The sequence below is a fragment of the Capra hircus genome, chromosome 15 (assembly GCF_001704415.2).
Source record: "Capra hircus breed San Clemente chromosome 15, ASM170441v1, whole genome shotgun sequence".
Classification (NCBI taxonomy): domain Eukaryota; kingdom Metazoa; phylum Chordata; class Mammalia; order Artiodactyla; family Bovidae; genus Capra; species Capra hircus.
In genome coordinates, this window is record NC_030822.1 from 5,416,260 (window position 1) to 5,474,052 (window position 57,793).

The 57,793-nt window shown below is 43.0% G+C and overlaps 1 protein-coding gene across 1 annotated transcript; it reads left to right on the forward strand.

The window, feature by feature from the left end:
* NUP160 (nucleoporin 160) lies at positions 7,720-51,368 on the forward strand. Its single transcript, XM_018059084.1, has 36 exons — positions 7,720-7,886; positions 8,163-8,274; positions 13,086-13,296; positions 13,846-14,068; positions 16,153-16,231; positions 16,552-16,666; positions 17,336-17,494; positions 24,133-24,210; positions 24,485-24,582; positions 26,851-26,935; positions 28,449-28,517; positions 30,108-30,191; positions 30,488-30,658; positions 31,598-31,697; positions 31,970-32,135; positions 32,800-32,927; positions 33,020-33,180; positions 34,980-35,113; positions 35,983-36,053; positions 36,986-37,145; positions 37,766-37,835; positions 38,420-38,518; positions 39,238-39,357; positions 39,827-39,922; positions 40,019-40,113; positions 40,211-40,307; positions 40,398-40,503; positions 43,251-43,411; positions 44,636-44,696; positions 45,493-45,603; positions 45,778-45,901; positions 46,584-46,685; positions 47,327-47,468; positions 48,609-48,734; positions 49,464-49,568; positions 50,253-51,368. Exons 1-36 carry the CDS (start codon positions 7,787-7,789, stop codon positions 50,340-50,342), a joined length of 4,209 nt encoding a protein of 1,402 aa, XP_017914573.1. The 5' UTR covers positions 7,720-7,786; the 3' UTR covers positions 50,343-51,368.

Below are 57,793 nucleotides of genomic sequence, written 5' to 3' on the forward strand. Positions count from 1 at the left end.
AAAGTATTACAGGGTAGGGGTCGTCCATGTGGGCTGGAGTTGAGCCTTTAGGGACCCACCTTTCCAAACCCTAGTTAGTACTTGAATCCCTGGGGCTTATAGCAGCAGTCCCTCAGAGTCCTTCTGGGTCCCGGTTGACACCCTCCAAGCGCCTTTCTTGTTGGAAGTACCCAATGGCCATAGTGTAAGATCAGAGGCTTTGAGTCTCTGGGTCTAGAAAGAGGTCACTGACATAAACAAAAGGTCTCCCATATAACATCTCAGAAGGAGGCACTTTACATCTGGTTGTCCATATTACTGAGCAACGCTAAGACTGAATTCCAGGTTAAGGTGATGTCAATGGACGGAAACTATATTTTTAACAAGCGCTTCAGAAAAGTCATCTACCTTACAGGGATAATACTACTTCACAAAGGAAGTAATGAGAATGAAATTAGAACATGATATAATTAGTAAAATCATAAATAATGTCCCCTCCCAAGAGAGATGTCCACACCCTAACCCCTGGAACCTGTGATTATGCTACCCGACATGGCAAAAGGAACCTTGCAGAGATGATTCAGTTTACGTATTTAGAGATGCAGAGATTACTCTGGATTATCTGGGTGAGCTCAGCCTAACCACATGAGTCCTTAGATGCAGAGAACCCTTCTCGGAGATCAGAGACAGAGATGACATTGCTGGCTTTGAAGATGAAAGAAGGGTGTCGACAGCCAAGGAATGTGCTGATCTCTAGAAGCTGGAAAAGACAAGAAAAGAGATTCTCTTTTTTGTCTCCAGAAAGAATACAGCCCTACAGACATCATGATATTAGGTCCATGAGACCCTTGTTGGACTTCTATAGAACTGTGAGATCAGAGTATTGTTTAAGCCACTAAATCTGCAGTAATTTGTTAATCAGCAATAGAAAATTCTTACCAAACAGCACAAAACTCAAGTTTCCCCATCCCATGGGTAAAAAGCACAGTCACATTAAAAAAGTGAACAAATTCTACTGACTTCTGCCCCCACCTACTCAGTCCCTGCTGAAGAGTCCCTTAAACTTCTGACGGTTCTCAGGGGATCTCTATTTTCATGAAATAATCTGCTTCTGAAATAATCCATTTCTAAACAGTACAAGTACTCTATCAACTGTTTAAAATTGCTAATAAACAACAATGTCTTACTGTATAGCACGGGGAACTATATTCAATATCCTATGATAAACCGTAACAGAAAAGAATAAGAATGAGCTTATAATAAATGAGCTTCCCTGGAGGTTCAGACAGTAAAGGATCCGCCTGCAATGCCAGAGACCTAGGTTCCATTCCTGGGTCAGGAAGATCCTCTGGAGAAAGGAATAGCTACCCACTCCAGTATTCCTGCCTGGAGAATGCCATGGACAGAGGAGCCTGGTGGGTTACAGTCTGTGGGGTCGCAAAGAGTCAGACATGACTGAGCAACTAACACTTTTTCATATGTATAACTGAATCACTTTGCTGTGTATCAGAAATTAGCACATTATAAATCAACTATACTTCAATAATTTTTTTTAAAAAGGGATTAAAATACTCCCCCCAAAAAAGAGATGCTGTACTAGATAGGCTTGTCTCCTTTGGGGACCACCTACACTAGACACCAGCTCTTGCCAGGTACTCATTCCACCCTTTTGATCACCAGATTTCTGGAAAGCCTTTAAACGGGCACAACTGCTCTGGGGTCATTTATTTGGTGGGGGCGGCAATGCTGGCTCTCTCTGTGAGAGCAGTCTCAGTGGAGCATCTGTGAACCCTCAATGGTTCATAGAATTGGTAATGAACTTGGGCTCTTTCTATTCTAGTCCCCCATTCTGCCTCCACAGGCCTCAGAGTTAAGTCCAGTGGGACTGGGGAGGGAGATAAACCACACCACACCCAGAATGCTCCCCCCGCCCCTACAGTTAGGCCCCATGGCATTAGGTGGTAACAGGTTCCTTCTCTCCCAAAGCAAATTTGTTTCCCAAGACTCTTTTCAGTCCCCTGGCAAACACGTGCGAAGAGCAAGAAGGGAAAGGCAGTGAAAGGTGACAGGAACAGGGCACTGCAGGTGGGCTGGAGGGCTGCACTGCTAGAGTGGGCGTCCTGGTGTTACTGAAAGGGGTTTGTGGGGCCCGGCTGCTCGCCGCTCAAAAGACAACAAATAGGCCAGGTTGGTGGAAAGGAAAGTTTGCTTTATTTCAGATGCTGGCAACTGTGGGGGGAGGGTGGCAGACATCTGTCCAAAGGCTGACTCCCCTCACCCCCTCCACAAGAACAGGGTGAGAGCTTTTATAGACAGAGGGGGGCGGTGGCTATATGCAGAAACAGCACAGTCACCTCCAACAGTCATCTTCAGATTGGCTATCAGTGCTCTGACCAGCGTCATCTTGATTGTTTTCAGTACAGTTCATCTTCAGGTCCAGGGTCCCTTTGTTTTCATTTCTTTGTGGCCAGTTCTTGGAATTGTGGCAACTCGTGTCCTGGGTATGGTCTGGCCATCACGTCGCTAACTTTTCCACCTGGTGTTTTAGTATCTGTAAGACAGCTCCCAGGATACGGCTCAGAATAGTATCTATAGCCCTTGAGAAAGAACTAAAGGTCCTTGACTGTGCTTAACGACTACATTATTATTTAGTCTCTTTTAACTGTTTTCCTTTGTTTCTGCATTTCTCAATTCTCTGATTAAACTTATTTTTTGACTAAAGTTTTCCACAGTCAAAAGGCAGGCAGGGGACATAGTGGTGGTGGGGGGCGGCGGCGTATGGTAAGGAGCATAGGGTCCTGCTCCTTTTCACTAGCAGGAGTGAGCTGGAAAAAGTGGAGAGCAATTACAATAGAGGAATGAAACAGAATGCCAGTGAAGGCTTGCGGTCACTGGTAATAACAAGAAACAATAGAAGTGCTTAACAAATGTTAAGCAGTAGTGGGGGAAAAATACCTTTTCCCCCTGCAGAGGACTATTTTCCTCCAAAACTGAACATCTACTCTACCCTGTGCTGTGTTCAGTTGTCTGACTCTTGTGACCCCATCAGTTCAGCTCAGCTGTCATGTCTGACTCTTTGCGACCTCACGGATTACAGCACACCAGGCTTCCCTGACCATCACCAACTCCCGGAGCTTGCTGAAACTCATGTCCATTGAATCAGTCATGCCATCCAACCATCTTATTCTCTGTCATCCCCTTCTCTTCCTTTCTTCAATCTTTCCCAGCATCAGGGTCTTATCCAGAGTCAACTCTTCGCATGAGGTGGCCAAAGTATTGGAGTTTCAGCTTCAGCATCAGTCCTTCCAATGAATATTCAGGACTCATTTCCTTTAGGATGGACTGGTTGGATCTCCTTGCAGTCCAAGGGACTCTCAAGAGTCTTCTCCAACACCACCGTTCAAATGCATCAATTCTTCGGCACTCAGCTTTCTTCACAGTCCAACTCTCACATCCATACATGACTACTGGAAAAACCATGGCCTTGACTAGATGGACTTTTGTTGGCAAAATAATGTCTCTGCTTTCTAATATGCTATCTAATTTGGTCATAGCTTTTCTTCCAAGGACTAAACGTCTTTTAATTTCATGGCTGCACTCACCATCTGCAGTGATTTTGGAGCCTGCCAAAATAAAGTCTGTCACTGTTTCCATTGTTTCCCCATCTATTTGCCATGAAGGGATGCGACCGGATGCCATGAGCTTCATTTTTTTAATGTTGAGTTTTAAGCCAACTTTTTCACTCTCCTCTTTCACTTTCATCAAGAGGCTCTTTAGTTTTCCTTTGCTTTCTGCCATAAGGGTGGTGTCATCTGCAAATCTGAGGTTATTGATATTTCTCCCAGAAATCTTGATTCTAGCTTGTGCTTCATCCAGCCCAGCATTTCGCATGATGTACTCTGTATGTAAGTTAAATAAGCTGGATGACAAAACAAAACCTTGACCTATTCCTTTCCCAATTTTGAACCAGTTGTTTGTTCCATGCCTGGTTCTAACTGCTGCTTCTTGACCTGCATACAGATTTCTCAGGAGACAGGTAAGGTGGACCTTACCCCATGGACTTAGCCCATTGTGATGCCATGAACAACCTTACCCCATTGTGACCCCATGGACTTACCCCACTGTGACCCCATGGCCAACCTTACCCCATTGTGACCCTATGGACTGCAGCAAATCAGGATCTTCTGTCCATAGAATTCTCCAGGCAAGAATACTGGAGTGGGTTGCCATGTCCTCCTCCAAGGGATCTTCCCAACCCAGGGATGGAACCCTTACCTCCTTGTATTGCAGGTGGATTCTTCCCTGCTGAGCCACTGGGTAAGCCCCCTACTCTGCCCTATATACAACTAAAGCCAGAGTATCTTCCAAACATCCGAATCACAAATGGAAGAAATGGCAAATTCCTTTCACCTATGCAAGTGTGCAGCATTTATGTAATTCCAGCAGGGAGCAGCACCAATGTTTACCTGAATACATTCAGGTCAGTTCAGTAGCTCAGTCATGTCCGACTCTTTGCGACCCCATGAATCGCAGCACGCCAGGCCTCCCTGTCCATCACCAACTCCCAGAGTTCACTCAAATTCATGTCCATCGAGTCGGTGATACCATCCAGCCATCTCATCCTCTGTCGTCCCCTTCTCCTCCTGCCCTCAATCCCTCCCAGCATCAGACTCTTTTCCAATGAGTCAACTCTTTGCAAGAGGTGGCCAAAGTATTGGAGTTTCAGCTTCAGCACCAGTCCTTCCAATAAACACCCAGGACTGATTCCTTTAGAATGGACTGGTTGGATCTCCTTGCAGTCCAAGGGACTCTCAAGAGTCTTCTCCAACACCACAGTTCAAAAGCATCAATTCTTCAGCACTCAGCCTTCTTCACAGTCCAACTCTCACATCCATACATGACCACTGGAAAAACCATAGCCTTGACTAGATGGACCTTTGTTAGCAAGGTAATATCTCTGCTTTTGAATATGCTATCTAGGTTGGTCATAACTTTTCTTCCAAGGAGTAAGCGTCTTTTAATTTCATGGCTGAAGTGACTATCTGCAGTGATTTTGGAGCCCAAAAAATAAAGTCTGACACTGTTTCCACTGTTTCCCCATCTATTTCCCATGAAGTGACAGGACCAGATGCTATGATCTTGGTTGTCTGAATGTTGAGCTTTAAGCCAACGTTTTCACTCTCCTCTTTCACTTTCAACAAGAGGCTTTTTAGTTCCTCTCCACTTTCTGCCATAACGGTAGTGTCATCTGCATATCTGAGGTGATTGATATTTCTCCCAGCAATCCTGATTCCAGCTAGTGCTTCTTCCGGCCCAGCGTTTCTCATGATGTACTCTGCATATAAGTTAAATAAGCAGGGTGACAATATACAGCCTTGATGCACTCCTTTTCCTATTTGGAACCAGCCTGTTGTTCCATGACCAGTTCTAACTGTTGCTTCCTGACCTGCACATAGGTTTCTCAAGAGGCAGGTCAGGTGGTCTGCTATTCCCATCTCTTTCAGGATTTTCCACAGTTTATTGTGATCCACACAGTCAAAGGCTTTGGCAAAGTCAATAAAGCAGAAATAGATGTTTTTCTGGAACTCTCTTGCTTTTTCCATGATCCAGCAGATATTGGCAATTTGATTTCTGGTTCCTCTCCCTTTTTAAAAACCAGCTTGAACATCTGGAAGTTCACAATTCACGTACTGCTGAAGCCTGGCTTGGAGAATTTTGAGCATTACTTTACTAGTATGTGAGATGAGTACAATTGTGCAGTAGTTTGAACATTCTTTGGCATTGCCTTTCTTTGGGATTGGAATGAAAACTGACCTTTTCCAGTCCTGTGGCCAATGCTGAGTTTTCCAAATTTGCTGGCATATTGAGTGCAGCACTTTCACAGCATCATCTTTCAGGATTTGAAATAGCTCAACTGGAATTCCATCATCTTCACTAGCTTTGTTCATAGTGATGCTTTCTAAGGCCCACTTGACTTCACCTTCCAGGATGTCTGGCTCTAGGTGAGTGATCACACCATCATGATTATCTGGGTCGTGAAGCTCTATTTTGTACAGTTCTTCTGTGTATTCTTGCCCCCTCTTCTTAATATCTTCTGCTTAGTTCCATACCATTTCTGTCCTTTATCAAGCCCATCTTTGCATGAAATGTTCCCTTGGTATCTCTAATTTTCTTGAAGAGATCTCTAGCCTTTTCCATTCTGTTGCTTTCCTCTTTCTTTGCATTGATCACTGAGGAAGGCTTTCTTATCTCTCCTTGCTATTCTTTGGAACTCTGCATTCAGAGGCTTATATCTTTCCTGTTTTCCTTTGCTTTTCGTATCTCCCTTCCACAGGTATTTGTTAGGCATCCTCAGACAGCCATTTTGCTTTTTTGCATTTCTTTTCCATGGGGATGGTCTTGATCCCTGTCTCCTGCACAATGTCACGAACCTCTGTCCAGAGTTCATCAGGCACTCTATCAGATCTAGTCCCTTAAATCTATTTCTCATTTCCACTGTATAATCATAAGGGATTTGATTTAGGTCATACCTGAATGGTCTAGTGGTTTTCTCCACTTTCTTCAATTTAAGTCTGAATTTGGCAATAAGGAGTTCATGATCTGAGCCACAGTCAGCTCTCAGTCTTGTTTTTGCTGACTGTATAGAGGTTCTCCACCTTTGGCTGCAAAGAGTATAATCAAATCTGATTTCGGTATTGACCATCTGGTGATGTCCATGTGTAGAGTCTTGTCTTGTGTTATTGGAAGAGGGTGTTTGCTATGACCAGTGCATTCTCTTAGCAAAACTCTATTAGCCTTTGCCCTGCTTCATTCCATACTCCAAGCCCAAATTTGCCTGTTACTCCAGGTGTTTCTTGAGTTCCTACTTTTGCATTCCAGTCCCCTATAATAAAAAGGACATCTTTTGCGAGGGTTAGTTCTAAAAGGTCTTGTAGGTCTTCACAGAACCATTCAACTTCAGCTTCTTCAGCGTTACTGGTTGGGGCATAGGCTTGGATTACTGTGATATTGAATGGTTTGCCTTGGAGACGAACAGAGATCATTCTGTCGTTTTTGAGATTGCATCCAAGTACTGCATTTCGGACTCTTTCGTTAACCATGATGGCTATTCCATTTCTTCTAAGGGATTCCTGCCCAGAGTAGTAGGCATAATGGTCATCTGAGTTAAATTCACCCATTCCAGATGGGTGAATACCAGAATACACTACGGTTCATTACACAAAAATACTGGTATACAGTCTCTCGGAAAAATTCCAACACAAAAGGACACTCTGCCCTTCACTGCCCCCGCCCCCATCACCCACCATCCCATCCCCAAGGCTCCCTTAAGGGTGAATAAAAGGAGACAGAGCGGAGATGCACTGACAGACACCACGACTCAGGTAGAGGTGACGGCAAGCTCGAAACCCCGCAGAGGGCGCCCGTCTGCCGGGCCTCCCAGGACCTCGCCCCTCCCGGCAGGCTGAGACCTGCGTCCCGCGCCGGCGTTTTCAAAATGGAAACAAACCCGGCCACGCCCCCTGCCCCGAGGCCGCTGGGAAATATGGCGCCGCCCCTTGGGGCGTCCTAGCCGGCCACGCAAAGGTTTCCTCAGGTGGAGTCCGCAGGCTTCCCCTAGCCCCTTCTCCCTCGGCTCCCTCCCTGCGCACCTGGTCTCCAGCTAACTCGATGGACACCTCAACGCAGGATCCGGCCGCCCTCGACCTCTCCGGGCTTCTCCACCTGTCCGCCTGCCCCGCCCTCCGGAAGTGACGACACTCGCCCGACCCTGCTGGTGTCCCGTCGGGCCTCGCGGCGGCGCGGGAAGATGGCGGCGGCGGGAGCCGTGGAACGTAGCTTCGTGGAGCTCGTCGGGGCTGAGCGCGAAAGGCCCAGGCACTTTCGGGAGTTCACCGTCTGCGGCATTGGTACGGCGGCATCCCAGCAGAGCGCGATCCGAACCTTCCCCTCGGGCCTCTCCTGTGGATTTCTCCATCCCAACCCCCGCCCCCCCCGTTACCCTTCTGAGCCCACATGCCTTTTAGCACAGGAATCAGAGCTACCTTAGTGTCCTGCTGCCTCCTCTTTCCTCCCCTTTCATTCTGTATGGACTGTCAGTCCGTCCTCCTCTGCTTTCTCAGCGACCTCAGTCCGTGTCATCCCCAGAGAATCACGTGTGCAGGCTGACCACTCACCTTTTACAGGAACTGCAAATGCAGCGGCCGGAGCCGTGAAATGCAGTGAGAGCGCGGGAGGCTTCTACTATGTGGAAAGTGGCAAGTTGTTCTCCGTCACCAGAAACAGATTCATTCACTGGTGAGTGCTGTGTTTGGCAAGCCCTCTGGAAGGTCGGGTCGTTCGGCGGCTGAATTTTCCTGTCTGGCCCTGAGATGTCATTCATTTTCCGAGTGGTTGTAGACAGGAAAAGAAAAAAAGACTGCTTTCTATTTCTGTCTTAATCAGTGGAGAATTAAGGAGACCCAGAGTTCTGGAAGAGTTACCCTATCAGGCAACACTAAAAGCAGAAGAAATGTAGCATAGGGGCTAAAGCCCCAAAGACCAGTTTTTAAACATGAGCCCATTATGTATTTGTAGTGCTTTACATTCATTCTATGAATGAAGCTTCTTTCATTCTGTGGGTTTGAGCCTTTACTTGTCAGGCACTGCTAGGTGTCCTGGGGACAAAATGACTAACAAAAACAATCACCGTTTTCATCCTGCAAGGTGTGGCAGTGTAAGAGAAGTGGACCTACCTTTCACGGGGCAGTTTTGAGAAGGAAAAAGGCATTAAGCTAATGTTCATACATAGGTATATCAATACAGATTTTTCATTCTTGCCTCAGAGGAGAAGAATAGGGTTTTGAGAGGCCAATGGGAAGACCAAGTATTATTGATGGGGCTGGAGAGGCCTAAAGTAAGTCACATTTAACCTGAGATTGGAAGGGTGAAAGGTTAGCCAAGCAAGGTGTTGCGGGAGAGAGCATTTGAGGAAGTGGGATCACTATCTCCAAAATCCATGAGGTGAAAAGAATTTGACAGGTGAGCATTTGAGCAAGTGGGATCACTATCTCCAAAATCCATGAGGTGAAAAGAATTTGACAGGTTTGAGGAACTGACTGAAGATCTATGCGGCTTAACTGCAAATGGGCAAAATGGATAAGGATGTGAGCAGTGCTGAGACTAGTAGCTAGGCTGGACTCATCATGAAGGACCTCAGGCTGTGCTTGGTCTCTGCTTTGGTGCACGGGCTTCTCATTACGGCGGCTTCTCGTTGCAGAGTACAGGCTCTAGAGCGTGGCCTTAGCTATTGCATAGCACGTGGAGTCTTCCTAGGTCGGGGATCGAGCTGATGTCCCGAGAGCTGGCAAGCAGATTCTTAACCACTAGACTACCAGGGAAGCCCCAAGATATGTGAATTTTATCCTGAGTATGTTGAGCAGTCACTGAAAGTCTATAAACATGATCAAAATCACATTTTAAAATAATCATTCTGCTTTGTGTAAAATAGATTTGGGATGGATGGGTAAAATACAAAAGAACAGTTTTCTGATGGACCAAGTAAGACATTGAAAGGTTGTTGAATCACGCAAAGACGCCGGGATTCTTTGCCCCCAGAGGAGAAGAATTCAATCCAGGGCCAGAGACGAGGTTTGATTGCTCAGACCTTTTGTGTAATAAAGTTTTATTATAGTATAAAGGAGATAGAGAATGCTTCTGACATAGGCATCAGAAGGGTGCAGAAAGAGTACCCCCCTGTTAGTCTTCAGCTGAATGTTATATAACCCACTCCAGTACTCTTGCCTGGAAAATCCCATGGACAGAGGAGCCTGGTGGGCTGCAGTCCATGGGGTCGCTAGGAGTCAGACACGACTGAATGACTTCACTTTCACTTTTCACTTTCATGCATTGGAGAAGGAAATGGCAACCCACTCCAGTGTTCTTGCCTGGAGAATCCCAGGGACGGGGGAGCCTGGTGAGCTGCTGTCTGTGGGGTCACACAGTTGGACACGACTGAAGCGACTTAGCAGCAGCAGCAGCAGCATTTTATTAATGAAAGAAAGGAATGTCTTAAAACTCAGAATGGCACCAGGCCCCTCACCCATAAGATGCATTTTGGGATAATCTTGGCACCAGATGGTTCATCCTGGGCCATAAAATGATTAACTTGAATCTTGAAGAAGCGCAGATCACCATACAAATAGTTTCATTTCCATAGATTAGAGGAACAATATCTGAGTATAACATACTGGTTTGTCAAGTAGGTTCTGAGCCAAGAGGCGGAACCAACTTGAAGATAGAGTTTGGGGTAAATGCGTAGTATATTAGCATAGCTTAAGATAAACATTTCCATAAGAAAAAGGCATTGGTTATCTTTAGGTTTGAGAATAGTTAACTTCTTGTGAAACCAGGTGTCATTATGGCAACACAGTGTTTTAAGGGACACCTCCTTTTAAATGTGTATAAAGAAGGAAAAAATATCGATAGTTTGTTTCCTCCTGCCGCTTAAGAGAGATAAAAATGTCTGACACTTGCAGGCTATTTCCTCCGTTTGGAGACCCCTGGCCTTCATGCCTGTTACCCTCTCAACATGTTGGTGACTCAGCTGTGGGAGTAGCTAGAAAAACAGAGATAGATGGATTCGAGATACACTTAGAGGGTAGCTTCATTAGGACCAGGTGATAGACTGACTATGGGATAAAGGGTGGTAAGGGAAAAGGAGGGAGCAAGGACAGGTTCCTGTCTTTTGGTGTGACTGACCAGATATCCTGCAGAAGGATTGCCATCTTCTGAGATGTAGAAGATGGGTTTTGGACGGGTGTTAAGTAGTTCTTTTAGACGTGCTATTAAAGTGTCTGTGTAGTTGCTCTTTGACGGTGTCAAGTAGGCATTAAAATTTATAGGTTCAGAAGAAAGACCTGTGTTAGAGGTGCAAATCTCATTGATTTCAGAAATATTTTTGAGTGCCTAATATGTTCCGACACCAGTGCTAAAGAATCTACCTGCCAGTACAGGGGACACAAGAAATGTGAGTTCGATCCCTAGGTCAGGAAAATCCCCTAGAGGAGGGCATGGCAACCCACTGCAGTATTCTTGCCTGGAGAATCCCATGGACAGAGGATCCTGGCAAGCTGTGTAGGGCTTTGGGTTGCAAAGAGTCAGACTGAAGTGACTTTGCACACACACAGTGTGTTGCGGTGAATGTTTAGGGACTGGGAACATAGCAGGGAATAAAGCAGACAATCCTTGCTCTCAGCGGAAGCTGATCAGTAACAGTAACCCCAAAAAACCGTAGTTCATCAGGTGATATGTGGAATGGAGAACAGGGAAGGGAGAAGGGGAATTATTATGTTTAATATTTCACATAGGGTAGTTGGGCAAGACCCAGTGATAAGTTAACATTTGAGCAGAGGAAATAAGGGTACCCAGGGGGTGAGATTTCAGGTAGAGTCTTTGAAGAAAAAGGGCAAAAATCCCGAGACAGGAGCTTGTGTGTTGTTTTCAAAGAATGGCAAAGGGCCAGAAGTCTGCCTCTTGAGAGAATGAAGGATAGAGGAATAAGGTAGCCAAGGGGCAGATTAGGGCTTTGTCAGTTATTTCAAGGCTGTGACTTTTACTTTGAGTGAGAGGAGGGTTTTAAGTGAAGAAGTATTATGAATAACAGTGTTTTTAAAAGATTGCTTGTCTGCTGTGTTGAGAACAGAGTGTAGTAGGAAGGGATGGGAGCAGGGAGACCAATTAGAGGTTGGTGCCACAATCCACACAAACGACGATGGTGGCTTAAAATGAGTTTGGTATTGTTAGAGGCTGTGAGAAATCTTCTAATAGTGGATATGCTTTAAAATGATTTTGTTAGAATTTAGTGTTGGATCAGATGTAGGGTATATAGAAAGGAAAAATTCAAGGGTGAACCCCATGTTTTTGGCATGAGCAACTGGAAGTTACAGAGACGCCATCCATGAGTTAGGAAAAAAGTGGAGGTGAAGCAGATGTCTTTTCTGGTTTGCTGGGTCCAGGAATTCTGTTTCAGACAGGGGTAGTTTGAGATCCCTGATATACAAGTGCAAGTTTGAGGTAGTAGTCAGGAGGTGAGTGGAGAGTGTGGGCTGAAGAAGATACAGATTTAGAAATCATCGTCAGTCAAAGCTGTTAAACCAAAGGTGATCGCCCATAGCAGTGGTCCGCAAGCTTCTTGGCACCAAGGACCAGTTTCACAGAAGACAATTTTCCCACAGATTTGGGGTGGGGGGACTGGTTTCAGGACGATTCAGGCACATTACATCTGCAGTGCCCCTGGTTATTGTGACATCAGCTCCACCTCAGATTGAAGTGTTAGATCCCGGACGTGGAAGCCCGCTGACAGGAGGAGATTCGGGTAGGGCAGTAGATGAGATCTGGTTAGGACACGGCCAGCATGGTGCTGTCTGTGGTTCTGAAGCTACCGCATAGCAGAGGTATACGTGAGCAGGAGTCTCTCCTGCTTCCTAGCAGGAGGAAGCTTTAGAAGGGAAACACCCACATTTATAAGATCACTGTAGTTTGATGCTATAGTGATTATATGTGGAGGCCATGTTACACTATAAGTTGTGAGTGTGTGGTGTGAATTTTAATCCTAGTGGAGTTTAATTGAATTGACTATTGTTCTAAAGGTTTCCCAGGTGGTGCTAGTGGTAAAGAACCCGTCTGCCAATGGGGGAGATAAGATAGACCTGTGTTCAGTCCCTGGGTCGGGAAGATCCCCCCTGGAGCAGGGCATGGCAACCCACTTCAGTATTCTTGCCTGGAGAATCCCTTGGACAGAGGAGCCTGGAGGGCTGCAGTCCATAGGGTTGCAAAGAGTCTGAACTAACTAAAGTGACTTAACACTTTTTTCTAAACATACTATCAAGTTTGGAAATGTCTCCATTTAACAGAATCATATAATAATAGTTGAATTGTATATAATGCTGTGTTTTGTAGACTATACAATGTGGTTTGGAATGTCAGAATTGATTTGAGTTTGCTTATCCAAAATTTTTGAATTAGAGTTCACCTGAAAACTATTGTCATACATTTCCATGCAACAATCAGAAAGAAAAGCGTAAACTCTTTTTTTGTTGTTGTTTTTTACCAATGTCTCTTTTTAATAGGAAAACCTCTGGAGATACATTGGAGCTGGTGGAAGAGTCACTGGACATAAATCTGTTGAATAATGCAGTTCGCCTCAAATTCCAAAACTGCGTCCTTCTACCCGGAGGAGTTCACGTCTCTGAGACTCAGAATCATGTGATGATCTTGATATTAACCAATCAGACCGTGCATAGATTGGTTTTACCACACCCTTCCCGGATGTATAGGAGTGTAAGTTGGTTAAGTATAATGTCCTTTATTTCTCAAGTTACTTGGTCGCAAAGTTAGTATTAGAGCAATGTCCTTTGGAACTGAAGAAAGGATGGATTCCTTGCTAGCCCTAACCAAGCACACTTTCATGCTGGCATTGTTGTTTAGTCGCTAAGTCATGATTGGCTCATTTGCAACCCTATGGAATATAGCCCGCCAGGCTCCTCTGTCCGTGGAATTGCCCAGGCTCCTCTGTCCATGGAATTACTGGAGTGAGTTGCCATTTCCACGTCCAGGGGATCTTCTCCACCCAGGGATCGACCCCACATCTCCTGAATTGCAGGCAGATTCTTTACCGAGGAGCTGCTGGGGAGGCCTCATACTTTCCTAGTTACTATTTAAAATGATCAAATACATTCTAAGTTGCAAAAATAGTTTTATTAAAAAGAACAGCTTCTTTTTTCAACTCAACAATTTTTTACTTTAAAAACATTGATAGCAATTGGGAGGAACTGAGCAAAATTCGTTTATTTTGTTTTGAACAGATTTTTCTTTTTCATTTCTCCACAGGAGTTGGCAATCGAAAGTCAGATGCAGTCTATATTCACTGACATTGGAAAAGTTGATTTTAGGGATCCTTGCAACTGTCAGTTGATCCCATCAGTGCCTGGCCTCTCCCCTGGTTCTGCCGCCTCAGCAGCCTGGCTGAGCAATGATGGGGAGGCTCTGTTTGCTCTGCCATCTGCCTCTGGGGGGATCTTTGTTCTTAAACTACCTCCTTATGACGTACCTGGTAAGAACGGGAATGCAACATGGATTTAATTTCAAACAGATACTGGCGTTAAGACAGATGTTAGAAGTCCAGGGCCATTGTCCAGTGCAGGAACTGCTTCCAAACCATCCTAAATTCATTATTACTTTCCTAATGAGTCCCTAACACTTCACAGTTTTTCCCAAGAGGGTGGGGTTTTATACAGTGAATGAGGAACTGCAGCTTACTGGAATATAGGAAAACAGGTGGCTATAACGTGGCCTATTCTAAGACCTTTAGTAGAGATGAGTTGCCTGATGTCTATTTTCAGTTTGAGGTGCTGTAACTAAAATAAGTTTAACTGAAACAAGGACGCGCAGTGCTGCTACCATGCTCCAAGTTACCACCTTCTCTTACCTGAACTGTTGCATTTGCTTCCTAATTATCTTCCCAGATCTGTCCTTAGCCCTCTGCAGAAACTTCTCAGGCAGACAGAGACATTTAAAACCTCCGTTGAGTCATGCCATTCCACTGCTCAAAGCCCTCAGGGCGGGGCTGTTCTTCATCTCACTCCAATAAACGCCATAAGCGTCCTTAGGGCGACGCCCTGCTGCCTCTAACTGCATCTTCTCATTCTTTCTCCCCTCCTCCAAACCTGCCACATGTCTTCTGGCAGTTCCTTGAACATACCAGGCACATCTGCCTCAGGGCTTTGGTGGTGTTCAATTGCTCAGTTGTGTCCAACTCTTTGCAACCCAATGGACTGCAGCACACCAGGCTTCCCGGTCCTTCACCATCTTCCAGTGCTTGCTCACACTCATTTCCATTGAGTCAGTGATGCCGTCCAACCATCTCGTCCTCTGTTGTCCACTTCTGCCTTCAATCTTTCCCAGCGTCAGGGTGTTTTCCAGTGAGTCAGCTCTTCATATCTGGTGGCCAAAGGATTGGAGCTTCAGTTTGAGCATCAGTCCTTCTGATGACTATTTAGGATTGATTTCCTTTAGGATTGACTGGTTTGATCTCCTTTGATCATCCGGGGGGCTCTCAAGAGTCTTCTCCAGCACAGTTAAAAGCTTCAGTTCTTCCGTGCTCTGCCTTCTTTACGCTCCATTCGCAAATCCACGGGTGACTCCTGGAAGAACCGTAGCTCTGACTGTACAGACCTTTGTCAGCGCAGTAAGGTCTCTGCTTTTTAACCTGCTGTCTAGGTTGGTCATAGCTTTTCTTCCAAGGAGCAAGTGCCTTTTAACTTCATAGCTCCAGTCACCGTCCTCAGTGATTTTGGAGCCCAAGAAAATAAAGTCTGTCACTGTTTCCATTGTCTCCCCATCTGTTTTCCATGAAGTGATGGGACCGGATGCCATGATCTTAGTTTTTTGAATGTTGAATTTTAAGCCAGCTTTTTCACTCTCTTCTTTCACCTTCATCAAGAGGCTGTTCTTCGCTTTCTGCCATAAGGGTGGTGGCATGTACATATCTGAGGTTGTTGATATTTCTCCCTGCAGTCTTGATTCCAGGGCTTTGGTGGGAATAGCCTGTCCCCAGCTACCACTGTGGCTCATTCTCTCAATTCCTTTAGGTCCTTTCTCAGTGGGTGATCTGACCACTTTTTAAAATTGTAACACACGCCACCCCCTCCCCCCATTCACTGTACCCTTTCTGTGTTTTCTTTTTCTTCACTTAATGCATTCTGTTTACTTTGTTAACTGTCTGCTTCTCCCTTCCTCTCAGTGGAATGTTCAGTTCCAGGAGGACAAGACTGTTTTCCCTTGTATTTTCTGCTGTATCTCTCGCATCTAGAACTGCGCCTAGCACAGGAAAGGTACTGATTGTTGCTTTTGGAAAGAATGAAGTCCTGCTTCTGAGCAGCCACATGGGTTACCATTTGTAAATGGCAAAAATTTCCCCTCGGAATATAAAACTGCTGTTGCTCTTGATCCAGTAATGATTCAGAATATTTTAGTTAGGAGATATCTATGGAAAAGGTACAGCCTAAGACTTCCTTGGTATAGAAAGCTCACCCGTTATAAATTCCTTGTTCACGGTTGCATACTCTTGTCTTTGGGTTTCGCCAAGTATGGTCACGGGGTGCCTTGGGTATCACTGGCCTGTTTTCCGTCTTACAGGGGTGGTGTCAATCGTGGAGCTGAAACAAAGTTCAGTGATGCAGCGCCTGCTCATAGGCTGGATGCCCACAGCTATCAGGTGAGTGGTCTCTAGCCGGTGAATCAGAGGGCCCAAGAGTGTGAGCCTTTGTCCTGGTCAGCGGCGATTAGTGCTTCCAGTCTGACTCCAAGACAAATAAACGTTATGCTGGAAAGGAGAAGGGTCTACACAACACCGCACTCCGTCTACCATAGAAACCGGACACAAGTCAGATAGAAAGTGTGCTGTCGCACACCAGCCTGGAAACTCTTGCTCCTTCCGTTAAGAGTGTGCATTTTATTCTGTCTCTTAAATTGCAAACTCTAATGATCGGGTAATTGGCGCCAATAAAACGCTAATGCTCAGCCTTCCGTTTTCAGAGGGGACCAGGGGCCTTCAGATCGTCCCCTGAGCCTTGCTGTGCATTGTGTCGAGCACAATGCCTTCATCTTTGCTCTGTGTCAAGATCATAAACTACGAATGTGGTCTTACAAGGTAAATGCTACATTGATAGTTGCTGTAAGTTACAATAGGATTGCGAATTGTAGAGAAGTTGAAATAAGTCTCGTTTCCTCGCGTAAAAATTATCAGATCTCTTACTTTGGAGATGATGGGCCGTTTCCAGATTCAGACAGTTTCCTTTAACTTTATTTTTCCTACGTTTCTCCCCTGAATTTTCGTATTTTTATTTTGGGAGATTAAGTCCTACAGAAAGGTTGAAGTCGTACAAAGTATACTCTTCACTTCAGGACAAATGCGGTTTTAAAACGCAAGTTGAGAGGCTTCCACTGGGGGTCCAGTGTCTAGGATCCTGTGCTCCCTATGCAGGGGGTGCATGTTGGATCCCTGGTTGGAGAACTGAGATCCCACATGCCACACAGTGTGGCCAAAACCTTTTTTTTTTTTAATAAAAACTTTAAAAAGAATGCAAGTTGGTAAAATACTGTTCAACCTTTGAATACAAAATAGCTAATGATTTTATCTATCAGACCAAAGAAATGTTTTCATCTCAGCCCTTTAAAAAAAACCAAACCTTAGGGCCCTTCAGCAGATAAATTACATATGGTGCTAGATATGATGGATACGCATTCTTTAAAAAGGGAAGGAGTTTTTTTTCCATCTTGAATGTGCTTTAATACCACTTACTAAATCTTTTCTTGACAGGACCAAATGTGCCTGATGGTGGCTGACATGCTGGAGTTTGTCCCCGTAAATAAAGATCTCCGGCTCACTGCTGGGACTGGACACAAACTGCGACTTGCTTATTCCCCTTCCATGGGACTCTACCTGGGAGTATACCTGCACGCACCAAAGCGAGGACAGGTATGAGGCAGCTGAGACATGTATCGCGTTATTCTGTGTGTGCTGGCGTGGAGCAAAAGCGGCAGGCTCATCGAGCCTCTTTTCAGCTACTCACATCAGCCTGTAGATGTATCTTGCATTGTTTCCACACAAAAAAATGTTTCCATTTTTTGTGCTACTGTGTGAATTGAAAGATCTGAAAGGAAAATTCAGGATGAAAGGGAGTAGAGAGTTTAAAGGAATGTGGGAGGAAAGTGAAGTGAAAGTCACTCAGTCGTGTCTGACTCTTTGCAACCCCGTGGACTATACAGTCCTTGGAGTTCTCTAGGCCAGAATACTAGAGTGGGTAACTTTTCCCTTCTCCAGGGATCGAGCCCAGGTCTCCCACATTGCAGGTGGATTTTTTACCAGCTGAGCCACAAGGGAAGTCCATGAAAGGAAAGGTTAACCAAAACTAAACAAGAAAGAGCTAGTTTGAAAGTCTGAGTAAAAAAAATGGAGTTGTGAACAGATGTAGGTGTAAGTAGTGCATTAAGTTAATTTTACGAAATGATTTTGCTTATCATTCAAACATTAGCTGTTGTATGTCGATGAGGTATTTAGGATACAATACAGTGGTATAAGGGTTGCCCGAGGAGGCCTTACAAAGAGCTGAGAAAAGAAGAGAAGCTAAAGGCAAAGGAGAGAAGGAAAGATATAACCATTTGAACGCAGAGTTCCAAAGAATAGCAAGGAGAGATAAGAAAGCCTTCTTCAGTGATCAATTGAAAGAAATAGAGGAAAACAATAGAATGGGAAAGATTAGAGATCTCTTCAAGAAGATTAGAGATGGGCACAATAAAGGACAGAGATGGTATGGACCTAATAGAAGCAGAAGGTATTAAGAAGAGGTGGCAAGAATACACAGAAGAATTGTACAAAAAAGATATTCACGACCCAGATAATCACGATGGTGTGATCACTCACCTAGAGCCAGACATCCTGGAAGGTGAAGTCAAGTGGGCCTTAGTATCACTACGAACAAAGCTAGTGAAGATGATGGAATTCCAGTTTAGCTATTTCAAATCCTGAAAGATGATGCTGTGAAAGTGCTGCACTCAATATGCCAGCAAATTTGGAAAACTCAGCAGTGACCACAGGACTGGAAAAGGTCAGTTTTCGTTCCAATCCCAAAGAAAGGCAATGCCAAAGAATGTTCAAACTACCGCACAATTGCACTCATCTCACATGCTAGTAAAGTAATGCTTAAAATTCTCCAAGCCAGGCTTCAGCAGTACATGAACCATGAAATTCCAGATGTTCAAGCTGGATTTAGAAAAAGCAGAGGAACCAGAGATCAAATTGCCAGCATCCACTGATTCATGGAAAAAGCAAGAGAGTTCCAGAAAAACATTTACTTCTGCTTTATTGACTATACTAAAGCCTTTGACTGTGTAGATCACAACAGACTCTGGAAAATTCTTAAAAAGATGGGAATACCAGGCCACCTGACCTGCCTCCTGAGAGATCTGTATGCAGGTCAGGAAGCAACAGTTAGAACTGGACATGGAACAACAGTTCTTTATTCATTTGGAACCGGTCCAGATGAACCAAATGGGGAAAGGAGTATGTCAAGGCTGTATATTGTCACCCTGCTTATTTAACTTATATGCAGAGTACATCATGAGAAACACTGGGCTGGATGAAGCCCAAGCTGGAATCAGGATTGCTGGGAGAAATATCAATCACCTCAGATATGCAGATGACACCACCCTTATGGCAGAAAGCAACAAGAACTAAGCCCTGTGGCACAGCCAAATAAATAAATAGATGGTTGGATATTGTGTTTGGCACGGTGCCGGGCCCTTCATGTACATTAACAGCAGATGCTTGGACTGTGTGCTTCCTCTGGACTCACACACCACACATACCATCCATTTAATCCTAGTGACATTCCAGCAAGGTTGGGTCTGTCCTCCTCCCTCCATGGAGTTCTGATTCCCCATGCTAGCTGCTAAGCTGTCTGGGTCCCCTCCTCAGGCCTGTTGGGCTCTGGTATCCCAGTCCATCAGCAAATTCCGGAAGACAGTGAAGGACAGAGGAGCCCAGCGTGCTGCAGTCTGTGTGTCAGGCACGACTGAGCAACTAAAGGAGAGCAGCCCCACTCCAGGGTGCCCTTTCACGTGGATGCCCTCCCCCGCCTCGGGCTCTGACACTGCGCTGGTCCACCCCCGTGCAGTGGACACTCTCCTCGCCTCCTTGGGCTCTAGTCTCCATTGCGGGCTGTCTCTCCGTGTGGACCCTCCTCGCCCTGCGTGAGTTTCCACCCTGCCCCAGGCCTTCCACATAGGTGGACGCCCCCTCGCCCTGCTCATGCTCATCGCCCGAAGACAGGCTGCTCCCCGATACGGAGACTCTTATTCTTACCTCCTTGGGTTCTTTTTTTGTTTTATTTCATTTTTTACCTTTTTGGCCAAACTGCCTCGCGTGCGGAATCTTAGTTCCCTGACCAGGGATCAGACTCACGCCCCCTGCGTTGGAAACAGAGTCTCAACCATGGACCACAAGAGAAGTCATTTGTCCTTGGGTTGTTGATTCATGCCCCCCGCTCCCTGAGCTCAGTAATTTGTTCGGATGGCCCACAGAACTCAGGGAAGCCCTCACGGTTACTGGTTTATTATACAGTAAATGCTGAAGACGTAGGTGGGGCGGGGTCCAGAAGGGTCTTGAGGCACACCACTGTCCCGGCACACGGATGTGTTCCCCAGCCTGGGCGCTCCCCACACCCCAGAGGGATAGGGGTTCTTATGGAGGCCTCATCACATAGGCATGATAGATTATTGAGCCAGTGGCCTTTCTTCCCTTTCTAGAAAATAGGGGTCTGGGCTGAAAGTTGCAAGATTCTATTCAGGCTTCCTCTTTCTGGTGACCAGTTGCCATCCTGAAGCTATCTAGGAGTCAGCTCTTGGAGCAAAAGGTGTTCTGTCACAGGGAATTTAGGAGTCTGTGCCGGAAACCAGGGTCAAAGACCAGCTACTATAACAAAAGATGTGCCCAGCGCCTCTGTCACCACTCAGAAGATGGCAGGGGTTTTAGGAGCTCGGTGTCAGGAGCCAGAGACCGACATGTATGTTTATTGCTACTTCGCGGACTCTTGATAGAGATTTGGTAACTCTAGATCATACTGAAAAGCATTGCCATCTTAGCAGTATTAAGGTTTCTGCTTCATGAACACGGGATGCTTTTCCATTTAATGTTTTATAGTTTTCATGATACAGGTTTTGTGGGGTTTTTTTAATCAACTTATTCCTATGTATTTTATTCCTTTTGATACGATTGTAAGTGAAGTTATTTTAATTTCATTTCTGGTTCCTCATTGCAGGTTTATAGAAATATAATTCACTTTTTTATATTGATTTTATATATACTGAACTCTTTTTAGTTCTGGTAGTGTTATAATGGAATCCTTGGGACTTCCTATTTATAGGACAGCAACACCTGCAAATAAAGATAGTTTTATTACTTCCTTTCCAATTTGTGTGCCTTATCTTTTTTTGTCTTAATTTCCTTGAACAGATCCTCCAGTATAATGTTGAATAGAAGTGACAAGAGTTGACACCCTCATCTTATTTCCAGTTTAAGAGAGAAAGCTTTGGGTGTTTCACCACTGAGTGTGATGTTAGCTGTGTATTTTTGTGTTGAGGAAGTTCCTGTCTATTCCTAGCTTGTTGAGTTTTTATCATGAAAGAGTGTTCAGGTTGGTGCCACTGTGACATTAGGGCATCAGTAGTTTGACCCACTGTGGCTTTTTTGCTTTATCCATGCAAATATTAACACAATGAAAAGGGCAAATAATGTAGAATTACTGTGAAGAGTTTTGACCTCACTGACCCCCTGAAATTAGTCTCGGGGACCTCTAGGTGTCTGTGGACCACATTTTGAGAACCTGTGCTCTAAAGATTACACTGAGATTGGATGTGTTATTCTAGGATTAGGGTCAAATTGAGCAGAGCTATTACCTGCTTTGGTTTAAGCATTAAGGTTCTATTAATGAAGCCTAAAATCATATACACTTCATTTTTAGCAACCATGTAATGCTGGTGTGCCTATTCAGAGTATAATGAGGTTGAGGTCGTTTTTGTTTTTTTTTTGTTTTTTCTAAACAAAAACTGCTCTTCAGAATGTTTTTTTCTCCCTAACCTGCACATTTGAAGTTTGGTTTTGTTTTTTCCAGATTTGTTTATTGGTTGTGGTGGGTCTTTGTTGCTGCACAACAGCTTTCTTTTAGTTGGGGTGAGTTGGGGCCACTCTTGGTTGCGATGTGTGGGCTTCTTGTTGCAATGGCGTCTCTTGTTGTGGAGCAGTCTCCATTCCTCTGAGGCCTCTAGGATCTTCCTGGACCAGGGATCGAGCCGGTGTCCCTTGCATTGCAAAGCAGATTCTTAACCACTGGACCACCACGGAAGCCCTGTTTGGCCTTTTTAATCTCTGTAGTAGTTTACATCCATTCCTGTTAGTTTCATTTGTTTCTTCTTGGTTTTCTTTTGGTTCTTTGGACACTAATTCTGTTAAGTGCATTAATTTAATCATTCTCAGCATCATGTCCTCAGTGTTATATTATGCCATATGTATTTCCATCTGGGCTTCCTCGGGCTCAATGCTTAAGAATCTGCCTGCAATGCAGGAGACATGGGTTTGATCCGTGGGTTTGGAAGATGCCCTGGAGGAAAAAATGGCAACCCGCTCCAGTGTTCTTGCCTGGGATATCCCGTGGGCAGAGGAGCCTGGTGGGCTATAGTCCATGGGGTCGAAAAACAGTTGCACAGGACTTAGCCACTACACAGTAACAGTAATGGTTTCCGTCTAGGACACTAATAAAATCTCAAACAGAAGTGCCACGGACCTGTGATGTGGTCTGTGGAATGGTCTTGGGCCACAAATTGTTACTAGTTTACAATAAAATAAGTACAGAAACTGAGAGAATGGAAGCATAAGTGATTTGACGTTGCCGCAGACATGCGTGGTTTCTGTATGTCATGAAAGAATCAGTCTGAGGGGCTTCTCTAGCGGTCCAGCGATTTAAGACCCCATGATTCCACTGCAGAGTACGCAGGTTCAGTCCCCGCTTGGGGGATTAGGATTCCCACATGCCACCCAGTGGAGCCCCCGCCCGTGCCCCCCGTCCCCCCCCAAAAAAAGAATATTAGTCTGGAGCAGGTTAAAAAGTAAAAAAAAAAAGCGTTCCTTTGTTCCTTTACCACAGGTGGTTTGAGAAGCGCTGCACTGGACCAGCGTTTTCCCAGCTTTTTGGCTGGAAGAACAACAAATAGTTTACATGGCCATCTGGACACCGTTATGTGGCGATGGACATATAACAGAAAACAGTTTTCATGAAACATATTCACCACGGGTGATGAGCTGATAAGCTCTTAATCTTTTTTTTTTCTTAAATGCTGGTTGAGACCTACTAAGTTGATTCATGTCTCACTAGTGCTTTGAGATATGTAGCTGGTAAAATATAGCTGGAGGAGGGAATGAATGTGGCCACTACATATTTTTCTGATACTTTGTACAGTCTGTTTTTCTCTCAAAGGGAATCACTATATATTTTTTTTAAAGCTTCTTGTGAACAGTTGCTTATGTTACCAGAATAGAATCATCACTCTTATTAGTTTATAGTATATTTTCTTTGTCAAGAAATTATTTAAAATAATGTTCATTAAATATTATTTTTGAGTTTGACATCTTTTTTGTTTTGGCAGTAGAGTTAAATATGAAACATGAATTATTTTATAGGTTTTTGTTTGTAGGGAAGATTGACTCGAGTTGATTTCTATCATGTGTATGTTTTAAATTATTTTTGGTAAAAGCATTAAAAATAGGTTTCTGACCATAGATTCCACTTCATACCCAAGGATAGCTACCATGGCGGGGGGAAATAGTAAATATCAAGTGTTAGGGAGGATGTGGAGACATTGAAACCCTTGTACGTTACTGGTGGGGATGTAAAATGCTACAGCCACTATGGGGTACAGCTTGGCAACTCCTCAGTTTCCGTATGACCAAGCAATTCCTCTTCTGGATATATACCCAGAAGAATTCAAACTAGGGTCTTGATATTTGTACACCCACATTCTTAGCAACAATATTCCCAACAGCCACAAAATGGAAGCAACCTAAGTCTCCATCGATGACTGAATGGATAAACAAGATGTGGTATTTACATAAAACGGAATGTTATTCAACTTTAAAAGGAAAGAAATTCTGACACATGCTGCAATGTGGGTAAACCTTGAGGATATTGTCCTAAGTAAAAATACAGCCCCTAAAAGACAGGTACCATTATGTTGAGGAGTCAAGATCCTAGAGATAGACAGTAGGATGCTGGTTGCCAGGAGCTGGGCGGGGTGGGGGGGTGGGGGTGGGAGTGGGGGATTTAATGAACACAGGGTTTCTGTTTTGAAAAACAAAAAAGTTTTGGAGATTGGTTGCACAAGTATAAATGTACTTAATACTACTAAGCTGTACAATTAAAAATAGTTAAGATGGTAAGTGCTACATATATTTTACCACACATATTTTTAAAAAATTGGTTTTTGAATGCTAATAACTCTTACTTGCTTAGAAAAATGGCATGTTGGTTATTTCAAGTATTAACTTAGCAACTTGTGTTTTATCAGTTCTGCGTTTTCCAGTTGGTGAGCGCTGAGAATAACCGCTATAGCCTAGATCACATCTCCTCACTGTTCACTTCTCAGGTAGGTTGAATCATGCTTTGCATATCACACAAGTACAGGAAAGAAGTATTGGCTAACTTACCTGTTGTAATGGGATTGTAATCTTAAAGTGGATTATTTAGTGAAACTTGGTCCAAACAAAATTTGATTTGGATTTCACCTGGTTCACATGGCACCATCTTTTGTTTCCATGTTTTTATCTCTGCTTATATGAGTGTAACTCACCATAAAGTAGTACCCTTTCTGTCTTATTTTAACCTGTATTTGTTTGTTTTCTCCCTGCATTTCCTTTCAGGAGACACTGATTGACTTTGCCTTAACCTCTACGGATATCTGGGCCCTGTGGCACGATGCCGAGAACCAGACGGCTGTGAAATACATCAACTTTGAACAGTGCGTCCCTCTCCTCTGTCCTCCTGCCTTGCCCCAGGCAAAGTCACGCTTAGAGAAGGGAGCTCATTGTGTAGGCAAAAGTCAAATGTGTGCATTTAAAGGGTTCAGCCCTAGGGTTGCCTGCCTTCTGACAGACCTTCTATTTCATTTTGCGTTCTTACCTTGCGGTTTTAGGACAGAAAAAGGATTCTTAGAGTTGGAATGACACACAGAAATATGCATGTATACCATCTTTATCGGGAGAGATAGCGCATATCCAAAATACTTCTTTTTTTGTTTGTTTTTCAAACAAGCTCTGGCTGGCTTTATGAAAGAAAAGCTGTGCATGATTGACTTTTTACCAGTCTGCTCTGGCACGACCTGGATGCACCCGTGGCGGCCAGTGTGCATGCTCTGGTATCTCCCACGTGCGTTGCCAGTTCCGTGTTAACACCCCTGCAGCGATGGAGGCCTGTTCTGGCTCATATGGCCTAACACTGTACTTCAGATTTCCCTGAGGCTGGGTGCTTGGCAAGGATGGCCGGTTTCGCTTTGCTTTGTCTATCGTTGGCAGCGTTTGCTTGTACCCCAGCACCCACTTTCCACTTTTCATGACGGGTTGGAGCCTAGAGTTGAGCAACTCTAGCGACTTTTTCATGTTCACCGTCTTCTGCCTTAAGTGTGGGATGCCCCCAGCCAAGGGCAGCCTCCAAGAAGGCTGGGGAGCGAGAAAGGTCTCAAATACTTGTAATCTGCACATTTCCATTGTTTTTAAGCAAACTCCATTTCTGATACTCACAACTTCTAAAAGTCACTGCAGCCCCTTTGAGGTCTCAGTGTCCTCACCCTAAGGTAAAAAGTAGATTCTACAACAACAGCGCTTCTCAGACTTCGTTTTTTGATCGGGAAACCCTTTTATTTACATAATATGCATTTTAAGATTTTTAACAGTTACAAAACACATTTAAGAACCAGTTTTGAATCAGACACTTGTGTAATTCCTGAAACGTGTGAAGGATTCCCTGGATCATATTTTGATGCTCCTGGAACTACAGTTGCCCCTTGAACAGCATGGATTCTAAACTGGGGGGTCCACTTAATACATCGATTTTTCTCATAGCAGTTACTCTAGTACTGTAGGATCTACAGTTCCCTGAATAAGCTGTACCTGGGTTTTCGAGGGTCGGCGCCTGTAAACCCCCCATGTTGTTCAAGAGTCAACTATAAAGTAATTGTACCCAAGGGGTCCCTTATGAAACCCATATTCTAGATTAGAATTCTAGGAGTGGTTGCCCCCAGCTTGACCCTGAACCACACCTCAGAAAGCAGAGAGTACTCCTTATAGATGGCATCCAGGCAAGTGGGTTAAAAAAGCAAAGAATCCAGTGTTGGGTGAGTTTGAAACCTGGTTCCCCAGCTTATTAGCTGTGAGATACCCTAAACCTCACTTTAGACATCTTAAAATGAGGGCAGTGTATCCTTCAAAGAATTGTCATAAGGTATAAATGAAGTGTGGGATTCTCTGGTAGCTGAGCTGATAAAGAATTTGCCTTCAATGCAGGAGACCCCAGTTTGATTCCTGAGTCGGGAACGTACCCTGGAGAAGGGATAGGCTACCCACTCCAGTATTCTTGGACTTCCCTGGTGGCTTAGATGGTAAAGAATCCACCTGCCATGCAGGAGACCTGGGTTCGATCCCTGGGTTGGGAAGATCCCCTAGAGAAAGGAAAGGCTACCCTCTCCTGTATCCTGGCCTGAAGAATCCCCATGGACAGAGGAGCCTGGCAGGCTACAGTCCGTGGGGTCACAGAAAGTTGGACAGGACTGAGCAACTAAGCACACACGTGAAGTATATCCAGAATTACACCTGCAGAAGGTTTCGCGTGTGGTAAATGTAGAATGAGAGTTAGCTATTATTTGTAGATTTGTGTTTAGAGTTTTAATTCAGGAAGATGCCCATCAAAAGAAGTAAGAGCACTTCTATAATCCAGACTCTGCCATGAATACGTTTCTTTTTTTGGAAACTATTTTAAATAGAATTGATCGAGGACTTCCGTGGTGGTCCAGTGGTTAGGATTTCATGCTGTCACTGCAGGGTGCACGGGTTCAGTCCCTGGTCAGGGAAATTCCACATGTTGCCTGACGCAGCCAGAAAAAAAATAGAATTCATCAAGCAGTAGTTGCAGAGGTTAGCAATGGGACCCTTCCTGCCCAGATATTGCTAACTGCATAAGCTTCATTTTTATTCGTCATCTTTATGTAGACTGATGGACTTTTTTCTCTCTGTAGTAATGTTGCAGGTCAGTGGAGTCCAGTTTTTATGCAGCCTCTGCCAGAGGAAGAAATCATCATCAGAGATGATCAAGACCCCAGAGTAAGTGACGCTGAAGTTTTATATAAAGAGATGATTTACCCTGATACCAGTTTGAGAAGAACCAGTTGTATTAGCAGAACTCTTTAAGCTGCAGATGAAAGAAACCCACCTCAAACTACCTTAAGCTGAACGTATTGGCTTGTGCTGCTGAGAAGTTCAGAGTTACCTGGTTTCAGCCAGGGCTGGAATAATGCCTTTCGGGCTTCATTTCTCCTTTGTCTCTATTCTGCTTTCCCTCCTTTTTGGGTTTATTGTTGAACAAGCACAAGCTTGTTCAGAAAAGAGCGCGCTTCTGTACTAGGTCGTGGAGTTGACCCTGGCCTGGCATGGTCACTTGATCAGAATGATAGAATATTCTGGCTTGGCATGGGAAACATGTTCAGCCTGGACCTTCTTATTGTAGAAGGTGAAGTTCAGCTGGGTGTGGGTAGAGGAGGAGTGATTCTTCAGAGAAAGGTAAGGGGTTTGTTAGTAAAAGAAAGGGAAATGGATTCTGGGCAGGCACAGACCATGGGTGTCCACTATACTAACCGTGTGAATAGATGCATAAAAACTAGGAACAAAATAAATTCTGACAGAGGTATATGCTATGAAGAACACAGCTGTAAAAGGCAATGCAGTAGAGAACAAAACGGGCCAGGCTGCCTGGTTTTCAGGGACATCCTCAAGGTAAACGGAAGAAAAACTTGATTCTTTACTGTTAAAGTGAGCTTAAAGATTATGGGCTCTGGGTCTAAGACGTTAACTGTTTGTAGGATTGGGAAACCCATTTTGAGTATCTGAAATTGAATATTGCTATATTTTTAATCCCAAGAGTTTATTGGCATTAAACTTTCACCTAGAATTCAAAATCACATGCTGATTTTTAAAAATTCTTGTTTTTCTTCATTTTGGTCATTGTATAAATGTCTCTCAGAACCTCAGTGGAAGGAAGGAAGGAAACTTGAATAAAGGTCAACCAAGTTTGCTACTTATTGGCAAATCTGGTTTATAAAATTTGATCAAAATAATTAGTATGAGACTTTCCATGTTGTTCTCCCTACTTCATTTCCCCACTTATTAGAGCTTATTGCAGTTTGTTTGTTTTTTATATATATAATGCCTATTCTTATTGATTCCTTTCCTTTTCATATGTGAACCATGAATGAGGCCTTTTGTGGATGGTGAAACCAGTTTAATTGTTCTCTTACTGGTGTTTATGACTAATAACCTGGATAGGAACTCTTCACTTTTCAGATTGGCGTTTGATAAGCTGACCCACTGAAGTGCTCCGTGAGAATGTACTACATTCTCAGTGTAGTACATCCAGTTGGTCCAGAACACTAGAGGGTTCACTCTCAGGGTGAAAATTTATGACTGCTCCGCTACTCTGCTCTACGCAGAGGGCAGAATTTCTACGTTCACATAATAGAAATGCAGACTTTGGTTTTAACGTGTTTGATGCTTCATTCAAATTTTTCCGAATTTTATCTTTTTTAGAATGATGCTAATTCTTGCTTCAATGTTCTAACAGGAGATGTATCTGCAGAGTCTTTTTACACCAGGGCGATTCATTAATGCAGCTTTATGTAAAGCTTTACAGGTCAGTGAAAAAATATTTGCTATTATTATATAGTTAATGATTACTATTAATTTTTGTTGTTTTGCATGTACTAACCCCAACATAGTTTTGCAGTTGTATATACGGATGTTTATAAATGCTGTTGTAATTTTTTTTAATGTTCTTTCCATAAGAATACCAAGAGTCCCAATGTGGAGAGAGGATTAAGGGCACTTTCCCACTGACTAGTGAAGCATGACGCTAGTAAAGGAGAAACTGCACCTACACTGTTGTAAAAACATCCCTTACTACACTGCATATACTCTCTATACTAGAAAGAAATTTTAAATGTTTTCTTGGATAGGTTTGATGGTACGGTTTTTACCCTTTCGTTAGTACAGCAAAGGTCTGACTTGGTTCACGTTCAAGAAAACTCTAAAAAAAAAATCTAAGCTTCAAAGTTACAGGGTATAAGAGATGCAAGTCACTTAGACTTTGTTAAATTGCCACTTAGCTTCATGAATTTGAAATAATCACTCATAGAATTAAAAAATCCCTTAGAATTTCCTGATCTGACCTCCCACACAAAGCAGAAATACCTTCTGAGGCTTCTCTGACAGACAGCTAGTCAGCTTCTAGTTGTCTCTGCCTCCAGGGACAAGTTATCTCAGCTCCTCCTGTGTGACTTACCACTCAGAACTGTGCCATCTGAAAGTTTATCCCAGGGTATTCCCTGGCGGTTAGGTGGTTAGGACTCGGCACCTTCACTCTTGGGGCCCAGGTTCAATCCCTGTTTGGGGAACTAAAGTCCCCCAAGCCACGTGGTACAGCCAAAGAAAAGTCCATCCTAGTATTAGATCAGATTTAATCCTACATCATTTAGGTGGCATCTTTCTTTGGGAGCTTCCCAGAACACAGCTGTTTTCTATAAAGCAACTCTTCAAGTATTTTAAGCATTTTCCGTGTTATCTTTCTCCAGGCTCAGTACACCCAGTCCCTTAACTTTCTCCCAGGTGATGTGGTTTCCAGATCCTTGACTTTTCTTCTGGATGCATTCTTGAATATCTGGCTGTTCTATGTTTTCTTTTTTCTCTCTAATAAAACTCCAGGATGACACAATCACTTACTTCTAAGGCATTATTTCTTTCATCTCATCAGCCCTTTTTGTTAACAGTAGTCAAATGTACAGTTTCTCATGGTGTCTCTTGCAGACTGAGATCCTGAATGATCAGTGAGGCGCCGATCACGAGCTTTACCTTAGGAGAGTCTTTCCCAGTAGAGTGGCCTACCTCCACCACTGCTCTCGCTCACCTTTGCGCCTGTCAGGATGTCTGTATTTGGCATCATCTTACATCTCCCTTCCAGCTGAGCAGTAGATGTTATGTTTCGTTTTATAATTCTTGCAGGCTCATGAGTTTTTATAGTTTATCCTGGACTACAGAAACTATTTCATCTTCCTGTGATCTCACGGTTAGAAGTTATTTGCACAATGTTAAGAGTAACTGTGCTATTTCAGGCCTGTCCAGTGTCTATTGTGTTGTTATATATTGCCTCAGCGTCTCCTGGAGTATTTTTCAGTTAGTTTTTAGTGTTATGTGGTACTCTAAAGTGTCTCTTTGTTTCTCTCTTCAGATTTTCTGTCGAGGAACTGAGAGGAATTTAGACCTTTCCTGGACGGAACTAAAGAAAGAAGTTACTTTAGCTGTTGAAAGTGAGGTGAGGTTTGGTTAAAGAAAGACAGTTTCTTTCATCTCACTGTGGGGCAGATTGGTACCAAGAAATTGTTCAAATTGTTCATTGGACCTTGTTGCTAAGAAATATAAATTTCTAAACCTTTTCATTAAAGAATTAGATACAAATTTAACAGTCTATGGTATATATACTTCCCTATAGTTTAAGGAATATTCACTTCCCTATGGTTTAATAAAATGATATTACACATTTATGTTTGGTGGAAGAAAACATCTGAAATGGTATCAAGAGTTTCTTTTTTCTTTTTTTTTCTTTGCCAGCTCCAAGGAAGTGTAACAGAGTATGAATTTTCCCAGGAAGAATTCCGAAATTTACAGCAGGAATTCTGGTGCAAGTTCTATGCCTGCTGTCTTCAGTATCAAGAAGCCCTTTCTCATCCTCTTGCCCTGCATTTGAATCCACACACAAACATGGTGTGCCTGTTGAAGAAAGTAAGAGAGCGGAAACACATAGAACTCCTGTAGGCTGTTCAGTGGGCCTTTCAGAATGCAATGTCTGTTGTATACTGTAGTTAGCTTTTAGGACTTTGGTGGGTTTTCTCTTGCAGGGCGGAGGGCATCCTCAGAATTATAGTTAATTTGTGTTTGAATGGTCTTCTGCACTATTTACCCTTTTCTGCATCTTGTTCACCTTTTACATTGAAGTGATTCCCTATTTGAAAGTTCCGAGAATAGCACGAAGCATTTCTAGATCCCCTTCACCCAGATTCACCATTTATTAACTTTCATTTGCCTTTCTTCCTGAGCCACTAGAGAGTTAGTTGTAAATATCGTGCCCCTTGATCCTGACACATTTTAGCGTGTATCTAAGCACAGTGGCATTCTTTCATAACTGCAGCACAATTTAAAGATCAGGCAGTTTGATATTGGTTTATATTCAGATTTTACTAGTTGTGCTTAGAATTTTTCTTCCTTGATCTGGGATCCAGTTCAAGATCTTGCATATGTTGAGTTGTCATGTTTCTTTACTTAACCTCCAGCTGTTGTTGGCCTTTCTCTGTCTTTTGTGACACTGACTTTTTAAACTGTTTCTTTATTTGGCTGCATCTGGTCTTCGGTGCGTCCAGTGGGGTCTTCCATTGCCGCATGCGTACTCCCTAGTTGTGGTGAGAGGGCTTAGCTGCTCCGGGCCATGTGGGATCTTAGTTCCCCACCCATGAATCAAGCGCTCGTGCCCTGCATCGCAAGGCAGGTTCTTAAGGGAAGTCCTGACGTTGCCCCTCTTTGAAGGCTACACCTGTTATTTGGTAGAGTGTCCTTCAGTTTGGATTTGTCTGGGGTCTCCTCATGAAAAGATTCAGGTCTCAACTATTTTATACCCTTAAACACTCACTGAAAAAACTAACATAACTGGAAGCTTTGTATTTGCAGGGGTACCTGTCTTTCCTTGTGCCTTCCTCCTTAGTGGATCATTTATATCTCCTCCCTGATGAGAGTCTTTTGACAGAGGATGAGACAACCATATCTGATGGTAAGAGTGATTATTAGGTCCACATTCAAGCTCCTTTCTCCTTAAGTCCTATGCTTTCATTCAAACAGATACAAAAAACATTGATGGCCACTGTGACCTTTCCTGGTCAGTGTACCTCATTGTACATTAAAAAAAAAACCTGAGGAGGCCTAAGCATCTCCAAGACTTCCGATAGCTATCCGTCATTTATTATTAATATTTTTTTAGTATAATATTAACTAGCAGCTCTTCATTGACCTGAGACATGAATGTCACCTTTCTCTTACTTACAGATGTGGATGTTGCTCGGGATGTCATGTGTCTTATAAAATGCCTCCGGCTGATTGGAGAGTCAGTAACTGTGGATATGTCAGTAATGATGGAAATGAGCTGTTACAACCTACAGTCTCCAGAAAAGGCTGCAGAACAGATTCTGGAAGATTTGATCACTATTGATGTGTAAGGAGAATTTAGGGTAAAGTCCATTTCCTAATGGAAATTTAGCAATTCTTAGTGTCAATATCAGGTTTGAATATAATTCAGATATGTACAAAGTAGTGGCTTAAAGTGAGTTGTCATGATTCTAAGTAGCTGTTTTCAGCTTTTAAACAGAAAATCTAACACATGAATTCAAATCTGGAAACAAGACTCATGAATTACAGTCTGGCTATTAACTATGATGTGAAGTCACTCAGTCGTGTCCGACTCTTTGTGACCCCATGGACTGTAGCCTGCCAAGCTCCTCTGTCCATGGGATTTTCCAGGCAAGAGTACTGAAGTGGGTTGCCATTTCCTTTTCCAAGGAATCTTCCCAACCCAGGGATCGAACCCGGGTCTCCCACATTGTAGGCAGATGCTTTTACCATCTGAACCACCAGGGAACTGAGCTGTAAATTCTAAAATGTAAATGTATTTTCCTCTAATACATTTTGTCTGTCATTTCTGGAAAAAAATGAAGGAAACTTTGCTACATGGCATGAAAGTATCTTGTATACCAGAGTGATTACTTCACTCCTGTGTGACATGGCTGGTTTTCCTGTTTCATAGAGCATTTACCTTACAGGGGCATAAACAGTCTATCACGTACATTCTCAGAAGTAATGGTTTTCTAACTTCCTTATAGAGACAATGTGATGGAGGATATCTGTAGTAAGCTGCAGGAGATTAGGAACCCAATCCATGCCATTGGACTTCTAATACGGGAGATGGATTATGAAACGGAAGTAGAAATGGAAAAGGGATTCAATCCAGGTAAATGACAAAGCAGCAAGTGCACCTTTTGATTTAGAGAAAACAGTAATGCAGTTAAATTTTTAAATCAATTCTTATTTTTGAATTTACAGCTCAGCCTTTGAATATTCGAGTGAATCTTTCTCAGCTCTACGGTAGTAGCACATCGGGGCATATCGTGTGCCGAAGTGTGTGTAAAATTGCCAGCACGCGCTTCCTCATCTGCCGAGACCTTTTGATCTTACAGCAGCTACTAATGAGGCTAGGAGATGCTGTAAGTACTGCTTGAGGGAGAGCTTGTCAAATCTGAAATCTGGACTTGACCTGCAGGCACGTGGCGGAGCATCAGCCCCAGAGCACAGAGACGTGTGTCTTTGTTCACTGCTCTGTCCCACGTGCTTGGCCCTTCGCGAGTCCTCTGTGAATGCATGCTGATTTAAGAATGAGTGAGCCTAAACTGTAGATTAAGAATGTATATGAGGTGGGGGGGGGGAGAATGTATATGAAGCAGGTTGTTTTCCTCTTAACCTTTGTGTATATCATGGTGAGATAGTTTTCTAGGATGGCGCTCCCAAAATGTAGTAGTATTAGTACAGCTCTGGATGTGATCACAGGGTACCATTTAGGACGGAGGAGAGAGGAAGAAAGAGAAAAAGAACTTCTCTCTTTCTCCAGTGCAGGATTTGCCCTAAGCCGTTTTGAAATTGCAGTTGGTTTTGGGGTCCCCCAGCTCCATACTCTGCCTCCCTGTCCATCCTCGCCTTTTAGCCACCAGCCTTGTGTTGCCAGACTGCTGTCCTTGTCTCTCCCCCTCCTCCCCGCCTTGAACGTTTCACATTCCAGAGTTAACCTGTCTTCCCACCATCAGTTCAGTTCAGTTCAGTTCAGTTCAGTTCAGTTCAGTTCAGTTCAGTCACTCAGTCATGTCTGACTCTTCGCGACCCCATGAATCGCAGCACGCCAAGCCTCCCTGTCCATCACCGACTCCCGGAGTTCACTCAGACTCGCGTTCATCGAGTCAGTGATGCCATCCAGCCATCTCATCCTCTGTCGTCCCCTTCTTCTCCTGCCCCCAATCCCTCCCAGCATCAAAGTCTTTTCCAGTGAGTCAGCTCTTCGCATGAGGCGGCCAAAGTACTAGAGTTTCAGCTTTAGCATCATTCCTTCCAAACACTCATCTGAGCCTGACAAGGAAGCAATCTGATTAAACTAATTCATATTGATATATAAATAAACTGAAAGCCCTTTGGAGCTCCCGGGGGTGTTTATACTTTTTAAATCAGAATTCATTAACTCAAGTACATGGCTAATGGCAGAATTTCTGGTAAAAGATAAGGAGAAAACATTCCGGAAGATGATTGGTCTAGGACCACCTAGGAGAAGCAGGACCCTTTCCTGAAAGTTGTCTGTCTGTTTGCCTCACAGCTCATGGGATCTTAGTTACTTGATCAGGGATTGAACCCAGGCTTTGGCAGTGAAAGCCTAAGTCCCAGCCACTGCAGCACCATGGAATTCCCTTTGTGGTTTTGTTTTTTGAGTTTGTATTGTATTTTAATATTTATTTATTTGGCTGCATCCAGTCATAGCCGGTACCTTTGGGGTCTGTTCCCTGGCCAGGGATTGAACCCATGCCCCTAAAGTAGAAGCGTGGAGTCTTAACCACCAGACCAATAGGGAGGTCCCAAAGCGACACACATTTTTAAGGCTACTGATATTCTTGTCAAGCTTTCCTCTAATGCTCATATTTATTTTACCCAAAACCAGAAGATTAAGAAATGTCTTAGATTTTCCCTGTTCCTCTTCTTCAGTCCTGAACCTACAAATTTGGTGAAAGTTAAGCAGTCTGTTACCGTTTTCTTTTTCGCCATCAGCTCCTGTGGCCTGGTGAGCTGTTTTTGTTATTTTGCGCTAATAAGTGGGTAGATCCTTTTGCTGCCTGCTACCCCAAACACAATAGGTGTGTCGCTTTTACGTACGCCCTTTGTAACTGTGTTATTTCACCGCCACCTGAACCTAAGGGTTATCCTTACTAAATACCATTTCCTGTCTCACCCACCCACCCATGACATACAGGTAATCTTGGGAGCTGGCCAGCTCTTTCAAGCCCAGCAAGACCTACTGCATCGAACAGCTCCCCTGCTCTTATCTTATTACCTCATTAAGTGGGGAAGTCAGTGCTTGGCAACTGATGTTCCAGTTGACACCTTGTGAGTTTCCGTGTTCTGATTATTTTAAAAATAAATGGTGAGCTTGATGACTCTTTTCCACTGTCTGATAGAAAAGCAGATTAAAGATTGTGCTGCAGCAGGATATGCCTGTGAGGCTCAGAGCTTTCAGATAGCTCCATTTTCTAAAGGTTAGAGGCAAGTTATAAGAACGAAAATGACACAAGAAGATTGAAAGCAATAGATATGTGTTATTATTGTATGTGTGCATGGATAACGTAAAGACAGATCCTGTGGAAAGCAACGAAGATGAGGTCACCTTGCGGTATGACTCGGAGCTCAACCTGGTGCTCTGTGACAACCTGGGAGGGTGGGATGGAGGGAGAATCGGGAGGGAGGGGACGTTTCTGTGCCTGTGGTTGATTCATGTTGACCTGTGGCAGAAACCAGCACAATATTGTAAAGCAATTATCCTTCAGTTAAAAATAAATAGTTTTTTTTTTAAGTTGACGTCACAGAGAAAGTTAGGCCACGTACGAAAATATGCTAATTATCAAGAGTAGACTGAGATTCTTTATAACCAAAGTAAGAAAGAAAATTTAACGTGTGCCTAACAGACTGACACTTCAGTTAGATAAGCCACTTTACTTAAAAGGACAGGGAAGGCTTTTCATGGCATGGAGGCCTAAGAAATTTTTGCCCTGGCTTCTCCTTGAAGGATCGCTGGGTGATATGATGGGAAACAATCTAAGCCACTGCTCATTTTCCAGATACTTTTGTGCTTTCAGTGGCGCGTTCATGTGTAGTTTATTAGTGAAACTGACAGCGTTTTAATCAGCTAACTTGTTGAAGTAATGTTAGCATAGGAAAATTTATTGAGCTTTTTTGGTTTTTTTCCCCTTTCCTCACAGGGAGTCTAATCTTCAACATTTATCAGTACTGGAACTAACTGACTCTGGTGCTTTAACGACAAATAAGTTTGGTAAGGATTGGACTGTGTGTGCATTTGATTTTAAGTTTGGCATTTATTGAGTGCTCATTAAGGTGGTCTTTTGCCGCCTTGCTTTAGCAAAGGTGCCTCGGCTGTGCTTTCAGTTTGAGAGGGTGTGAGCAAGCTGTGTCCTGAGACCTCGCTGGTTGTGACAAGTAGGATCAGATCAGACAGAAATGAAGGGTGTTGCCTGTATATATGCGCACGTGTGTGCCCAGTCATGTCCAACTCTCTGTGACCCCCAGGCTCCTCTGTCCATGGGATTTCCCAGGCAAGAATATTAGGGTAGGTTGTCATTCCCTTCTCCAGGGGATCTTCCCAACCCAAGGAGTGAATCCATCTCTGGTATTGGCAGGCAGATTCTCTACCACTGAGCCACCTGGGAAGCTGTGTGTGTGGGTGTGGGTGTGGGTGTGGGTGTGGGTGTGTGGGTGTGGGTGTGGGTGTGTGTGCACGCGCACACCCCCGCGTATACGTGTGTACAACTGCTTTTCCGTTGTATACTGATACTCCAGTGGTTAATCATTTTTTTAATTTACTAAGTTCATATAGCTTTTGTAATCTTGTCTCCATCAGCAAATATTCAAAAGGAGTCCTCGCTCATGCTTGAGAACCATTCTGGAGAATTTATTCTGTGTTTTGGTATAAAATTTAGACTCTTAGGACTATGTTTATTGGAAACACTTTGAGAGGAATGGCGTGACTGTCATGTTAATTTAGTGGCTCTTTTATTGTATTTGTATAGTACTTCATAGTTTACAGATTGCTTTTATTTATATTGCCATTGATTATACCAGTGATGCATTTTACGTTTTTAAATAATGTTCTTTGTGACAGGCGTAAAATGAATTGGTAGGCTGTCTTAATTGAAAATTAATACTACTGTTGCAAATTGGTGACTGTTAAAACTTTTTATTTTTAAGTATCTAGCCCTCAGACAATTGTGGAATTATTCTTCCAAGAAGGTGCAAGAAAACACATTATATCTCATCTGTTCTCTCAACCAAAGGCGCCTCTAAGCCAAACTGGATTGAACTGGCCAGAGATGATCACTGCAGTTACCAATTATTTATTGCAGCTCTTGTATCCTTTCATTTAAAAGCTAATTGAGAGGGGTTTTTTTCTATCCACATAGTCTAAGATTCAGAAATATTCTGCCTGTGTAATGAAAAATTTTAATGAGGTTGGATGTTTACCCCCCCCCATCCCAATAAGAAATGATAGTTATTTTCAGGTATCCCTTTTTTTTTTTTTTTTTTTTAAATTTTTTTTTTGCTCAGGGGTTGAGCCACATTTTATTGGTGCACATACAGTTAATACCTAGGTTGCTTTCAAAGCATACATTTATCAAATATTTATTGAATGGCTTTGTATGCCAAGCCCTGTGTTAGGTACTGAGTATCCATTGGCCTAGTATGCTTGGGCAGTATCCTAGCTAAAATCAGAAGTGAGCACCAAGAGGTGAGATACGTGCTTTAGTTCTTTGCCGGTTGCATTCTAATGCAGGTGACTAGGCTCCTAGTATACAACCTTTCCACTGTGTTTAATATTAAAGCTGTGTAGTTGTGTAGGAAGAACATGTGTTGTACCACCTTCTATTCACCTTCTTTTTAAAAATTAAGCCATTTCATGGAGTTTGGGTGCTCAGTGTGCATATTTAAGCTTTACCGAAACAGTGAACAGTTCCCTTAACCAATGACTAGATGGCCTAGCAATCCTGGTTGTCTCTTTCTAGAATGTTTGATGGGAAATTGTCAGTATGTACAATTGCAGGTGAGTACCGTTGAACATTTCAGGACAGTTATTCTTGTAAAGAAGGGGATTTCTGGAACTTTTTTCTTTGTAAGTGTTTCTTGCATTTTAATTGGGCTGATAAGACCCACAGTAATTTACACTGGATTACATGGAAACATACACCAGAGAGATTTTCTTTACTTCATTCTTGGCAGTATCATTCCTAACACAGTGTTTTATGAAGTACTTTTTTGTTAATTCTCTCTATTGGGTTCTCTTTATAGAAAGAAAACGTATCATTGTCTTCATACAAATCCTTCACTGGAATCTAGTCAGTTGAGCCAGTAAACACCAAAAGTTAGAAGATTGCCAAGATGGAAAGTGTGTTTGTTTTCATGTGATAGTGTTATTAGAGTCCAGTTTGCTTTCTTAGCGTGTCTAATAACTTATTAATAATTTAAGAATAGATTAACAGGGTTTGGTTTTAACCTCAAGATGCTTTCTGGAAATACAGCTTTTGTGTTGAATGACCACTATCTTCTCTCCCTCTGAAGAACATGGAAATGAATATCTCCTTAAGGGATATTTATCCTCTAATCAGAAACCACCTTTTTGCCTTTAAGGATTATATTCAGTTGCTGCATCCCTGGTGTCAAGTCAACGTTGGTTCCTGCCGATTTATGCTGGGACGGTGTTACCTGGTTACGGGAGAGGGACAGAAGGTAAACTTCATCCGAAAGATGAGCAGACTTTAGACCAAGGAGGACACTCAGTTTCCATCTCAGGGAGGGGATTGGAGGCCTAGAATCCTCCAGATAAGGGTAAAGAAGACTAACAGTGCCAGCAAGGGGCATGATCTACCCGTGGGGACCGTTTAGCTTCATGTACTTGACAGATTGTTTAGGACACAGGAAAATATGAAGAAGAATACTTTAAAACACTCCTGCCCCTGTGCAGTGCTTATAGGGATACATTTTTGTGACGAAAATATTTCTCAGATACATTGTTTTTATAGCATGTTTTCTTATGCTGTTTTTTTTTTTCCCATTATGGTAGTTTACATTTCTAATTTTTTTCCCTGACATCCTGTTATGTAAACTTTCAGACATAAAAGTCCAAAGACTTTCATACTAAATCCCCCACTCAGATTCTACAAAAATTAACATGGTGCTATAGTTGCTGTATCACAGGTATCCATCAAGTATCCTCTTAAAGTTTACTTTGAAATTAGCAACATTCAATTAAAAAGTTAGATAAATTAAAATATTAAATAATGCATCAGAGAATTTAGATACAACAAACAGTAAATGCAGTCATTTACTTACTTAAATAATTTTCTTTCTTTTTTTCGGCTTTTTCTCGGTATAAGAACTCTTGGCTCATATTATCTGGAAGTGGAACAATCTATTATAAGTCATTTTATGTCCTTCTGTTCCTTCAGGCTCTGGAGTGTTTCTGCCAGGCAGCATCCGAAGTGGGCAAAGAGGAATTCTTAGATCGCTTGATCCGTTCAGAGGATGGAGAGATTGTGTCCACCCCCCGGCTGCAATATTATGACAAGGTTCTGGCATGGTTTGGTCCTTCTTACACCACACTGGGTAAACATGTAACAGGGGCAGGGAGGCAGATAAATGAGTTTGGGGTTAGCATATACACTTGATATATAAGCTAGGTAGACGAGGACCTACTCTGCAGCACGAGGAGCTGCACTCAGCGTCTTGCAGTTCCGACCCCGCCGGGTCTCTAGCTGCTCGCGGGCGCTCCAGCTGCGTCGAGCAGGGGCCCCTGTGCTTGCGGTGCTCGGGCTTCCCACCGCAGCGGCTCCTCTTATAGCAGCGCGCAGGCCGCAGGGGCGCGGGCTGTGGTTGTGCCTCAGTGGCTTAGCTGCATGTGGGGTCTTCCTGGGCCAGGGATCGAGTCTGTCTTCTGCGTTGGCGAGTGGACTCTTAGGCACTGGCTCCCCACGGAAGCCAAAACATGAAATAAAGTGAATTGTATCCAACCTGAAGTGCCCTCGTATTTCTCCGTAGGTCTTGCGTCTGCTGGATGTCGTAGGTTTGCCTGAACTGGTTATTCAGTTGGCCACGTCAGCAATAACTGAAGCAGGTGATGACTGGAAGAGCCAGGTGAGGACTAACTGTGTCCTGTTTATTACCCTGGAGCTTCCTCATGGGTATGGTGTTCTGATTTCTGTTCTTTTTTCCCTGACATTTGATACTTAGGCCACCTTAAGGACGTGCATCTTCAAACATCATTTGGATTTAGGGCACAATAGCCAAGCCTATGAAGCGTTGACCCAAATTCCTGATTCCAGCAGGTAATCAAACCCACAGTCTTACTTAGAGGAGGCATTTTACCAGCTCTGTGTAATCCACAAGGAAAGTGTACACTCGTATCCCTTTCTTTCCTTCTAGGCAGTTGGATTGTCTGCGGCAGCTGGTGGTAGTTCTTTGTGAACGTTCCCAACTTCAGGATCTCGTGGAGTTTCCCTATGTGAATCTGCATAATGAGGTCATCTTATTTACCCACTGATGGCTGGATGTGGTTCTGGTGGTTGTCGCGATGGCTAACGTTGATATGTGACTGCTTCCCCTCCTTTAGGTGGTGGGAATAATTGAATCACGGGCAAGAGCTGTGGACCTTATGACTCACAATTACTATGAGCTTCTGTATGCCTTTCACATCTATCGTCACAATTACCGGAAGGGTGAGCACTTGAAGCATGTCGTCTTTGTGGGAGGCAGCCTAATCAGTTGTTTCATGCTTTACAAAAATGTATTATCTGTTTGACTTACGTAATTTTTACCTTATTTTTACCAGCGGACAAGTGTTCTCTACAAGCATTTGGGGAACTTATGTTTAAGTTCAAGATTTTCTTCACCTCTTTGTAGATTACCTGTTAATCTTAAAGATAGACACTTCTCTGCCAGAATTCCCTGGCGGTCCAGTGGTTATTAGGACTCCATGCTTTTACTGCAAAGGTCCCCGGTTCAATCCCTGGTCAGGGAACTAAGATCCCCATAAGCTGGTCGGTGCAGCCAAAAAAAAAAGATATTTCTCCCATTTTAGAAAGTTCTTGAAGCATTTCCATTGAGATGGCGTTCTATGTGTATCTTTCTTCTAATTTTGAAAGAAATTTTATTTCACTAAAGGCACGTTGAATTTTTGTGGCTGGTTTTTAAGTTACTGTACAATTTTGTCTTTGGCCTTTCTTTCTGCTTTCTTTTTGTTGTTGTTGATTTACTAATTTATTTATTTTTTGCTGTGCTGAGCCCTCCGATTTTCTACAATTACGGTGAGCAGCAGATACGCTCTGGCTGCGCTGTTTGGGCTCCTCTTGCTGTGGAGCACGGCTAGAGCGCAGGCTCAGTAGCTGTGGCGCACGGGCTTCAAACTGCTCCGTGGCTTGTGGGATCTTCCCAGACCAGAGATCAAACCTGTGTCTCCTTCATTGGCAGGCAGGTTCTCTAGCGATGAGCCACAAGGGAAGTCTTTGGCCTTTCTTTTCTCTTCCTTGTTCTGACCCTTTAGAGAGTAAGTTGTGGACATCATGACTCAATGCATAAACACTTCAGATGCTTTTCAAGGACGTTTTCTTATATAATTGCAAACTGAGAAAATAACTGATTTTGTGAGCTGAATGTAGATGTAGTGCTCTTCTCCGACGTGCTGTTCATGTTTAAATATCGCCAAACACGGCTAGTACATTTTCCTCATAGTGTCCTCACCTCCTGATCTGGGATGATGTCTTGGATTTAATTGTCCTGTCGGTTTAGTCTCCTTTCATCCAGAGCATTCTATCAGCCCTGCTTTGCCTTTGATGACACTGACGAGTTTGAAGAGGACAGGCCAATCAGTTTTGTAGAATGTTTCTGAATTTGGATTTATTTGGTGACAATGAGATCTTTATCAGGTCAGCTAAAATTAAAGGATTACATGGCTGTTTTAAGATCATAATTTTACAAGATAATCATTGTGGTTACCCTTTGGAACCACTAACGTTTTTATACTATGTTCTCTCAGGAATTTTTTTTTTAATTTCTTATTGATTTTCATTGGAAAGAATAGATGGAAATAGTTCATAGGCCTGTTCTTAATATTCCTAATGGTAAAACGTGTTTGCGTGTTCATTGACTAATACAAGAAAGGCGGTATAGACGATTCAAGATCTCTCACTGCTTTCACAATGACAGCATCCATTACATCCACCCGATTAAGACCAGTTTAGCTGGACTAATGTCCAGATCTTTCTGGAGCAAGGCTGTTTTTCTGACAAAAACGTCTTACATATTCCAGGCACTCAAAAGTATTTGTTGGGATGAAAGACAGTCTGATTTGGTTTGAAAACTGAAAGAGAATTTTAAAATCTGTTTAGTTTCTGGAGTCCCATGCTGTCTCAAAACAATGATGAGAGTATGATCTTGGGGGTCTTCAATGGCAATCCAGTGGTTAAGACTCCGAGCTTCCAACACGGGGACGCATGTTCAATCCCTGGTCGGGGAGCAAAGATCCCACGTGCTGTATGACTCGGCCAGAAAAAAAAAAAAAGAGCTTATGACCTTGAACAGACCCTCAGATCCTGGGTGGTGATAGGTGACCACAGAGTTGAAACTAGTTCTCCAAGCTAGTGTTCTGTGCTACCTGGGTATGTGGTATCTAAACTTGAAAAGTAACACTTTAGATGTTTTCAGAACTTTTTTTTTTTTCCTGCCTTTCTTGGGGATTGTAAAGTACATATAATAGAAACTACTATCTTAACTGTTTTACATGTTTAGTAGTGCTCAGCACCTTCACATGACTGTGTAGCCAGTCTCCAGAATTCTTTTCACCTTGCCAAACGGAAACTATACTCCTTAAACATCAACTTCTCATTCCCTCCTTCCCCATCTCCTGGCAACCACCATTCTACTCTCTGTCAACAGATTTGGCTACCAGAATCCTCTAGCATTTGACTTTTCATGACTGGCCTATTTCACTTAGCATAACATCTTCAGATTCATCCATCCTGTAGCATCCATCAGAATTTACAATACTCTATTGTATGGATGTATTGATAACAATTTTGATGGAACCTTGGCTGTTTCCATCTTTTGTTTGTTATGAATAACACTCCAATGAACAGAGATGTACAAATCTTTAAGACTCTGCTTTCAGTTGGTTTTTTTAGGGGGAGGGGGTGGTTTATACACCCAAAAGTAGAATTGGTGAATTATAAACTAATTCTGATTTTTTGAAGAACTGTTTTCCTTAGTGGCTATACCAATTTATATTCCCTCCAGCACAACACAAGGGTTCCAATTTGTCCACATTCTTAGCAACATGTGATGTTTTGTTCTTTTAATGTAAACTTGATTTTTTTTTTTTAATTTTAACATTTGGTAAATGTGACAGATTTTCTCTGTGTCTCTAAAGAGACACATTTTTGAAATCCTCATATCTGTTATTGCCTCATAGCTGGCACAGTGATGTTTGAGTATGGAATGCGTCTTGGCAGAGAGGTTCGAACTATCCGGGGACTTGAGAAGCAAGGCAACTGTTATCTGGCTGCTATTAATTGCTTACGACTTATTCGCCCAGAATACGCGTGGATTGTTCAGCCAGCATCTGGTGCAGTGGTATGAAAACTTTGTATGCTGGAAGTTGGGGATAATTTAACTTATTTTGTTTGGTCTTTTGAAAATACCTCACTTTGCTTCATTTCATTTAAAACTTCCACTGGGATATTTGTGAACTTAATCTATTTTTGCAGTGATTCATTTGTCTTATGTTACTAACCCCTTTGGTTTCCAAGTTCAGAATTACTGTAGGAATAAGTATGGTTGTTTAGTTGCTAAGTGATGTTGGACTCTTTGCGATCCCATGGACTGCAGAATGCCTGGCTCCTCTGTCCTTTACTGTCTCCCGAAGCTTGCTCAAACTCATGTCCATTGAGTCGGTGATGTCATCCTACCATCTCATCCTCTATCGTCCCCTTCTCCTCTCAGCTTCAATCTTTCCCAGCATCAGGGTCTTTTCAGTGAGTCGGCTCTTTGCATCAGGTGGCCAAAGTATTGGAGCTTCAACTTCACCATCAGTCCTTCCAGTGAATATTCAGGGTTGATTTCCTTTAGGATTGACTGGTTTGATCTCCTTGTAGTCCAAGGGACTCTCAAGAGTCTTCACCAACACCGCAGTTCAAAATCATCAGATAATCTGAATAAATATTACAGAGTGGTTTTGGAATTAGACAACCTGACTTCAGGCAAATTACTGTATCTTTTATTGTCCAGTTAGCCTCTTGCATAAAATAGGAATGATGATGATAATGATATCTACCTTACAGGATTATTTGGGTATTAAATGAGATAACCCATGTAAGATTGCGTAGAATAGTGACAGTGCCTGGCCTGCAGAAAGTGCTCAGTAAATGCTAGCTGTTTTCATTTCATTCATTTTTGTTAATTTAATGTATTGTTACTGTTTTAAAGGAGGTGAACGTTGAGTTTTTCTTATCATGCTGATGGGGTACTCCCAGTTACTTGTGTAGTTCCTGCATATAGTTCCTGCATAGTTCTGTTTTCCAGGGTTATGAGTGAAGAATGTAATTTTGTAAACCGAAGAAGGTCAGATGGTTTATATGGACATCAAATCAGTGTCTTTGGACTCAGTACAATTTTAGCTAAGTGAGCCGCGTTTCTTTGTCTAGAGGTTCCAGTAACTTTGTGAGAAGAGCTGTGCTAGTTGAAATAGACATAATTTACGCTGGGAAAATTTAAGCATGAAAGCCCTGGATCACAGTTAATGATGTTAAAATAAAATACTGATTTTTCACAGTTAAATCTCTTGCTTTGTCTTTTCAGTATGATCGCCCTGGAGCATCCCCTAAAAGGAATCATGATGGAGAATGCACAGCTGCCCCAAGTGAGTCGGGGATCTCAGGCTGACTTTCACTGAATGGCGCTTAATTGCTACACTAGTTGTGTTTATATTTACTTGTTTTTTATACAGTGCTTATTATAGTATGAACAATCATAGTATAGTATACTGTATATGTATGGTAGTTACTTTGTTAACATATGGTGAAATTTCTTATCAGTATTCTGTCTGGTTGCCCTTCGAAAACTTCGTATGCCTGTGTGTGACATGAAAATCCTTAAAGAAGGGTGTGTGTATGTTTGTTGCTTGTCGTGTTCAAGTCAGCTTAGTATACTTTTTTAAATTAGGTTCCTTTAGTGTCTCTATAGAGGCATGATTTCCCTTCTCTTTTTTTCCTTTTCTCCGTGATGGTGCCTCGAGGCAAGTAGTCTCCAAGTTTTCCAACCAGGGGTTGAACCCCCATCCCCTGCAGTGGGAGCGCAGAGTCTTGGACCATGATTCCTTTCCTTAAAGAGCCCAGGCTCTAGAGTTGGACACGCTCGGCTTTAATTCTGCCTCTCACTTTGGGCATGTCCCTTACTGATAAAGATGACAGTATTTCACAGTTGTAAGAGTTAATTCCTTGCAAGCGCCTCCCTGAATCTGTTATTAGAATGCTTTGACTTGACTCGGCTCTAGAGTGAAGCAGGGTCGTTTGTTTTATTGAGCCCCTTGTTTTCACCGTATCTTCCTAAAATTAAACGGACAGTGACTTAGTGTTTAGTGGAAGCTGACGGGTTGCGTTCGTCTAACGGGCGCTTCCTTTGTGCTCTGGGAATTGACAGTGTTTTTCGGCTTATAGCGACTAGACAGATTGAAATCCTGGAACTGGAGGATCTGGAGAAGGAGTGCTCCTTGGCCCGCATTCGCCTCGCCCTGGCTCAGCACGACCCCTCGGCGGCCGCTGTCGCAGGTGGGCACTCGGCACCAACAGCGCGTTGCAGGCCCGGGCAGCAGACGTAGTGTGCCACGTGGGTGTGGAGTGTGCCGTTGTTATTCTGGGCATTCACCAAGGGCACGGTCTTCGGGTTCCGTTCACTGGCATGTCCCAGAGGTTGGAATAAATAGCTCGTTTCCACTTCCGCAGGAAGTTCATCCGCAGAGGAGACGGTCACTCTCTTGGTTCAGGCTGGCCTTTTCGACACTGCTGTATCACTGTGCCAGACTTTCAAGCTTCCCTTAACGCCAGTCTTTGAAGGACTTGCTTTCAAGTATGTATAAAATTGCTTTTCTATAGTCTTAACTTCCTAACATAGTGTGATTTCCTAGTCTTAAATTTCTAAAATATTCTTAATTTTCTATTTACTTCACTGTTGCTTAGTATGAAGCAGTGATCACACAAGCCAACTTATAAGCCAACTCTAAAGAAGTTTTTGTGTCGTCTGGATTTTTTTTTTTGGTAGTTGACTGTGAGGTTTTTGTGTGGGCGAGGGGTGTTAATCTTGGTTTATAGCGTCTTTCGAGAAATCAAATCTGGCATTGCCAAGCCCGCATGCCCACATGACAGTAGGTAGCCTGTGTGTCCACTTAGACAAGACGTGTGTTCTCTTCGGTCCTTTAGGGCATCTCTTGGCCCACACATTGTTTAAAAGTGCTTCTTACTGATGTTACGTCATAGCTAAATATTGGTCAAGTTGTCTGTGAGTTAGAAATAAACTTTCAGAATTGTTCATCATCAGTTTTCTCTTGTAAGTAAATGATCTCTTAACACTTCTTAATGGCCTTACAGGTCATCCAGTTACGTGACTGTGAGGAGAGGGAAAGCCAATATCCCAGCAGGGAATTCAGTAATAGATTGAAGCTAAAGTTGTCATCCTATCTCCAGGTTTAGTAGCAACATAATGTGCATTTCAGCAAATTGATTTACTGTGTGTGGAACCATTCTCCTTTCAGATGCATCAAATTGCAGTTTGGAGGAGAGGCAGCGCAAGCAGAAGCCTGGGCCTGGCTAGCAGCCAACCAGCTTTCGTCAGTCATCACCACTAAAGAGTCTAGGTATAGCCCTACCAGCCCTGCAAGGGCTCACATCCTTCCCCGGTGCACCCAATAAGTGGCTGCCTGAGTGTGCTCCAGTGTCTTTGGAATCCTTCTCTAACAACCCTCAGCACCCTTCCCTTCCCCGAATTGCATTTATAATTTGTATTATGCAGCTTAGCACTTTAGAATTATAGCATTTTACAATTACGATGTCCTTTTTTAGAATTATAGCATTTTACAGTGATGAAGTCCTTTGACATTATTTTTCAGCCCCTAAATTCACACCAGAATTACTATCAAGATACAGATTACAAAACATCACCCTAATCTTCTAAATCAGAACTTCTACATGATTCTAATGCTTGGTCAGGGTTGGAAACAGGGGTCTGAGCCAATTTCATTGTTTTAGAAATCTGGAACAAATAAGTAAAGTAAATTGTTGAGTTCATATGTGGTTGTTGGGAAATACAAAAATCCAAGTCATCTATTTTTTAATGCCACCTCTAAGTCACATTGGCCCTGATAATGTTAGTTATCGTGTAGCTGTATTGTCGATTCGTTATGTCTAAGGATTATTTTCCTTGTAAATACATGTTTTGAATGGTACTGTAATTACCTATTAAGAATCTGGAACTCATAAGTCCTCTCTTTTCATCAAGTGCTACAGATGAAGCCTGGCGGCTATTATCAGCTTACCTGGAAAGGTACAAAGTCCAGAATAACTTATATCACCACTGTGTAATAAACAAGCTCTTATCTCATGGAGTTCCTCTGCCTAACTGGCTAATAAACAGTTACAAGGTAAGTGGTACCTTAGCTTGTAGAGAGTAGGAACCTGGTCTTTATCGTCCAGGATAACTTTATGAGATGATTAAAAAGAAAAAGAGTGATGATTTATGGAAATATACTGACAGATACTTATAGCTTCTTAATCTTAGCTAAAAACTTTAACACAGCTTGCTTCAGTCCCTTTGAAGTACTGGGTGTGAGATTTAAAGTTCTCTGGGTTGGTGACTAAGTTAGTATGTGCTGGTGTGCCCAGTGAACAATGAGTATCTATTTTAGAACAAGGAGTTAATGTGGGACACTGTATTTACTATTCATTACTCAAGAAATCACAGCAGTGGGTGGAATAGTTTTCAAATACTGCAACAGGGTTTCTCTCAGGTTTTGTCAAAACTGGGTTCTCGGGCCGCCTGCATTAAATTATTTGGATGGTAGGCTTCTTTGAAATATTTGATTCTTGGGTTCTATCCAAGACTTCCAGAATCAAATTGCCTGGAGTTAAGATCCAGGATATGCATTTTTAACAAGGTACTAATTTGATTTGATGCATGCCTAAATTTGAGGACGACTGTTTCTGAAATACATTGGGAAGAATAGGGAAAAAAAGAATACAAAGCTTAAAATCAAGAAAGTTAATCTGTTTTCTTAAGTTAGAAAGTAGAGAAGGCAGCTAAGTTGGTAATGGTTAAGATGGTGATCGAATCAGAATGTAGAAAGCATAATTGGGGTAATTAGGAGAACCTTCCTAAGTGAGGCTGTATTCATTTCTCTCTCACCCTGAGTTTACTACAAATATAATTCAAGCGTTGAAAGTTGGTGATTCTTCATGTATTTCTTAGAATTAATGTGACTGTGTTGTCTCTGGTACTCAGCATTTCTGGGAAGCTTTGTTGACTTTTACCGCTGTCAAAACAAAGTAGGAAAGAATGAAAATGTGTCTTAGATCAAAGAACAGGTGAAGAAGGGCCTCGCAAGGTGCCCGGAGGTAACTAGGCTCTTGGGAATCCAGCCCTCATGCCAAGATAAGCAAACCATGGTGTTTGTCTGTTTATAAAGAAAACAATCAGTGCCAGGGAATCGGACACTCACCATCCTTTGGACAGTGCCCGGTTAGATGGAAACCGCTACATGGTTTTGACCACTGACTTTTTACAGAAAGTTGATGCAGCTGAGTTGCTCCGTCTGTACTTAAACTATGACCTTTTAGAAGAAGCTGTGGAGTTGGTTTCAGAATATGTGGACGCTGTACTGGGAAAAGGACATCAGTACTTTGGGATTGAGGTAGGCTTGTCTCCACGTTTCCTTTAATTCTGTATTATCACACTTGCTTTTTCCATAGGTTTTTCCAGATAACTTGAATTTAAATTTCAGACTGGAAACAGTATCATTCATTAACAATTTAGAGAAAAGTTTTGTTGAGTGTGTTTATCCTTAATTGGCCTTAGGCCTTCTTTAAGATAAAAGATGCAGCTGCTGCTGAGTCGCTTCAGTCGTATCCGACCCTGTGCGACCCCATAGACGGCAGCCCACCAGGCTCCCCCGTCCCTGGGATTCTCCAAGCAAGAACACTGGAGTGGGTTGCCATTTCCTTCTCCCAGTGCATGAAAGTGAAAAGTGAAAGTGAAGTCGCTCAGTCGTATCCAACTGTTCACGACCCCATGGACTGCAGCCCACCAGGCTCCTCCATCCATGGGATTTTCCAGGCCAGAGTACTGGAGTGGGGTGCCATTGCCTTCTCCAGATAAAAGATGACATGAATTTAAAAATATACATTTGATTTAACTAAGAAAAGCACTAGTTCCCCAGTTGAAGAGTTGGGGAGGAGGGGCCCAGTCAGGTACCTATGTGCACACGTGTGTGTGCATGGATGCACTTGCATGCATACACACACAATTCCTTGCTGTGAAAAATAAAAAGCGTTCATGTTATTGAATCCTGTGGAAGTAACTGCCCAGGAGAAAGGGTCCACTTTTCAGACTTTCTTCAAACGATCCGTATTTTCCCTTTCAGTTCCCGCTGTCCGCCACGGCTCCAGCGGTGTGGCTGCCGTACTCCGCCATCGATCAGCTCCTCCAGGCTCTGGGAGAGAACACTGCCAACAGTCACAGCATCGCGGTGAGCGGCCCTCTCCTGAGGCACCCTCGATTCCATAAGTCCTTGCGCGAGCAGTTGCAAAGCCTGCTCTTCTGGTTCTCAGGGATTAAGAGAGGGGCCGAAGCCATGCATTGCCCTTCACCTGCTGCCCAGCCCCTCTATGAAAAAGTGAAAGTGAAGTCGCTCAGCCGTGTCTGACTCTTGGCAACCCCATGGACTGTAGCCTTCCAGGCTCCTCCATCCATGGGATTTTCTAGGCAAGAATACTGGAGCAGGTTGCCATTTCCTTCTCCAGGGGATCTTCCCAACTCAGGGATCAAACCTGGGTCTCCCAAATTGCAGGCAGACTCTCCACTGTCTGAGCCACCAGGGAATTCTACCCCTTTACGAAATGATTAGTTAAATCACATAGAAGTTTTCTGGTCCTGGGACAAGAGCTAATAAAGCTTTTATTAAAAATACTGGTGTGATTTGCATAGTTAGAAATTCATTAGGAAAACAGGTTTGGAGTATTGTATGTAATAGAAAAGTCCAGTTCTAGCGGTGGAGCCACGGAGCAGACTCCTGCACTGAGTGGTGATTACATGAGGCACAGTGGCTGACAGCTTTATCAGGGGACATCTGGTTGGTGACATCAGAGTGACAACTTTAGTCTTTCTCAATCCTTGACCTATTCTCTAACAATTCCCTTCCTTTCTCCTACAGCTGTCCCAGAAAATACTTGACAAATTGGAGGACTACCAGCAAAAAGTTGATAAGGCAACACGGGATTTGTTGTATCGTCGGAACTTGTGACCTGGACGGTTGCCCAGGCTTTGTAACCGCTTGGTGCCTCTTCAGGCTTGAGACTTTACCCTACAGGAAACCTGTACTCCGGGCTGGCTTTTACACCTATAAATGACATGTACAACAGTCCGGCCTGCATTCTGCACAAGAGAGAAAAGTCGATGAAGATGAGTCACAGGACCTGTGCTTGCTGGTGGTGCTAACACACAGATTTCTGGGTTTCAACCTTGGTCTCAGACAGCTGCTTTTTTATATGATTCACAAGCTTTTTTAGAGTTTATATTTTTTTAAACTACCGAAGACACTCTTTATCTGCAAATTAAACCCCACCTTCACTTTCCAAAATAGCTGAGGGTTGTTGGTTTGCTGTAGCTGACCACCAAAAGCAGTCAGTGAAAATCCTTCCATTCTTCCCTATCGCTTTTTGTATTTCAATGAAATTATTTTGGTCCAGAATTGACATGTATTTTCTGTATTGCAGACAGAGGCTAATGATTTTGCATACTCTTTTCATTATTTATTGTGGAATTTTTTTTTTTATGATCTTCAATAAAGTAGTAAATAATTTTCCTAGATTAACCCTAACATGATGACCAGCTGTTGAGGAAGATGTCTTGAATCTGATTCTGAGGCTAAAGTGGAATAAACTCTTAGCTAAGAAAAAATTTGAAAATTTATCATCTATGAAAATAATATTTTCCAGGTAAATTCCATTAACCGCTATGATTTATGATAATCAAGCCGGACTTGATCCTACAAGTAGTCTAATAATGTATTGGACCAAAATATAAACTCTCCTGGTCAGATTTAGAGGCATTCATGGCCACCAATTGGGGGAAATGTGAAAAAATAAACTCTTGAATTTTATTCTGTATATTAAAATGTATCTTTTAAGGAAACTATCTGTATAGTACTTGCTTATATGCCCTTTGACCTTCCTTGAGTTTTTCATAAGCATTTACCTTTTATACTGTCAATATCATATTTACATTATATATTTTAAATAACAACATGGGTTTCCCTGTGGTACTGTTATTGTAGATATTGCGGTGTCTGGTTCTTTTTTCACTTCATCTCTGCCATGATTAATGCGAAGTGTTTGATGCAGTTTATGCAGCTCCATAAACATGTGGCTGCCAGTTGTAGCAAAGCATATGTTTTGACCTGTATAGACATACATGACCGAGAGAAAGCTTTCTCACTATATTTTCATGAGTGACTAATGGATGATAACCTGCAGTCTGAAAACTATCAAACCCTATTGTAGCCATTTCTGGAGAAGTAGCTCAAGACTGGCCCCATTCCAGAAAGCTGCTAATTTGCATAGAAGAGCAAAGCAGTGGTTTCCATGGTAGCAGTTCATAAGACACTGACCAGCTCTTCTGTCCATTTTCTTCCATCTTCCTCACTTTGATTTCCAACCAGAGCAGAGAGAAGGTGCGCGCATTCTTTCACTTCACTTCTCACATCACTTTGAGTCTGCAGTTTTGTATTCTGGACCATGTGATGTATTAATAGCATCATCTCTCCTTGTTTCTTCCAACTCTGACAGTTTTCTGATTATAAATTGTTTTTAAAAGGACTCCCTTCTCTTTTAGTACTTCAGTTCAGTTCAGTTCAGTTGCTCAGTCATGTCTGACTCTTTGCAACCCCATGAATGGCAGCATGCCAGGCCTCCCTGTCCATCACCGACTCCCGGAGTTCACTCAGACACATCCATCGAGTTGGTGATGCCATCCAGCTATCTCATCCTCTGTCGTCCCCTTCTCCTGCCCCCAGTCCCTCCCAGCATCAGACTCTTCCAATGAGTCAGCTCTTCGCATGAGGTGGCCAAAGTACTCAAGTTTCAGCTTTAGCATCATTCCTTCCGAAGAACACCCAGAACTGATCTCCTTTAGGATGGACTGGTTGGATCTCCTTGCAGTCCAAAGGACTCTCAAGAGTCTTCTCCAACACCACAGTTCAAATGCATCAATTCTTCGGTGCTCAGCTTTCTTCACAGTCCAACTCTCGCATCCATACATGACCACTGGAAAAACCATAGCCTTGACTAGACGGACCTTTGTTGGCAAAGTAATGTCTCTGCTTTTTAATATGCTATCTAGGTTGCTCATAACTTTCCTTCCAAGGAGTAAGCCTCTTAATTTCATGGCTGCAGTCACCATCTGCAGTGATTTTGGAGTCCCAAAAAATTAAGTCTGACACTATTTCCCCATCTATTTGCCATGAAATGATGGGACCAGATGCCATGATCTTAGTTTTCTGAATGTTGAGCTTTAAGCCAACTTTTTCACTCTCCTCTTTCACTTACATCAAGAGGCTTTTTAGTTCCTCTTCACTTTCTGCCATTAGGGTGGTGTCATCTGCATATCTGAGGTGATTGATACTTCTCCCAGCAATCTTGATTCCAGCTTGTGTTTCTTCCAGCCCAGCATTTCTCATGATGTACTCTGCATATAAGTTAAATAAGCAGGGTGACAATATACAGCCGTGACATAATCCTTTTCCTATTTGGAACCAGTCTGTTGTTCCATGTCCAATTCTAACTGTTGCTTCCTGACCTGTATATAGGTTTCTAAAGAGACTTAACTACCATTAAATACCAGGGGTAAAGAACCCACCTTTCAATGCAGGAGACATAAGAGATGTAGGTTCAGTGCCTCAGTCAGGAAGATCCCCTGGAGAAAGACATGCAACCCTCTCCAGTATTCTTGCCTGGAGAATCCCACAGACAGAGGAGCCTGGTGGGCTACAGTTCATAGGGTCGCAGAGAGTCAACATGGCTGAAGCCACTTAGTATAGTATGCACCATTAAACATGTGACTCTTGAAAGAAAACTTCATAATTCTTAAAAAATTTTAACAAAATGTGACAAGGTTACACTTTTCTGGCCTGTGACAATAGAAGGAAGCATCGTTTTTTTTTTAGCATCATTTCTATTAATAATAGAATATATATATAGCACACAGTTTCATACTAACCATTCTTTTTGTGCTCTAACAAAGCTCATTTGTTCTACAAAGCTGTCCATCAGTGAACACATTCTAGGTAACAACCTAATTTACCTCAACCTGATTAATACTTCTTTTTTTCTGCTAGAACACAGTATATATTATAGAAAGTTCTAAAGTTTATTTTACTCTTTAGAGCTCTTTGTACCTGAAAACAAAGATAGTCCTCTATTACTTTTAATATAATCAGTAGCTCATCATTAACCCTAAGCCACAAGAATATACCTGTATCTGCTTAGAATGCCATCATCAAAAGATCAATTTATTGCTCACATGACCTATACCATTTTCTATAGACTAAAAGGTATTTCTTCGAGTAAATGAGGCTTTGTGATTTAAATGAACTTCCATGGAACACATAAGGTCAAATAATGTGATATAACAAAAAATATATTTGGTGTTTGTCCCCATTCCTGGCAAATAGCTCACAAATCCTTGTGAAACCCTGAGTGAAAGAAATCTTTGTTATGCTAATAAGGTGACTCTGAATGGGGCCCCTTACATAGCTTCAAGATAGGGATAGTCCCTGGGGAGATCCATCCTGTGATGGTGACTATAGGGTTAAAACTTTGGGCCAGCCCAACCTCCTGCCTTTCAGCCTAACAACCAGCCTGTCAGCGTAGGTGGTGATGGAGCACGTTATTTATTTTCTGAAGCTGTTACAGTGAATCCCCAGTCATTTACTGACCCATGGATTCTGTAAGGTAGCCTCGCATCTTCTCTACAAATACTGGCCCCACTCTGGCCAGTCCCCCTCGCTTTGTCTCTGTGTGAATGTTCTTTGGCTACCTTGGTGGAAACACAGACCGGTTTCCTCCTCATCCTCTGAATCCAAGTGAAAGTAAGATTATTTACTTTCTAGGTGTATGCAGTTAAAATGCCCAGTTCAGACATGTGAAACATCAGTGCATGCTAGTGACTTTTGAGAGGAGTCATGTTTGAATGCCAGTTGATGGGGGTAGGGTGAAATCAGACATGCAGATACAACTCAGGTTTCCAGGGGAACCAGGCAGAGAGAAAAACAAGTCTTACATATGTGAGTTGAATTGCACAATTTAGTTTTGCCATGGAAACAATTTCCATAAAGTACCAAAGTAGAAAGTTAAGGTTATTATAGGGATCATTCAGGAGAGGAAAGTGTATTTTTTTGGAAGCAGAAAAATGTTCGAAACTCTTCCTCACTTTGGATGTTTAGCAGATGCTCCAGTGTAATCACAGGCTTTGGAGTCTGGGGAAGAGGTATGGGAAATGGCTCAGGTGACCCCTGACTGCATACTTTGCTCCTTCATCCTTCCCTCCCTTCTCCCTTCCAGCAAAATAGATACTTAAAGCCAGCGTCAGAGTTGCTCAGTGCATCTCAATGGTGTGCTCTATTTCTGAGGTTGCCTCCAACAGAGAGCAGTCACCTTTGCTAGGTGAGACCAAAATGAAAGCCAAACACTTTCCATGGGCTTTTGAAAGATGATGCTTGTTTGATGATGCTCAGTAGCCTAAAAACTGTTTCTCGTTTCTTTCAACAAAGTCTAGTTTTTCCTTCAATGATTTTGCACAAAAAATAAAATTTTCTTGAAAATGTTTTGACCAAGATAAAATTAAAAGGATCTCTTTAGTTTTCTTTCTACTGCCACACACAAGGTTCCATCAAAGCTAGGCACAAAGAGTAGCTTGGGTGGTTTCTAAACTTCCTACATATCCCCTCCTCTGATTCTAGCCAGCTCTGCATTCATTTTGCTCATTATCCCCACTAGCTTCCTGCTTATTTAGAACTTGAAAAGACTTCTGTGTTTCATATACTCTTAACACTAAAGCAAGCGTATAATAGGTACCATTCACCGAAGGCCTGCTGAGTGCCATCTGTGCCCAGTTTTAGGACATTTGCAAACATCTCATTTAATCTTGCCGGCATCCTTTGAGATAGGCACGATCGCATGTTTATAAACAAAGCGAGAGTGAGCAGACTAAAGCCTCTTGCTCTGGCTTCTGCTGCCAATGCACAGTGTAGATAGGGCTTGAATGCAGGTTTCCTGACTCTGCTCCTAGATGTTGACTACCTGAGTCCTGTCCCAAGCAACACAGGTCTCTGAGCCCCTCAGGGTTGCTAATATTTCCAAGTGGCCTCATCCAGAATGGCGGGGTTCACTCTGGTGACATCCGCCTCTGTATGAGAGTGTTCCTTTCCCTTTTTCCCTTTTGCTTAAGCAAAGGAAGCTGCTAGAGGAGAGTCAGCCCTTGATCATCTGTAACCGCTCAGTTCAGTTCAGTTCAGTCGCTCAGTCCTGTCCGACTCTTTGCAACTCCATGGACTGAAGCATGCCAGGCCTCCCTGTCCATCACCAACTCCCCGGAGCTTACTCAAACTCATGTCCATTGAGTCGGTGATGCCACCCAGCCATCTCATCCTCTGTCATCTCCTTCTCCCCGCCACCTTCAATCTTTCCCAGCATCAGGGTCTTTTCAAATGAGTCAGTTCTTCGCATCAGGTAGCCAAAGTATTGGAGTTTCAGCTTCCGCATCAGTCCTTCCAATGAATATTCAGAACTGATCTCCTTTAGGATGGACTGGTTGTATCTCCTTGCTGTCCAAGGGACTCTCCAGAGTCTTCTCCAACACCACAGTTCAAAAGCATCAATTCTTTGGCGCTCAGCTTTCTTTATAGTCCAACTCTCACATCCATACACGACTACTGGAAATAGTAATCATAGCTTTGACTAGACAGACCTTTGTCGGCAAAGTACTGTCCCTGCCTTTTAATATACTGTCTAGGTTGGTCACAGCTTTTCTGCCAAGGAGCAAGCGTCTTTTGATTTCATGGCTGCACTCACCATCTGCAGTGATTTGGGAGCCTCCAAATTAAAAGTCTCTCACTGTTTTCACTGTCTCCCCATCTATTTGCCATGAAGTGATGGGACCAGACGCCATAATCTTAGTTTTCTGAATGTTGAGTTTTAAGCCAACTGTTTCACTCTCCTCTTTCACCTTCATCAAGAGGCTCTTTAGTTCTTCTTCACTTAACTTCTCACTTGTAAGTAAAATGAGGGCTTCCCTGGTGGCTCAGCTGGTAAAGAATCTGCCTCCAATGTGGGTTACCTGGGTTGGGAAGATCCCCTAAAGAAGGGAACAGCTACCCACTCCAGTATTTTGGCTTGGAGAATTCCATGGACTGTATATAGTCCATGGGGTCACAAAGAGTTGGACACGACTGAATGACATTCACTTTCACAACCTCCTGGGAAGACTGGACCAGAGGGCTGGAGATTAAGTTGAGCCACAGTGGCCAGTAAGCCGATCAACCACGCCTGTGTAATCAAGTCAAAACTGGACAGCAAGACAATAGAACGTCCTGGACTGAGAAGACGATGCGCTCAGAGGGAGACGTGCTGACTTCACAGAGCGGCAGTGTGGGAACTCTGTGCTCCCTCCCAGACCTTGCCTTGTATCCTTTGTAGTAAAACTGAAATTATAAGTAGAGTGCTTTCCTGAGTTCCATGAAAGGTTCTGGAGAATTATAAAATTTAAGGTGGTTATGGAAACCTCATTATGTAGCCAACCAGAAGTGTGAGTGGCATGGGGGTCTCCCTTGAAGCTGACCTCTAATGTAAAGGCAGCTCTGGGGACACCAAGGCTTCCCTCGTGGCTCAGATGGTAAAGAATCTGCCTGCAATGCAAGAGACCCGGGTTTGGTCCCTGGGTCAGGAAGATCCTCTGGAGGAGGGCAGGGAAACCCACTCCAGTATTCTTGCCTGGAGAATCCCACGGACAGAGGAACCCTGCGGGCTACAGTCCACGGGGTTGCAAAGAGTTGGACACAACTGAGTGACTGACACTGCTTTCTGGGAGCCTGAGCCCTTGGGCCTGTGGTGTCTGATGCCAGCTCCTAGGGCTAATCCTCAGAACTGAATTGCTCAAGACATGCCCAGTAGGAATTGATCGTTGACCTAAAACAAATATTCTGCCCTGTTATTTCTCCAGCAAAGATGAGTTTATTCTGAAGCATCAGAGAATTGGCAATTCAGGATATTACAACTTTGGCAAGTCATGTGCAAGTTCCCTCAGGGCAAGGGAAGTCGCCACTTTTTTTGAGGGGGTGGGGCTGTGCTGGGTCTTAGTTGCAACACAGGGGATCTTAAGTTGCGCCACGTAGGATCTAGTTCCCTGACGAGGGATGGAACATTTGCCCACTACATTGGGAGAGCAGAGTCTTAACCACTGGACCACCAGGAAGACTCCGTAGCTGCTTTTCCAAAGAAGTTGGGAGAACTATAGTAAATAAAGAGCACAGGGCTTTTCATTGGCTGAGTTCTTACCAGGAAAGAAGAGGAATCTTCTTCCTATTGGGATATCATCACAGGGTGTGAAAGCTTCCCCTTCTGGTCTCTATTTAATAAAGATTTCTATTTATAAAAATTTTTTATATAATAAAACTTAGATGAATAAACATACACAACCCTA

Coding starts and splice junctions, on each gene's coding strand:
- NUP160 (XM_018059084.1), top strand. CDS start 7,787: ATGGCGGCGGCGGGAGCCGTGGAACGTAGCTTCGTGGAGCTCGTCGGG. Junction 46,686..47,326: donor ATCACCACTAAAGAGTCTAG/GTATAGCCCTAC, acceptor CTTTTCATCAAG/TGCTACAGATGAAGCCTGGC. Junction 47,469..48,608: donor GGCTAATAAACAGTTACAAG/GTAAGTGGTACC, acceptor GACTTTTTACAG/AAAGTTGATGCAGCTGAGTT.